Raw genomic sequence first — 65154 nt, 5'->3', positions numbered from 1 at the left:
ATGATGCGCAGCCCAACTGCTAGACGACGGCTCGCCCTTCAGATCGTTTCCCAAGAAACCACCACAATGGCACCATTGGAATGAACACCACTGGCGAACCATTTCAAAATTATTTTTCCAAAGAAGTTGTTGCAAAGAGAACGACTCTGGGGAGAGAGCCCTCGCATAGCAAAATCGAGATGGCTTCACGGCAGCTGGATGGGATTTGAATTCATGGAGCCAAGGGAGTGAAATGGTCATCGAGCTCATCCGATCAACTGGATGAATTTCACCTTGAAGGGGCCCAATCCAAAAGTTTCGGAGGTCATCTCTTGGAACTGTCAAGAACAAAGGCCAATCTTACATGCAAACTCTGCTACTGCGCAAACATAGGTTGCAATTATAGAGAAATTGCAAGGCCGTCACAATGGCCCGAGGCCAATGCTCCAACTACTAAGTCAATTTTCTCTTGCAATCACCATGCCACCATTCACAGAGAGATCTCCCCATTCACTTGTGATGATGCACAATCCAAGTGCTAGATGCGAGCTCACCCTTGAAAGGCTACGTTCCAAGAAATCTCGATGACACATTGGAATGACAACCGCTATCGAACCATTCCCAATGTTGTGCCGATCGAGTTGGCACAGAGGTGATCTTAGGGAGCTCTCGCGTATCGATCGAGAAGTGCTTTCTTACCCATCTCTCACAAAAACCAATGTTAGCTGAACAATTTTAGAATCCAAGGCTCGTATCCATCGATATCATCAGTACTGGGTCTATATTCAAAGGCCATGGAGAGGTTTCGATAATCGAAGCTCCCCTGCTCGCTTGCACAAACATCCCCAAATGCTAGACGCAAGCTCCTGCCCTTAGCATCGCTCTCTAGATCACCGCAATGACACATTGGAATGACAACCATTGTCGAACAACTTCCAAATTTTTGTCGATGGAGTGAGAAATAAGAGCCAGATCGGGTCGACAAAAATGGCTAAGCCAGATCGGGTCGATGAAAATGGCTAAGCTAGATCGGGGCAGCCAGCATGGCTCGCCCACCATTTTTTGCTGAGAGATTTTGATATTAAAGCTCCCATGTAGCCATGATAAGTACACCATGACAAATTTCTAGAGCGCCGAGCACCCATAGCAAATTGCCATTATACCAAGCAACGCCGGAGTGCTAGACAAGGGCTCACATTTAGATCAAGTTTTAAAATCACCAAAAAGACACGCCATGGATCGGCAACCGCTGCCTCACCTTTTCCAAAATTGAGTCATCAAAAAACATGATCTAAAGGAGAGCTAAGGAAAAGCACTGAGATCACTTCATGCCCCTTTCATTGATTCAACATCAGCATACACCATTTGAAAACCAAACAATCCGATCTGCCTAGACACCAATGTTGAATCAATGAAAGGGGCATGGGAGAGGCTCACGGCAAGAACCTCTCCTATATAAGCTATTAGTGTGAGGCTTGCTCTGCATTAGAAATCTGTGATAGCATGGACAACTCCCTTAAAAATCCAATTCAATGAAAAATGTGACTAAACAGCCATCCACGACACCGTTTTTGGAGCTCGGCTAGATCGGGTCGGGCAGCATGGCTCGCCCAGATCGGCTCGGCCAGGCTGGCTTGCCCACTAATTTTCAAGCACACTACCTCCCCTATATAAGCTATTAGTGCAAAGCTTACTCTATATCAGAAATGTACATTCAGTGCACAAGTACCTTAAAACCCAATTCAATGAAAAATGTGACCGAATAGCCATCCACGATCCCATTTTTTATGAGGTTGTCAACCGAGACAAAGATTGGCATTGGTTAGGTGATTTGATTGCATCAATTAGGGGGGTAAATTGATCAATTTTTTGAGATCGACTAGAATGGCTCGACAACCATTTTATATCGGAAGCTACCCGATTTGAGAATTATGACTCAAGTAGAATGGCTCGGGTACCCATTTTATGAACTTAAAGAGTCGACTTGGTGGGTCGACCTGGCAGGGTGACTTGATGAACAAACCTAAAGAGTTGACTTGGTGAGAGTACTTGGTGGGCCGACCTGGCAAGGTGACCTGATGAACTAACTTAAAGAGTCGACTTGGTGAGAGTACTCGGTGGGCTGACCTGGTCACGTGACTTGATGAATGAACTTAAAGAGTCGACTTGGTGGGCTGACTTGGTCGGGTGACTTGATGAATGAACTTAAAGAGTCAACATGGTGGGTCAAACTAGCGGGATGACTTGGTGAGAGTACTTGGTGGGCTGACTTGGCAGGGTGACTCAATGGACGAACTTAGAGAGTCGACTTTGCGAGAGTGCTTGGTGGGTCAAACTGGCGAGGTGACTTGATGAATGAACTTAAAGAGTCAGCTTGGTGAGAGAACTTGGTGGCTCGAGCTGGCGGGGTGAATTGATGAACGAACCTAAAGAGTCAACTTTGTGAGAGTACTTGGTGGGCCGACCTGGCGGGGTGACTTGATGATCAAACTTAAAGGGTCGACTTGGTGAGAGTACTTGGTGGGCCGACCTGGCGGAGTGACTTGGTGAACGGACTTAGAGAGTCAACTTTGTGAGAGTACTTGGTGGGGTGACTTGATGAACAAACCTAAAGAGTCGACCTGGTGAGAGTACTCAGTGGGCCGACCTAGCAGGGTGACTTGATGAGCAAACTTAAAGAGTCAACTTGGTGAGAGTACTTGGTGGGGTGACCTGGCGGGGTGACTTGATGAACAAACTTAAAGAGTTAACCTTGTGGGCCGACTTGGCAGAGTGACTTCATGAACGAACTTAAAGAGTCCACTTGGTGGGCCGACCGGGCGGGGTGACTTGATGAACGAAGTTAAAGAGTCGACTTGGTGAGAGTAATTTGTGGGCTGACCTGGTGGGGTGACTTGATGAATGAACTTAAAGAGTCAACTTGGTGGGGTGACTTGATGAACGCACTTGAAGGGTCAACTTGGTGGGGTGACTTTATGAATGGACCTAAAGAGTTGACTTGGTGAGAGTACTTGGTGGGGTGACTTGATGAATAGACTTAAAGAGTCGACTTGGTGAGAGTACTTGGTGGGGTGACTTGATGAGCGCACTTGAAGAATTGACTTGGTTAGAGTACTTGGTGGGGTGACTTGATGAACGGACTCAAAGAGTCAACTTGCTAAGAGTACTCGGTGGCTTGACTTGATGAGAAAACTTAAAGAGTCCACTTGGTGAGAGTACTTGGTGGGGTGAACTGATGAACAGACTTAAAGAATCAACTTGGTGGGAGTACTTGGTTGGCCGAACTGGTGGGGTGACTTGATGAATGGACATAAAGAGTTGACTTAGTGAGAGTACTTGTACTTGTTCTGGTGACTTGATGAAGGGACTTAAAGAGTCGACTTGGTGGGGTCACTTGATGAAAGGACTTAAAGAGTTGACTTGGTGAGAGTACTTGGTGGGGTGACTTGATGAAAGAACTTAAAGGGTCGACTTGGCGGGGTGACTTAAAGAATGGACCTAAAGAGTTGACTCGGTGAGAGCACTTGGTGGGGTGACTTGATGAACGGACTCAAAGAGTCGACTTGGTGAGAGTACTTGGTGGCTCGACTTGATGAGAAAACTCAAAGAGTCCACTTGGTGAGAGTACCTTGTGGGGTAAACTGAAGAACAAACTTAAAGAGTCGACTTGGTGGGAGTACCTAGTGGGGTGACTTGATGAAGGGACATAAAGAGTCGACTTGGTGAGAGTACTTGTTCTGGTGACTTGATGAACGGACTTAAATAGTCGACTTGGTGGGGTAACTTGATGAAAGGACTTAAAGAGTCGACTTGGTGAGAGTACTTGGTGGGGTGACTTGATGAACAGACTTAAAGGGTCGACTTGGTGGGGTGACTTGATGAACGGACCTAAAGAGTTGACTTGGTGAGAGTACTTGGCAGGGTAAACTGATGAACGAACTTAGAGAGTCGACTTTGTGAGAGTACTTGGTGGGTCAAACTGGCGGGGTGACTTGATGAACGAACTTAAAGAGTCGACCTAGTGAGAGAACTTGGTGGGCCGAGCTGGCAGGGTGAATTGATGAACGAACCTAAAGAGTCAACTTTTTGAGAATACTCGGTTGGCTGACCTGGTCACGTGACTTGATGAACGAACTTAGAGAGTTGACTATGTGAGAGTACTTGGTGGGTCAAACTGGCGGGGTGACTTGATGAACAAACTTAAAGAGTCGACCTGGTGAGAGAACTTGGTGGGCCAAGCTGGTGGGGTGAATTGATGAACGAACCTAAAGAGTCGACTTTGTGAGAGTACTTGGTGGGCCGACCTAGTGGGGTGACTTGATGATCAAACTTAAAGGGTCAACTTGGTGAGAGTACTTGGGGGGCCAACCTGGCGGAGCGACTTGATGAATGAACTTAAAGAGTCGACCTGGTGAGAGTACTTGGTGGGGTGACCTGATGAACAAACCTAAAGAGTCGACCTCGTGAGAGTACTCGGTGGGCCGACCTGGCGGGGTGACTTAGTGAGCAAACTTAAAGAGTCGACTTGGTGAGAGTAGTTGGTGGGCTGACCTGGCATAGTGACTTGAGGAACGAACCTAAAGAGTTGACTTGGTGGGCCGACTTGGTAGAGTGACTTCATGAACGAACTTAAAGAGTCCACTTGGTGGGCTGACCTGGTGGGGTGACTTGATGAATGAACTTAAAGAGTCGACTTGGTGGGAGTACTTGGTGTGCCGACCTAGTGGGGTGACTTTATGGATGGAATTAAAGAGTCGACTTGGTTAGAGTACTTGTTCTGGTGACTTGATGAATGGACTTGAAGAGTCAACTTGGTGGGGTGACTTGATGAAATGACTTAAAGAGTCGACTTGGTGAGAGTACATGGTGGGGCGACTTGATGAACAGACTTAAAGGGTCGACTTGGTGGGGTGACTTGATGAACGGACCTAAAGAATTGACTTGGTGAGAGTACTTGGCGGGGTGAACTGATGAACGAACTTAAAGAGTCGACTTGGTGGGAGTACTTGGTGGGCCAACCTAGTGGGGTGACTTGATGAACGAACTTAAAGGGTCGATTTTGCGGGGTGACTTGATGAACGGACCTAAAGAGTTGACTTGGCGAGAGTACTCGATGGGGTGACCTGATGAAAAGACTTAGAGAGTTGACTTGGTGAGAGTACTTGGTGGGCCGACCTAGTTAGGTGACTTTGTGAACTGACTTAAAGAGTCGACCTGGTGGGAGTACTTGGTGGGGTGACTTGAATAATGGACTTCAAGGGTCGACTTGGCGAGGTGACTTGATAAACGGTCCTAAAGAGTTGACTTGGTGAGAGTACTTGGTTTGGTGACTTGATGAACAGACTTAAAGAGTCGAATTGGTGAGAGTACTTGGTGGGGTGACTTGATGAACATAGTTAAAGAGTCGACTTGGTGAGAGTACTTGGTCGGGTGACTTGATGAACGCACTTGAAGACTCGACTTGATTGGAGTACTTGGTGGTGTGACTTGATGAACTAAATTAAAGATTCAACTTGGTGGGCCGACCTGGCGGGGTGACTTGATGAACGAACTTAGAGAGTTGACTTGGTGAGAGTACTTGGTGACTTGGTGGGCTGACCTGGTCGGGTGACTTGGTGAACAAACTTAAAGAGTCTACTTGGTGAGAGTACTCGGTGGGCTGACCTAGTCACGTGACTTGATGAACGAACTTAAAGAGTCAACTTGGTGGGCCGACTTGGCCGGGTGACTTGATGAATGAACTTAAAGAGTTGACTTGGTGGGTCGAACTAGCGGGGTGACTTGGTGAGAGTACTCGGTGGGCTAAGCTGGCAGGGTGACTTAATGAACGAACTTAGAGAGTCGACTTTGTGAGAGTACTTGGTGGGTCAAACTGGCGGGGTGACTTGATGAATGAACTTAAAGATTCGACCTGGTGAGAGAACTTGGTGGGCCGAGCTGGCAGGGTGAATTGATGAATGAACCTAAAGAGTCGACTTTGTGAGAGTACTTGGTGGGCCGACCTGGCAGGGTGACTTAATGACCGAACTTAACCGGTCAACTTGGTGAGAGTACTTGGCGGGCTGACCTGGCAGAGCGACTTGATGAACGAACTTAAAGAGTCGACTTGGTGAGAGTACTTGGTGGGGTGACCTGATGAACAAACCTAAAGAGTCGACCTGGTGAGAGTACTCGATGGGCCGACCTAGCGGGGTGACATGGTGAGAAAACTTAAAGAGTCGACTTGGTGAGAGTAGTTGGTGGGCTGACCTGGCGGGGTGACTTTATGAACGGATTTGAAGAGTCGACTTGGTGGGGCGACTTGATGAACGCACTTGAAGGGTCGACTTGGTGGGGTGACTCTATGAACAGACCTAAAGAGTTGACTTGGTGAGAGTACTTTGTGGGGTGACTTGATGAAAGGACTTAAAGAGTCAACTTGGTCAGAGTACTTGGTGGGGCGACTTGATGAACGCACTTGAAGAATCGACTTGGTTAGAGTACTTGGTGGGGCAACTTGATGAATGGACTCAAAGAGTCGACTTGGTGAGAGCACTTGGTGGCTTGACTTGATGAGCAGACTTAAAGAGTCAACTTGGTGAGAGTACTTAGTGGGGTGAACTGATGAACAAACTTAAAGAGTCAACTTGGTGGGAGTACTTGGTGCGCCGACCTGGTGGGGTGACTTTATGGACGGACTTAAAGAATCGACTTGGTTAGAGTACTTGTTATGGTGACTTGATGAATGGACTTGAAGAGTCGACTTGGTGGGGTGACTGGATGAAAGGACTTAAAGAGTCAACTTGGTGAGAGTACTTGGTGGGGCGACTTGATGAATGGACTTAAAGGGTCGACTTGGCGAGGTGACTTGATGAACGGACCTAAAGAGTTGACTTGGTGAGAGTACTTGGCAGGGTGAACTGATGAACAGACTTAAAGAGTCGACTTGGTGGGAGTACTTGGTGGGCCGACCTAGTGGGGTGACTTGATGAACAGACTTATTGAGTTGACTTGGTGAGAGTAGTTGTTCTGGTGACTTGATGAAAGGACTTAAAGAGTCGACTTGGTGGGGTGACTTGATGAACAAACTTAAAGGGTCGACTTTGCGGGGTGACTTGATGAACGGACCTAAAGAGTTGACTTGGCGAGAGTACTTGGTGGGGTGACCTGATGAAAAGACTTAGAGAGTCGACTTGGTGAGAGTACTTGGTGGGCCGACCTAGTTGGGTGACTTCGTGAACTGACTTAAAGAGTCAACTTGGTGGGAGTACTTGGTGGGGTGACTTGATGAACAGACTTCAAGGGTCGACTTGGTGAGGTGACTTGATGAACGGTCCTAAAGAGTTGACTTCGTGGGAGTACTTGGTGTGGTGACTTGATGAACAGACTTAAAGAGTCGAATTGGTGAGAGTACTTGGTGGGGTGACTTGATGAACATAGTTAAAGAGTCGACTTGGTGAGAGTACTTGGTCAGGTGACTTGATGAACGCACTTGAAGAATCGACTTGGTTAGAGTACTTGGTGGTGTGACTTGATGAACAAACTTAAAGATTCGACTTGGTGGGCTGACCTTGCGGGGTGACTTGATGAATGAACTTAGAGAGTCGACTTGGTGAGAGTACTTGATGACTTGGTGGGCTGACCTGGCCGGGTGACTTAATGAACAAACTTAAAGAGTCGACTTGGTGAGAGTACTCGGTGGGCTGACCTGGTCACGTGACTTGATGAAAAAATTTAAAGAGTCGACTTGGTGGGCTGACTTGGCCGAGTGACTTGATGATCAAACTTAAAGAGTCGACTTAGTGGGTCAAACTAGCGGGGTGACTTGGTGAGAGTACTCGGTGGGTTGAGCTGGCAGGGTGACTTGATGAACGAACTTAGAGAGTCGACTTTGTGAGAGTACTTGGTGGGTCGAACTGGCGGGGTGACTTTATGAACGAACTTAAAGAGTCAACCTGGTGAGAGAACTTGGTGGGCCGAGCTGGCGGGGTGAATTGATTAATGAACCTAAAGAGTTGACTTTGTGAGAGTACTTGGTGGGCCGACCTGGCGGGGTGACTTGATGACCGAACTTAAAGGGTCGACTTGGTAAGAGTACTTGGTGGGCTGACCTGGCAGAGCGACTTGATGAACGAACTTAAAGAGTCAACTTGGTGAGAGTACTTGGTGGGGTGACCTGATGAACAAACCTAAAGAGTCGACCTGGTGAAAGTATTGGTGGGCCGACCTGGTGGGGTGACTTGGTGAGCAAACTTAAAGAGTCAACTTGGTGAGAGTAGTTGGTGGGCTGACCTAGCGGGGTGACATGACGAATGAACTTAAAGAGTCGACTTGGTGGGCCGACTTGGTAGAGTGACTTCGTGAACGATTTTAAAGAGTCCACTTGGTGGGCCGACCTGGCGGGATGACTTGATGAATGAACTTAAAGAGTCGACTTGGTGAGACTAATTTGTGGGCTGACCTAGCAGGATGACTTGATGAACGGACTTGAAGAGTTGTCTTGGTGGGGTGACTTGATGAACGAACTTGAAGGGTCGACTTGGTGGGGTGACTCTATGAACGGACCTAAAGAGTTGACTTGGTGAGAGTACTTGGTGGGGTGACTTGATGAAAGGACTTAAAGAGTGGACTTGGTGAGAGTACTTGGTGGGGTGACTTGATGAATGCACTTGAAGAATCAAATTGGTTAGAGTACTTGGGTGGGCGACTTGATGAACGGACTCAAAGAGTCGACTTGGTGAGAGTACTTGGTGGCTCGACTTGATGAGCAGACTTAAAGAATCAACTTGGTGAGAGTACTTGGTGGGGTGAACTGATGAATGAACTTAAAGAGTCAACTTTGTGGGAGTACTTGGTGCGTCGACCTAGTGGGGTGACTTTATGGATGAATTTAAAGAGTTGACTTGGTTAGAGTACTTGTTCTGGTGACTTGATAAATGGACTTGAAGAGTCGACTTGGTGGGGTGACTTGATGAAAGGACTTAAAGAGTCAACTTGGTGAGATTACTTGGTGGGGCAACTTGATGAACGGACTTAAAGGGTCGACTTGGCGAGGTGACTTGATGAACGGACCTAAAGAGTTGACTTGGTGAGAGTACTTGGTAGGGTGAACTAATGAATGAACTTAAAGAGTCAACTTGGTGGGAGTACTTGGTGGGCTGACCTGGTGGGGCAACTTGATGAACAGACTTGAAGAATCGACTTGGTTAGAGTACTTGGTGGGGCGACTTGATGAATGGACTCAAAGAGTCAACTTGGTGAGAGTACTTGGTGGCTCGACTTGATGAGCAGACTTAAAGAGTCAACTTGCTGAGAGTGGGCCTAACGGGACGAGGTGGTGAGTGGGCCTGATGGGGCGAGTTGGTGGGGTGACTTGGCTAGTGGAATTAGAGAGCCAATGTGGTGAGGTGACTCGGCGAGTTGGTTTGTTGAGATGACATGGATAGCTAACTTGGCAAGTCGACCTAGTGAGCGAACTTAAAGAGTCAACTTGGTAACGTGCTCGAGTCGACTTGGTCAGGCGACCTGGTGAGCGGGCTCAAAGATTGAACATGGTGAGGTGACTCATTGAGTCAACATGGTGAGGCGACTCATGATGAGGAGCTATCCTTGAGGGGACTTGGTGGGCCTACTTGATTAGTCAACTTGGTGAGCCAACCTAACGAGCTGACACGGTGAGTAGGCTTAAAGAGGCGACGACTTGGTGGGGTAACTTGGCAATCCAACTTATCGAGGAGAGATGGTGAGCCGACTTGGTGAGCTGACTTTGTGAGCACACTTAAGGAGTCAACTTTGTGAGGTGACTCGGCGAGTTAGCTGGCTGATACGACTTGGGCGGGCTGACCTGGTGAGCGAACTTAAAGAGGCAACTTGGGCAGGCTGACCTAGTGAGCAAACTTAAAGAGTTCACTTGGGAACGTACTTGAACAACCAACTTGGTGAGCTGACATGGTGAGTGGGCTTAGAGGAGCAACTCAGTGGGGCAACTTGGAGAGCACACTTGCTTGGGCAAGGTGGTAAAATGACTAGGTGATTCGACTTGGTGAGCTGACTTAAGGAGCTGACTTGGTGAGCAAACTTAAGGGGTCGACTTGGTGAGGCAACCTAAATAGTGGACTCGGTGAGCTGACTTGGGGAGCTGACATGGTGATCAGTTTTAAAGAAGAGGCGACCTGGTGGGGCAACCTGGTGAGGTGAGACAGTAAGTCATCTTGGTGAGCCGGCTTGACGAGCTGTCAGCGGTCTTAAAGAGTCAATTCTTGATTTGGCAAAGACCACATGGTCAGATGAATTGGTGAGCCGACCTGGCTGGCAAAATTGGCAAGCAAACTTATAGAATCAACTTGATGTCCCCAGCCAGGATCGCAGGCCTGGGTCGACCCAACTTGGGTCACCCGACACCGTTGCCCCAGCCTCGGGCGACCCGAGTGGGTCGACGAGGGGAAAAAAAAATCAAAAAAAATCATGGGAGGCCCCGTATAGAAAAAAGCACTAAATTATGGGCATTACAAAATTTAAAAAAAAATAAGTTACCCGCTTTTGGATCATGCACAAGTTTCAGTTCACGTATTGCCGAGCTGACTCGAGGCATTATGCCTAGCTAACCAGATTCGAGGTAGGGTAGCCAAAATGATCCGATTTGATAATTTTCTTTATAAAAAGAGATCATGATAGGCCCCATAAGGCAAAAAAGAATGAAATTTTGGGAGTTCAAAAAAAAATGTTACCCGGTTTTGGATCGCGCACAGGGCTCGGGTCACTTAGAATCAAGTCGAGCACGGTGACATGAGTCATGCAAAAAATTTGGAGACAACTCAAGTCGAGGCATCTGACTCTATTCGAGTTCAAAACTTTGGGACTTGACAAAAAAAAGAAAAAAGAAAAAGTTACCCAGTTTTGGATCACGTAAGTGACTCGGGCCACTCAAAATCAAGGCGAGTGCGGTTACATGAGTCGAGCAAAAAAAAAAATGGAGGCGATTAAGGCTCGAGGAAATTCGAGTCAGGGTAGCTGAGTCAATTCGAAAACTTTGGCCGTTAGCCAAAAAAAGAGTTAATTGCTTTTGGATCACGTACATGACTTGGGGTGCATAGAATCAAGTCAAGCACGGTGACATGAGTGGTTTGAAAAAATTGTAGGCGATTAAGGCTCGAGGCGATTTGAGTCGGGGTTGCTGACACGATTCGGGTTGAAATCTTTGGGTGTTAACCAAAGAAGGAAGAAGTTAACCACCTTTGGATCACGCACATGACTCAGCACACTTAGAATCATGTCGAGCATGGTGACATGAGTTGTGCGAAAAAATTGGAGGCAGTTAAGGCTCGACACGATTTGAGTCGGGGTTCAAGTAGTTGGGGCAATTCGTGTCGGGGTTGCCGACACAGTTCAAGTTGAAAACTTTGGGCATTAACCCAAAAAAAAAAAAGTTGACCTCTTTTGGACCACGTACATGACTTGGGGCACTTAGAATCAAGTCGAGCACGGTGACATGCATTGTGCGAAAATTTTGGAGGCAATTCGAGTCGGGGTAGCCAACTCGATTTGAGTTCAAAACTTTGGGCGTTAACGAAAAAAATAAGTTGACTGATTTTGGATCACGTACATGAGTCGTCTGCCCTCGCAAAAATTACAAAACCTGGGGACCCACCTAGAATTTGCAATTGAAAGATTTTTCTACCCTCTCAAAAATTTACAAACCCCACCCGCTCAGAATTTGGGACTCGGGAGATTTTTTTCCCCCTCGTGGAAATTTTACAAAACCCCACTAACCCAAAATTTGGCACACAAGAGATTTTTTTGCCCTAGCAGAAATTTCAACAAAACCCCTCCCTCCCGTCTGGAATTTGGCACTCAGGAGATTTTTTCTGCCCTGGCAGAAATTGCAAACCCCACCCGCCAGGAATTTGGCACCTGGGAGATTTTTACGCCCTCGCAAAAATTGCAAACCCCACTCGCTGGGAATTTGGCACTTGGGAGATTTTTTTGCCCTCGCAAAAATTTTGACAAAACCCCACCCGCCCGGAATGTGGCACTTGGGAGATTTTTCCGCCCTGGCAGAAATTGCAAAACCCCACCCGCCGAGAATTCGATACTTGGGAGATTTCTTTGCCCTCGCAGAAATTTTCACAAAACCCCACCTGCTCAAAATTTGGCACCTGGGAGAGTTTTCCCGCCCTCACAAAAAATTGCAAATCCCACCCATCCAAAATTTGGCACTTGGAAGATTTTCCCGCACTCGCACAAATTGCAAACCCCACCCGCTGGGAATTTGGCACCTGAGAGATTGTTATGAGCTCGCAAGAAAAAACCTTGCAAACCCCACCCCCCCCCCCTGGAATTTGGCACTTGGGAGATTTTCTTTCCCTCATGCAAATTACAAACCCCACCCACCTCAAAGTCGAAAAAGGTTTTACGAATCGAGGCGATAGAGGGCTGAATCTCAGTGGATCATGGCAGCAAGGCCACTCTACCACTTACAATACCCCGTTGCTTATTTAAGTCATCTGCAAAAGATTCTTCTCATCGACCACTTGAAATTAATATCCAAGGTTGCTCCAATGGGCTAGTGCGCCGATCAGAGATGGCCAATGACACGGGCCCCTGGGAGTGCAAGAGCACCCCTACTGCGGTTTGCGATGCAGCCGAAGAGAGATATGCGCCGCATCTAGCGTGGATTCTGACTTAGAGGTGTTCAGTCATAATCTGACACACGGTAGCTTCGCGCCACTAGCTTTTCAACCAAGCGCGATGACCAAATGTGTGAATCAACAGTTCCTCTCATACTAAGTTGAATTACTATTGCGGTGCAGATCATCAGTAGGGTAAAACTAACCTGTCTCACAATGGTCTAAACCCAGCTCATGTTCCCTATTGGTGGGTGAACAATCCAACACTTGGTGAATTTTGCTTCACAATGATAGGAAGAGCCGACATCGAAGGATCAAAAAGCAATGTCGCTATGAACGCTTGGCTACCACAAGCTAGTTATCCCTGTGGACACCTCTAGCTTCAAATTTTGAAAGTCTAAAGGATCGATAGGCCACGCTTTCATGGTTTGTATTCGTACTAAAAATCAAAATCAAATGAGCTTTTACCCTTTTGTTCCACACAAGATTTCTGTTCTCATTGAGCTCATCTTAGGACACCTGCGTTATCTTTTAACAAATGTGCCACCCTAGCCAAACTCCCCACCTGACAATGTCTTTTGCCCGGATTGGCGCGCCTAGACGCACCTTAAGGCCAAAAACAGGGGCATTGCCCTATCTCTGCCTCACGGAATAAGTAAACTAATGTTAAAAGTAGTGGTATTTCACTTGCGCCCGAAAGCTCCCACTTATTCTACACCTCTCAAGTCATTTCACAAAGTTGGACTAGACTCAAGCTCAACAGGGTCTTCTTTCCCCGTTGATTTCACCAAGCCCGTTCCCTTGGCTGTGGTTTTGCTAGATAGTAGATAGGGACAATGAGAATCTCGTTAATCCATTCATGCGTGTCACTAATTAGATGATGAGGCATTTGGCTACCTTAAGAGAGTCATAGTTACTCCTACCGTTTGCCCACGCTTGGTTGAATTTCTTCACTTTGACATTTAGAGCACTAGGCAGAAATCACATTGCATCAGCATCCGCAGGGACCATCACAATGCTTTGTTTTAATTAAACAGTCAGATTCCCCTTGTTCATACCAGTTCTGAGTCGACTGTTCCCTTCGAAGGGGGCGTCCTGTGTCCATCGCCCGATCGGCACGCGAAGGCCCGCCCTCTCTGTGAGAGCAGCTCGGGCGGGCCACCAACAGCCCACGAGTTCACGGCGTAGACCCCTAAGCCTAGCCCTCAGAGCCAATCCTTTTCTTGAAGTTATGGATCCATTTTGTCAACTTCCCTTACCTACATTGTTCTATTAACTAGAGGCTATTCACCTTAGAGACCTGATGCAGTGATGAGTATGACCGGGCGTGAACGATACTCGGTCCTTTAGATTTTCAAGGGCCATCGAAGGTGCACCAGACACCGCGGGACGTGCGGTGCTCTTCCAACCGCTGGACCCTATCTCTGGTTGAACCGATTTCAGGGTGGGTAGGCTGTTAAAAAGAAAAGATAACTCTTCCCAAGGCCCTAGCCGATGTCTCCAAATTTCCTAACGTTGTCGTCCACTGCCACATCCCAGTTTGAGAATATTAACCCGATTCCCTTTCGATGATCGCGCAAAGTGCACCCTTGAAACAGGGTTTCCCCATCTCTTAGGATCGACTAACCCATGTCCAAGTGCTGTTCACATGGAACCTTTCCCCACTTCAATCTTCAAAGTTCTCATTTGAATATTTGGTACTACCACCAAGATCTGCACCGGGGGCCGATCCACCCAGGCTCACGCCCAAGGTTTTGCAACAACCCCCGCGTCCTCCTACTCATCTAAGCCTGGCACTTGCCTCAATGGCCAAGTATAGGTTGCACGCTTCAGCGCCATCCATTTTTGAGGCTAGTTGATTCGGCAGGTGAGTTGTTACACACTCCTTAGCGGATTTTGACTTCCATGACCACCGTCCTGCTATCTTAATCAACCAACACCCTTTGTGGGATATGGGTTAGCGCGCAATTTGGCACCGTAACTTGACTTTCGGTTCATCCCACATCGCCAGTTCTGCTTACCAAAAATGGTCCACTTGGAGCTCACGATTTCATAGCGCGGCTCAACAGAGCAGCCGTGCCGACTTACCTATTTAAAGTTTGAGAATAGGTCAAGGGCATTACGCCCCTGATGCCTCTAATCATTTGCTTTACTCGATAAAACTCGCACGTGAGCTCTAGCTATCGTGAGGGAAACTTTAGAGGAAACTAGCTACTAGATGATTCGATTAGTCTTTCACCCCTATACCCAAGTTAGACGAACGATTTGCACGTTAGTATTGTTGTGGGCCTCACCAGAGTTTCCTCTAGCTTCGCCCTGCTCAGGCATAGTTTACCATCTTTTGGGTCCCAACAGGTTTGCTCGCACTCGAACCCTTCACAGAAGATCAGGGTCAGTCGGTGGTGCACCCCCCGAGAGGGGATCTCGCCAGTCAGCTTCGTTGTGCCTCGTGGGTTTTCCCAACCTGCCAACTCATACACATGTTAGACTCCTTGGTCCGTGTTTCAAGACGGGTCAGATGGAAAGCCTGCTAACCAGCACCACAAGTGCACAGGTGCCTGAGAGCTCGTCGTAAAGGCCCACGCTTCGCTCCTTGACCGCCATGACGGAAGTATTTGTGTGACTAGAAGGTCGCGCTTGTGCCGTTGTGATAGCTCGCACTGGCACATCCCCCGAATCGAGCGGCAGACTAGCTCACACCATTCTGCATCCGACCAGGGCACATCGCCGGCCTCCATCTGCTTCCCTCCTAGCAATTTCAAGCACTCTTTAACTCTCTCTTCAAAGTCCTTTTCATCTTTCCCTCGCGGTACTTGTTTGCTATCAATCTCTCGCCTGTATTTAGCCTCAGATGAAATTTGCCACCCGATTAGGGCTGCATTCCCAAACAACCTGACTCATTGATAGTGCCTCATGGTGCGACAGGGTTCGAGCCCAACGGGGCTCTCACCCTCTTCGATGCCCCCTTCTAGGGGACTTGGGCCTGGTCCGTCAATTAGGACGCTTCTGTAGACTACAATTCGACAGGCGCGACCATCGATTTTCATGCTGGGCTCTTCCCGGTTCACTCGCCGTTACTAGGGGAATCCTGGTAAGTTTTTTTTCCTCCACTTATTGATATGCTTAAACTCAGTGAGTACTCATGCCTAACTTGGGGACACGGTAGAGATGCAACAATGCCCGCACTATGGTGGGCCGCTGAGCCCAGAACAAAGTTCCTTACGAGGAATTGTTCGATCGGTACAAACCAACACCAGCCTTTGTGAGCCACAGCTCGTCGCGACGGATCAACAGACCTCGTGCTCATTTCAGCCGACTGCACGCCACTTGTGGACGTGAACGGCCATCTCTGCTCCTCTCTGGGGAGGGAAAATTTTTGTAGTGCGACGCCCAAGCAGACGTGCCCTTGGCCGAGGCCTCGGGCGCAACTTGCATTCAAAGACTTGATGATTCATGGGATTCTGCAATTCACACTAAGTATCGCATGTCGCTACATTCTTCATTTTGGCGAGAGCTGAGATATCCATTGTCGAGAGTCATGATTTGGTTTTCTTTTTGTCTTTCGGTGATCCAAGCGCACAAGGCAATGGCTCGCGCTTTGTTCTTTGGATTTCTAAGGTGCATGATGCACCCGTGTGTTGGGTGTTGACAAATCCCAAACCCTGAGCACCCAACGGGTGCGACGAGGAATGCTGAGGTGTGTCCCCGCCCCATCACCTCGCAAAGGTGGGAGTGACGCATGGGAGAGCCGTGTCAGTAGACGGGGCCCCTACCCCACAAATCATGCGAGTGCACCCATCCTAAACATAGAATGTTCCAAGCGACAAGTCAACACACTTGGGCAAGGCAACGGGGGGTTGTGGGAGTCCCAACTTGCCGCTGTCGAAATGACAGATCCTTGGCATAGTGCCGCGCACGCGATTGGACCATGAAATCTCAACAGGGGACAAGGCCTGGATCCCCTCTGAACTGCAATCGAGCAGAGACCTCTCACTTTGATGCGGACGTCATTCGAAGGCACTGATCCTAATCTAGATTGCATTCGAGTCTCTTCTTTGCCCCGTGGGGAATCCATGCTTTTGATCATGGGCATTCGATGTGACCCTCAACCTTAATGGTGCTGGACCCATAGCTTGGCCATCTAGCACATCACTATAGGGCTGAGTGTTCGCACATCATCGAGATTTTAGGGGCAGGGAGGAGGCTAGCTCCATCCCCTACACGATTTAGGGGCTCAAACTGACAATGATCCTATCATAGGTTCACCTACGATAACCTTGTTACGACTTCTCCTTCCTCTAAATGATAAGGTTCAGTGAACTTCTCGTGACGTTACCGACAAGAACCGTCATCATCGTCGCGATCCGAACACTTCACCGGATCATTCAATCGATAGGAGTGACGGGCAGTGTGTACAAAGGGCAGGGACGTAGTCAACTTGAGCTGATGACACGCACTTACTAGGAATTCCTCGTTGAAGATCAATAATTACAATGGTCTATCCCCATCATGATGCAATTTGGCAAGATTTCCCAAACCTTTTGGGCCAGGGAGAGAAACTCGTTGGTTGCATCAGTGTAGCACACATGCAGCCCAAAACATCTAAGGGCATCACAGACCTATTATTGCCTCAAACTTCCATGGCCTAGGAGGCCATAGTCCCTCTAGGAAGCTGGCTGCGAAGGGGAACCTCCGCGTAGCTAGTTAGCAGGCTGAGATCTTGTTCGTTAACTGAATTAACCAGACAAATCACTCCACCAACTAAGAATGGCCATGCACCACCACCCATAGAATCAAGAAAGAGCTCTCAATCTGTCAATCCTTACTATTTCTGGACCTGGTAAGTTTCCTCGTGTTGAGTCAAATTAAGCCGCAGGCTCCAGTCCTGGTGGTGCCCTTCCGTAAATTCCTTTAAGTTTCAGCCTTGAGACCATACTCCCCCTAGAACCCAAACACTCTAATTTCTCAGAAGGTGCTGGCGGAGTCCTTAGAGCAACATCCATCGATCCCTGGTCGACATCGTTTATATTTGAGACTAGGACGGTATCTTATCATCTTCGAGCCCACACTTTCATTCTTGATTAATGAAAACATCCTTGGCAAATGCTTTCGCAGTGGTTCATCTTCCATAAATCCAAGAATTTCACCTCTGACAATGAAATACGAATGCCCTCGACAGTCCCTATTAAACATTACTATGGTCCCGAAGGCAAACAGAACAGGACCAGACTCCTATCGCGTTATTGGTGAGAGTCGAATTGGTGACTTGATGAACAAACTTAAAGAGTCGAATTGGTGAGAGTACTCGGTGGGCTGATGTGGTCATGTGATTTGATGAACGAACTTAAAGAGTCGACTTAGTGGGCTGACTTGGTCGAGTGACTTGATGAATGAACTTAAAGAGTCGACTTGGTGGGTCAAACTAGCAGGGTGACTTGGTGAGAGTACTTGGTGGGCTGAGCTAGCAGGGTGACTTGATGAACGAACTTAGAGAGTCAACTTTGTGAGAGTACTTGGTGGGTCGAACTGGCGGGGTGACTTGATGAATGAACTTAAAGAGTCGACCTGGTGAGAGAACTTGGTGGGCTGAGCTGGCGGGGTGAATTGATGAATGAACCTAAAGAGTCAACTTTGTCAGAGTACTTGGTGGGCCGACCTGGCGGGGTGACTTGATGATCGAACTTAAAGGGTCAACTTGGTGAGAGTACTTGGTGGGCCGACCTGGCAGAGCGACTTGATGAACGAACTTAAAGAGTCAACTTGGTGAGAGTACTTGGTGGGATGACTTGATTAACAAACCTAAAGAGTCAACATGGTGAGAGTACTCGGTGGGTCGACCTAGCGGGGCGACTTGGTGAGCAAACTTAAAGAGTCAACATGGTGAGACTAGTTGGTGGGCTGACCTAGCAGGGTGACTTGATGAACGAACTTAAAGAGTCAACTTGGTGGGCCAACTTGGCAGAGTGACATCATGAATGAACATAAAGAGTCCACTTGGTGGGCCGACCTAGTAGGGTGACTTGATGAATGAACTTAAAGAGTCAACTTGGTGAGAGTGATTTGTGGGCTGACCTGGCGGGGTGACTTGATGAATGAACTTAAAGAGTCGACTTGGTGGGGCGACTTGATGAACGCACTTGAAGGTTTGACTTGGTGGGGTGACTCTATGAATGGACCTAAAGAGTTGACTTGGTGAGAGTACTTGGTGGGGTGACTTGATGAAAGGACTTAAAGAGTCGACTTGGTGAGAGTACTTGGTGGGGTGACTTGATGAACGCACTTGAAGAATCGACTTGGTTAGAGTACTTGGTGGGGCGACTTGATGAATGGACTCAAAGAGTCGACTTGGTGAGAGTACTTGGTGGCTCGACTTGATGAGCAGACTTAAAGAGTCAACTTGGTGAGAGTACTTAGCGGGGTGAACTGACGAACGGACTTAAAGAGTCAACTTGGTGGGAGTACTTGGTGCGCCAACCTGGTGGGGTGACTTTATGGATGGACTTAAAGAGTCGACTTGGTTAGAGTACTTGTTCTGGTGACTTGATGAATGGACTTGAAGAGTCGACTTGGTTGGGTGACTTGACGAAAGGACTTAAAGAGTCGACTTGGTGAGAGTACTTGGTGGGGCGACTTGATGAACAGACTTAAAGGGTCGACTTGGCAAGGTGACTTGATGAAAAAACCTAAAGAGTTGACTTGGTGAGAGTACTTGGCGGGGTGAACTGATGAATGAACTTAAAGAGTCGACTTGATGGGAGTACTTGGTGGGCCGACCTGGTGGGGTGACTTGATGAAGGGACTTATAGAGTCGACTTGGTGAGAGTAGTTGTTCTGGTGACTTGATGAAAGGACTTAAAGAGTCGACTTGGTGGGGTGACTTGATGAACGAACTTAAAGGGTTGACTTTGCAGGGTGACTTGATGAACGGACCTAAAGAGTTGACTTGGCGAGAGTACTCGGTGGGGTGACTTGATGAAAAGACTTAGAGAGTCAATTTGGTGAGAGTACTTGGTGGGCCGACCTGGTTGGGTGACTTTGTGAAATGACTTAAAGAGTTGACTTGGTGGGAGTACTTGGTGGGGTGACTTGATGAACGAACTTCAAGGGTCGACTTGGCGAGGTGACTTGATGAACGGTCCTAAAGAGTTGACTTGGTGAGAGTACTTGGTGTGGTGACTTGATGAACAGACTTAAAGAGTTGAATTGGTGAGAGTACTTGGGTGGGTGACTTGATGAACATATTTAAAGAGTTGACTTGGTGAGAGTACTTGGTCGGGTGACTTGATGAACGCACTTGAAGAATTGACTTGGTTAGAGTACTTGGTGGGGAGACTTGATGAACAAACTTAAAGATTCAACTTGGTGGGCCGACCTGGCAGAGTGACTTGATGAATGAACTTAGAGAGTCAACTTGGTGAGAGTACTTGGTGATTTGGTGGGCCGACCTGGCCGGGTGACTTGATGAACAAACTTAAAGAGTCGACTTGGTGAGAGTACTCGGTGCGCTGACCTAGTCACGTGACTTGATGAATAAACTTAAAGAGTCGACTTGGTGGGCTGACTTGGCTGGGTGACTTGATGAATGAACTTAAAGAGTCAACTTGGTGGGTCAAACTAGCAGGGTGACTTGGTGATAGTACTTGGTGGGCTGAGCTGACAGGGTGACTTAATGAATGAACTTAGAGAGTCAACTTTGTGAGAGTACTTGGTGGGTCGAACTGGCGGGATGACTTGATGAATGAACTTAAAGAGTCGACCTGGTGAGAGAACTTGGTGGGCCGAGCTGGTGGGATGAATTGATGAATGAACCTAAAGAGTCAACTTTGTGAGAGTACTTGGTGGGCCGACCTGGCGGGGTGACTTGATGACTGAACTTAAAGGGTCGACTTGGTGAGAGTACTTGGTGGGCCGACCTGGTAGAGTGACTTGATGAACGAACTTAAAGAGTCAACTTGGTGAGAGTACTTGGTGGGGCGACCTGATGAACAAACCTAAAGAGTCAACCTGGTGAGAGTACTCAGTGGGCCGACCTGGCAGGGTGACTTGGTGAGAAAACTTAAAGAGTCGACTTGGCGAGAGTAGTTGGTGGGCTGACCTGGTGGGGTGACTTGACGAATGAACTTAAAGAGTTGACTTGGTGGGCCGACTTGGCAGAGTGACTTCATGAATGAACTTAAAGAGTCCATTTGGTGGGCTGACCTGGTGGGGTGACTTGATGAATGAACTTAAAGAGTCGACTTGGTGAGAGTAATTTGTGGGCTGACCTGGTGGGGTGACTTGATGAACAGACTTGAAGAGTCGACTTGCTGGGGCGACTTGATGAACGCACTTGAAGGGTCGACTTGGTGGGGTGACTCTATGAACAAACCTAAAGAGTTGACTTGGTGAGAGTACTTGGTGGGGTGACTTGATGATAGGACTTAAAGAGTCGACTTGGTGAGAGTACTTGGTGGGGCAACTTGATGAATGCACTTGAAGAATCGACTTGGTTAGAGTACTTGGTGGGGTGACTTGATGAACAGACTCAAAGAGTTTACTTGGTGAGAGTACTTGGTGGCTCGACTTGATGAGTAGACTTAAAGAGTCAACTTGGTGAGAGTACTTGGCAGGGTGAACAGATGAACAAACTTAAAGAGTCGACTTGGTGGGAGTACTTGGTGCGCCGACCTGGTGGGGTGACTTTATGGAAGGACTTAAAGAGTTGACTTGGTTAGAGTACTTGTTTTGGTGACTTGATGAACGGACTTGAAGAGTCGACTTGGTGGGGTGACTTGATGATAGGACTTAAAGAGTCGACTTGGTGAGAGTACTTGGTGGGGTGACTTGATGAACGGACTTAAAGGGTCAACTTGGTGGGGTGACTTGATGAATGAACCTAAAGAGTTGACTTGGTGAGAGTACTTGGCAGGGTGAACTAATGAACGGACTTAAAGAGTCGACTTGGTGGGAGTACTTGGTGGGCTGACCTGGTGGGGTGACTTGATGAACAGAATTATAGAGTTGACTTGGTGAGAGTAGTTGTTCTGGTGACTTGATGAAAGGACTTAAAGAGTCAACTTGGTGGGGTGACTTGATTAATGAACTTAAAGGGTTGACTTTGTGGGGTGACTTGATGAACGGACCTAAAGAGTTGACTTGGCGAGAGTACTCGATGGGGTGACTTGATGAAAAGACTTAGAGAGTCGACTTGGTGAGAGTACATGGTGGGCCGAACTGGTTGGGTGACTTCGTGAACTGACTTAAAGAGTCGACTTGGTGGGAGTACTTGGTGGGGTGACTTGATGAACGGACTTCAAGGGTCGACTTGGCGAGGTGACTTGATGAACGGTCCTAAAGAGTTGGCTTGGTGAGAGTACTTGTTGTGGTGACTTGATGAACAAACTTAAAGAGTCGAATTGGTGAGAGTACTTGGTGGGGTGACTTGATGAACATAGTTAAAGAGTCGACTTGGTGAGAGTACTTGGTCGGGTGACTTGATGAACGCACTTGAAGAATCGACTTCTTTAGAGTACTTGGTGGGGTGACTTGATGAACAAACTTAAATATTTGACTTGGTGGGCCGACCTGGCGGGGTGACTTGATGAACGAACTTAGAGAGTCGACATGGTGAGAGTACTTGGTGACTTGCTGGGCCGACCTGGCTGGGTGACTTGATGAACAAACTTAAAGAGTTGACTTGGTGAGAGTACTCGGTGGGCTGACCTGGTCACGTGACTTAATGAACGAACTTAAAGAGTCAACTTGGTGGGCCAACTTGGCCAGGTGACTTGATGAACGAACTTAAAGAGTTGACTTGGTGGCTCGAACTAGCGAGGTGACTTGGTGAGAGTACTTAGTGGGCTGAGCTAGTAGGGTGACTTGATGAACAAACTTAGAGAGTTGACTTTGTGAGAGTACTTGGTGGGTCGAACTGGTGGGGTGACTTTTTGAATGAACTTAAAGAGTTGACTTGCTGAGAGAACTTGGTGGGCCGAGCTGGCGGGGTGAATTGATGAACGAACCTAAAGAGTCGACTTTGTGAGAGTACTTGGTGGGCCGACCTAGCGAGGTGACTTGATGATCGAACTTAAAGGGTCGAATTGGTGAGAGTACTTGGTGGGCTGACCTAGTGGAATGACTTGATGAACGAACTTAAAGAGTCAACTTGGTGAGAGTACTTGGTGGGGTGACCTGATGAACAAACCTAAAGAGTCGACTTGGTGAGAGTACTCGGTGGGCTGACCTGGCAGGGTGACTTGGTGAGAAAACTTAAAGAGTCGACTTGGTGAGAGTAGTTGGTGGGCTGACCTGGCGGGGTGGCTTGATGAACAAACTTAAAGAGTCAACTTGGTGGGCCGACTTGGTAGAGTGACTTCATGAATGAACTTAAAGAGTCCACTTGGTGGGCCGACCTGGCAGGGTGACTTGATGAACGAACTTAAAGAGTCGACTAGGTGAGAGTAATTTGTGGGCTGACCTGGTGGGGTGACTTGATGAATGAACTTAAAGAGTCAACTTGGTGGGGTGACTTGATGAAAAAACTTGAAGGTTCGACTTGGTGGGGTGACTCTATGAACGAACCTAAAGAGTTGACTTGGTGAGAGTACTTGGTGGGTTAACTTGATGAACAGACTTAAAGAGTCGACTTGGTGAGAGTACTTGGTGGGGTGACTTGATGAGCGCACTTGAAGAATTGACTTGGTTAGAGTACTTGGTGGGGTGACTTGATGAATGAAATAGTGGGCCAGCACAAAGGCCATGTGATCCATTGAGTTATCATGAATCACCGGAATAGCGGGCGAGCCCGCGCTGGCTCCTTCATGCATCCAAACATAATCCGCCGCACAAGCAACAAGAATGATGTTCATAGCACATGCAGGACTCACAACGCTCAAAGATTTAACACAAGAGGAAAGTGTCCCATTGTCGACTAGAGAGGGCCAAATAGGGAGCCTCGGTTCACAGGCACCTGGGAAGAACATCCCGTACAGAACCCTTTACCCTCGAACTCGCTGTTGCCACTACTCAGAAAGAAGCCTCGAGTCTGTAAGAGATGGCACTGTTCACGTAGCCACCTCAATTGTAAGGCCACTTAGAGACATCCATTTCCCAGGCATATGCCTCCTACATGCCTGTTGAGGTGCACCCGCACAAACAAAATCCTTCTTGATCACAACAAACATTTTCCCATGATGAAGAGATGGTTGTTGAAGTGCCAACGGAGACAATCATGCTGAAGGGTGAAGTGTCGTGCAAGTCAAAAACATGGTTATGCAATTGGCAGGGGCATCACTGTGCACGCGACCACCTCAATTATAAGGCCACTCAAGGGCATCGTTTATAACACCCCCTCCGCACATTTATAGGTGATGAGAGCCTGCCCGCATAGACGGACATGTCTAACCTCTGGCAAATATCTCCTTTCCCAGCACAACCTCACTAATCATTCCCTGTGACACGTGATCTACTAGTGCAGGTACAAAAAAGTTCCTACGGGTGAACACTCTCACACTAGCATTGTCGGACAAGCTTCAATCTCATGCACATGCACATACCAAAGAACTACACCGCAAGGGAACCACCCGTGAGCACCCACATCTTGTCAAAAAGCATTCGTGCGATTTCTTCCCCTAGACAAACACGTTGGGCCTACACTTGTTGGAGCATTGCAAAGACAAGTTCTCTGGTTCGCAAGAGCCTGAGAAGAACATCTTGTACGAAACCCGTTTCCCCAAAATGGTCGAATCACAAATGCTCGCAGTAGAGTCATAATGCAAAGATGTACACCGCACATGTGACCAAGTAAGGACACTCAGAGACATCCATTTCCCAGGCATATGCCCCCTACATGCTTTTTGGTGCACCCCGTACAAATGGCCATACTTCGACAAGCCCTCCCAAAATTTTGCATCTGAAGAGAGATGAAATGCCTTGGGCTTTTTGTCCACACAATGCAAACACCGAACGCTCTCTTTAGGGGGGAGCTGAACAAGAGTATCTCCCGCAGAACCCATGAGACGTAGCCATTCGGATCGCACAGGGCAGGACAGGGCATGGAGAGTTTCCGCATCCAACAAAAATTATCGGTAATACTCTACACTTCTACTGGCTTGGACCACAAAGGCTGTCACGACAGTGCCATGCACTTCTATAGGATGAGACAGTGAAGAGGCGAGCACGCACTGAGAATGCACTAGCAAATAAATTATGCGGCAACCAAACCTTTCGCCGGCCCCCCTCTCAATCCCAAGGCTCTACCAATCGGCAAAAACTTAGGGTGGAGAGTGGACCCTTGATGAAATTAGGGACGTCGAGCAATACACCCGTGCAACCATCTCTTTCCTTCTTGTCGTCTGGGTAGGATAAAAATGCAATGATAGAACATGCCAATGAGACGGAGCCCTTGTCTAAAAGATACAACTCCATACACACTCAGCAACAAGGGCATCTTAGAATCGAACACTGAATGTGCAGTGTGTTGCAAGCCATCTAGACACCTACATATAGGGTATATCCAACAAAAAAAAGTGACAAGTACTTCCCACCAGCTCCGCCACTGCAATATTACCAAATGGGATATATACTCACTGCCACAGATTGATGACCATCATTACCGTCTCGGAATAGATACAAGAACATCAAGCTTCATCCGATCAACTGGCTGAATTTCACCTTGAAGGGGCCCAATCCAAAAGTTTTGGAGGTCATCTCCTGGATGTGCTTTCGTACCCATCTCTCACAAAGACCAATGTTAGCTGTGAACAAATTTGGAATCCAAGGGCTCGCATCCATCGATATCATTGGCACTGGGTCTATATATAAAGGCCAAAGAGAGGTTTCAAGAAGAGAAGCCCCCCCTGCTCACTCACACAAACATCCCAAATTCTAGACACAAGCTCCCGCCCATAGCATCGCTCTCCAGATCACCGTAATGACACACATTGGAATGACAACCGTTGTCAAACAACTCCCAAAATTGTGGCAATGGAGTGAGAAAGAGGAGCAACTTTGGGGAGAGGCGCATAGCAAACAGGCTGCTCCTTCATTCTACTCTTATATACAGATCCGATGTCGCTGATTTCATTTGGAATCCAAGGCTGCATTCGTCCTTGCCCACACGAGCAATGGCTCTTCTGATCGAATGGCCATGGGGAGCTTCTGATAACAAAGGCTCCCTTGTCTCTCATGATGTGCAGCCCAACTGCTAGACGACAGCTTGCCCTTCAGATCGCTGCCCAAGAAACAACCACAACGGCACCATTGGAACGACAACCGCTACCGAACCATTCCAAAAATTTTGTGCCAAAGAAGTTTTCAATAGAGAAATGATGCTAGTGCCAATATTCGAAATCCAAATAACTTGTCTTTCTCAAACACCAGCACTGATTCTATTGGGGAGGGTCATCGAGAGCTTTTGTTATCAAAGCCTCCCATTTTACATGTGATAGGCAAACAAAAAATTTTGCTAGAGCGCCAAGCACCCACCCACCTCATGGCTAGAGACAAGGGCTCGCCATTAGATCAACTTCAAAATTGTAGAATAGACGCGATTTAGAATGGCAACTGCTGCCAAGTCTCTTTCATAATTGCGTCGGTCGAGTGATCAAAGAAGGTGATCTAAGAGAGGGTCCAAGCATAGGCATTCATTGGGGGATTTGTGCTTATGGCATAAATTTATGCAATACCTGAGCAACACCAGACAGAGGTGCTAGACGAGGGCTCCTGTTTTAGATCGATTTTTAAATTCACCAAGAAGATGCGGTGAGGGCTAGCAACCACTGCCAAATCCTTTTTCGAAATTGTGCCAGCTGAGTGACAAGAAAACATGATCTAAAGGAGAGTCTAGGAATAGCACCCTCGAGGGTGGGCTTCATGCCCCTCTAATTGATTCAATGTCGACGTCCACCATTTCAAAATTTGACATATCCATCTGCCCTTACAGCATCGTTGAATCAATGAGGGGGCACGGGAGAGGCTTGCGGCAACCACCTCTCCCATTGTAGCCATGATAGGCACACAAAAAATTTTGCTAGAGTACCAAAGCACCCACCTCATGGCTCTAGACAAGGGCTCGCCATCAGATCAACTTCGAAATCACAAAACAGATGCGGTGTAGAATGGCAACCGCTACCAAGCCTCTTCCATAATTGCGTCGGTCGAGTGATCGAAGAAGGTGATCTGAGAGAGGGTCCAAGCGTAGGAATTCATTGGCAGATTCGTGCCAATGGCATAAATTTATGCAACACCCGAGCAACACCGAACGGAGGTGCTACATGAGGGCTCCCGTTTTAGATCAAGTTTTCAAATCACCAAGTAGTAGACGCGGTGAGGGCTGGCAATCGCTGCCAAACCTTTTTCCAAAATTGTGCCACCTGAGTGACAAGAAAACATGATGTAAAGGAGAGTCCAGGTATAGCACCCATGAGGGTGGGCTTCATGCCCCTCTAATTGATTCAACGTTGGCATCCACCATTTCAAAATCTGACATATCCATCCGCCCTGACAGCAGCGTTGAATAAATATGAGGGGGGCACGAGAGAGGCTCGCGGAAAACCACCTCTCCCATTATAGCCACGATAGGCACGCAAAAAATTTAGCTAGAGCACCAAGCACCCACCTCATGGCTATAGACAAGGGCTCGCTATTAGATCAACTTCAAAATCACAAAACATACGAGGTGTAGGATGGCAACCGCTGCCAGGTCTCTTCGATAATTACGTCGGTCGAGTGATCGAAGAAGGTGATCTAAGAGAGGGTCCAAGTGTAGGCATTCATTGGGGGATTCGTGCCGATGGCATAAATTTATGCAATACCCGAGCAACATCGGACGAAGGTGCTAGATGAGGGCTCCCATTTTAGATCGAATTTTAAAATCACCAAGTAGATGCGGTGAGGGCTGGCAACCGCTGCCAAACCTTTTTCCAAAATTGCGCCAGCTGAGCGACAAGAAAAAATGATCTAAAGGAGAGTCCAAGAATAGAACCCTCGAGGGTGGGCTTCATGCCCCTCTAATTGATTCAATGTCGGCGTCCACCATTTCAAAATTTGACATATCCATCCGCCCTGACAGCGGCATTGAATCAATGAGGGGGGCACGGGAGAGGCTCGCGACAACCACCTCTCCCATTGTAGCTGCGATAGGCATGCAAAAAATTTTGCTAGAGCACCAAGCACCCACCTCATGGCTATAGAAAAGGGCTCGCCATTAGATCAACTTTGAAATTGTAGAACAAATGCGGTGTAGAATGGCCACCGCTGCCAAGTCTCTTCTATAATTGCGTCGGTCGAGTGATCGAAGATGGTGACGTAAGAGAGGGTTCAAGTGTAGGCATTCATTGGGGGATTTGCGCCGATGGCATAAATTTATGCAACACCCGAGCAACCCGGACGGAGGTGCTAGACGAGGGCTCCCATTTTCGATCAAGTTTTAAAATCACCAAGTAGACGCGGAGAGGGCTGGCAAGCGCTGCCAAACATTTCTCCAAAATTGCACCAACTGAGTGACAAGAAAACATGATCTAAAGGAGAGTCCAGGAATAGCACCCTTGAGGGTGGGCTTCGTGCCCCTCTAATTGATTCAATGTCGACGTCCACCATTTCAAAATATGACATATCCATCCGCCTTGACAGCGGCATTGAATCAATGAGGGGGGCATGGGTGAGGCTCGCGGCAACCACCTCTCCCATTGTAGCCGTGATAGGCATGCAAAAAAATTTTCTAGAGCGCCAAGCACCCACCTCATGGCTAGAGACAAGGGCTCACCATTAGATCAACTTTGAAATGGCAGAACAAACACAGTGTAGAATGGTAACCGCTGCCAAGTCTCTTCTGTAACTGCGTCGGTAGAGTGATCAAAGAAGGTGATCTAAGAGAGGGTCCAAGCGTAGGAATTCATTGGGGGATTCACGCCGATGGCATAAATTTATGTAATACCTGAGCAACACCAGACAGAGGTGTGAGACGAGGGCTCCCATTTTAGATCGAGTTTTAAAATCACCAAGTAGACGCGGTGAGGGCTGGCAACCATTGCCAAACTTTTTTTTGAAATTGCACCAGCTGAGTGACAAGAAAACATGATCTAAAGGAGAGTTGAGGAATAGCACATCGAGGGTGGACTTCATGCCCCTCTAATTGATTCAACGTCGATGTCCACCTTTTCAAAATCTGACATATCCATCCGCCATGACACTGGTGTTGAATCAATTAGAGGGGCACGGGAGAGGCTCGAGGCAACCACCTCTCCCATTGTAGCCACAATAGGCATGCAAAAAATTTTACTAGAGTGAAAAAGCACCCACCTCATGGCTATAGACAAGGGATCGCGATTAGATCAACTTCAAAATCACAGAACAGACACGGTGTAGAATGGCAACCGCTGCCAAGTCTCTTCCATAATTGTGTCGGTCGAGTTATCGAAGAAGGTGATCTAAGATAGGATCCAAGTGTAGGCATTCGTTGGGGGATTCGTGCCAATGGCAAAAATTTATACAATACCCAAGCAACACCAAACAGAGGTGCTAGACGAGGGCTCCCATTTTAGATTGAGTTATAAAATCACCAAGTAGATACGGTGAGGGCTGGCAACCGCTGCCAAACCTTTTTCCAAAATTGCACCAGCTAAGTGACAAGAAAACATGATCTAAAATAGAGTCCAGGTATAGCACCCATGAGGGTGGGATTCATCCCCCTCTAATTGATTCAATGTCGGCGTCCACCGTTTCAAAATCTGAGATATCCATCCGCCCTGACAACAGCATTGAATCAATGAGGGGGGCACGAGAGAGGCTTGCGGCAATGACCTCTCCCATTGTAGCCACAATAGGCACGAAAAAAATCTTGCTAGAGAGCCAAGCACCCACCTCATGGCTAGAGACAAGGGCTCTCCTTTAGATCAACTTCAAAATCACAGAACAGACATGTTGTAGAATGGCAACCACTACCAAGTCTCTTCCATAATTGCGTCGGTCGACTGATCGAAGAAGGTGATCTAAGAGAGGGTCCAAGCATAGGAATTCATTGGAGGATTCGCGCCAATGGAAAAAATTTATGTAATACCCGAGCAACACCGGACGGAGGTGCTAGACGAGGGCTCCCATTTTAGATCGACTTATAAAATCACCAAGTAGACACGGTGAGGGCTGGCAACCATTGCCAAACCTTTTTTTGAAATTGCACGAACTGAGTGACAAGAAAACATGATCTAAAGGAGAGTCCAGGTATAGCACCCACGAGGGTGGGCTTCATGCCCCTCTAATTGATTCAACGTCGGTGTCCACCATTTCAAAATCTGACATATCCATTCGCCATGACAGTGGCATTGAATCAATGAGGGGGGCACGGGAGAGGCTCGCGGCAACCACCTCTCCCATTGTAGCCATGATAGGCACGCAAAAAATTTTGCTAGAGCACCAAGCACCCACCTCATGGATAGAGACAAGAGCTCGCCATTAGATCAACTTCAAAATTGTAGAACAGATGCAGTGTAGAATGGCAACCGCTGCCATGTCTCTTCCATAGTTGCGTAGGTCGAGTGATCGAAGAAGGTGATCTAAGAGAGGGTCCAAGCATAGGCGTTCATTGGGGGATTCGTGCTGATGGCATAAATTTATGCAATACCTGAGCAACACCAGACGGAGGTGCTAGATGAGGGCTCCCATTTTAGATCGAGTTTTAAAATCACCAAGTAGATGCGGTGAGGGCTGGCAACTGCTGCCAAACCTTTTTCTAAAATTGCACCAGCTGAGTGACAAGAAAACATCATCTAAAGGAGAGCCCAAGACTAGCACCCTCGAGGGCGGGCTTCATGCCCCTCTAATTGATTCAACGTCGGCGTCCACCATTTCAAAATCTGACATATCCATCTGCCCTGACAGCGGCATTGAATCAATGAGGGGGGAACGAGAGGGGCTCGCAGCAACCACCTCTCCCATTGTAGCTGCGATAGGCATGCAAAAAAATTTTCTAGAGCACCAAGCACCCACTTCATGGCTAGATACAAGAGCTCGCCATTAGATCAACTTCGAAATCGCAGAACAGACGCGGTGTAGAATGGCAACTGCTACCAAGTCTCTTTCGTAGTTGCGTCGATCGAGTGATCAAAGAAGGTGATCTAAGAGAGGGTCCAAGCATAGGAATTCATTGGGGGTTTCACACCGATGGCATAAATTTATGCAATACCCGAGCAACACCGGACAGAGGTGCGAGATGAGGGCTCCCATTTTAGATCGAGTTTTAAAATCACCAAGTAGACGCGGTGAGGGCTGGCAACCGTTGCCAAACTTTTTTCTGAAATTGTGCCAGCTGAGTGACAAGAAAACATGATCTAAAGGAGATTTGACGAATAGCACATCAAGGGTGGACTTCATGCCCCTCTAATTGAATCAACATCGATGTCCATCATTTCAAAATCTGACATATCCATCTGCCATGACACTGGCGTTGAATCAATGAGAGGGGCATGGGAGAGGCTCGCTGCAACCACCTCTCCTATATAAGCTATTAGTGCGAGGCTCACTCTACATTAGAAATTAGCGAACACATCGACAACTGCCTTAAAAATCCAAATCCTTTAAAATTCTGACCAAACAGCCATTCACAACCCAATTTTTTATGAGGTCGGTAGAGGAGCAAAAGATTATCATCGGTTAGGAGATGTGACTTCATGGAGCCAATGGACTGAAATGGTCATCGTGCTCTTTCGATCAATTGGATGAATTTCACCTTGAAGGGGCCCTGTCCAAAAGTTCTAGAGGTCATCTCCTGGAACTCTCAAGAACAAGGCCCATCTTTACATGCAAACTCTGCTACTGCGCAAACATAGGTTGCAATTAAAGAGAAATTGCAAGGCCGTCATAATGGCCCGAGCCCAATGGCTCCGACTAAGTCAATTTTCTCTTGCAATCACCATCCCACCATTCATAAAGAGATCTCCCTATTCACTTGTGACGTGATGCACAATCCAAGTGCTAGACATGAGCTCGCCCTTGAAAGAAAGACCAATTTCAAAGACATCCCCTGATGACACATTGGAATGAGAACCACTGTCGAACCATTCCCAATGTTGTGCCAATCAAGTTGGCACAGAGGCGACCTTAGGGAGCTCCCACGTAGCAATCAGGATGTGCTTTAATGCCCATCTCTCACAAAAACCAATATTAGCTGTGAACAAATTTGGAATCCAAGGGCTCACATCCATCGATATCGTCGCCACTGGGTCTATATACAAAGGCCATAGAGAGGTTCCGATAAGAGAAGCTCCCCTGCTCGTTCGCACAAACATCCCAAATTCTAGACATAAGCTCCCGCCCTTAGCATCGCTCTCTAGATCACTGCAATGACACATTGGAATGACAACCGCTATCGAACAGCTCTCGAAATTGTGGCAATGGAGTGAGAAAGAAGAGAAACTTTGGGGAGCCATGCATAGAAAATGGGCTGCTGCTACTTCATTCTGCTCTTATATAGATCCAACATCGTTGATTTTGTTTGGAATCTGAGGCTGCATTCATCCTTTCTCACACAAGCAATAGCTCTTCTAATCAAATGGCCACGGGGAGCTTCCGATAATAGAGGCTCCCTTGTCACTCATGATGCGCAGCCCAACTGCTGGATGACAGCTCGCCCTTCAGATCGCTGCCCAGGAAACCACCACAATGGCACCATTGGAATGGCAATCGCTGCCAAACCATTCTGAAAATTTTGTGCCAAAGAAGTTATTGCATAGAGAATGACTCTGGGGAGAGAGCCCTCGCATAGCAAAATTGGGATGGCTTCACGGCCCTCCCAATAGAAACGATGCTGGTGCCAATATTCCAAATCTGTATAACATGTCTTTCGCGAACACCAGCACTGATTGTATTGGGTAGGGTCACCGAGAGCTTTTGTTATCAAAGCTCCCATTGTAGCCGCAATAGGCACAAAAAAAATTGCTAGAGCCCCAAGCACCCACCTCATGGCTAGACAAGGGCTCACCATTAGATCAACTTTGAAATTGCTGAACAGACGTGTTGTGGAATGGAAACCGCTGCAAGCCTCTTCCATAATTGCGTCGGTTGAGTGATCAAAGAAGGTGATCTAAGAGAGAGTCCAAGGCTAGGGATTCATTGGGGGATTCGTGCCGATAGCAAAAATTTATGCAATACCCGAGCAACACCGAACGGAGGTGCTAGACGAGGGCTCCCGTTTTAGATCAGGTTTTAAAATCACCAAGTAGATGCGGTGAGGGCTGGCAACCACTGCCAAACCTTTTTCTAAAATTGTGCCAGATGAGTGACAAGAAAACATGATCTAAAGGAGAGTCCAGGAATAGCACCCTCGAGGGTGGGCTTCATGCCCCTCTAATTGATTCAACGTCGGCGTCCACCGTTTACAAATCTGACATATCCATCCGCCCTGACAGCGGTGTTGAATCAATGAGGGTGGCACAGGACAGGCTCACGGCAACCACCTCTCCCATTGTAGCTGTGATAGGCATGCAAAAAATTTTGCTAGAGTGCCAAGCACCCACCTCATGGCTAGAGACAAGGGCTTGCCTTTAGATCAACTTCAAAATCACAGAACAGACGCGGTGTAGAATGGCAACTGCTGCCAAGTCTCTTCCGTAGTTGCGTCGGTCGAGTGATCAAAGAAGGTGATCTAAGAGAGGGTCCAAGCATAGGAATTCGTTGGCAGATTCACACCGATGGCATAAATTTATGCAATACCCAAGCAACACCAGACGGAGGTTCTAGACGAGGGCTCCCATTTTAGATCGAGTTTTAAAATCACCAAGTAGACGCGGTGAGGGCTGGCATCCGCTGCCAAACCTTTTTTTGAAATTGCGCCAGCTGAGGGACAAGAAAACATGATCTAAAGGAGAGTCTAGGAATAGCACCCTCGAGGGTGGGCTTCATGCCCCTCTAATTGATTCAATGTCAGTGTCCACCATTTCAAAATCTGACATATCCATCCTCCCTGACAGTAGCATTGAATCAATGAGGGGGGCACGAGAGAGGCTCCCGGAAACCACCTCTCCCATTGTAGCTGCGATATGCACGCAAAAAATTTTGCTAGAGCACCAAGCACCTACCTCATGGCTATAGACAAGGGCTCATCATTAGATCAACTTCAAAATCACAGAACAGACATGGTGTTGAATGGCAACTGCTGCCAAGTCTCTTCCGTAATTGCGTCAGTCGAGTGATCGAAGAAGATGATCTAAGAGAGGGTCCAAGCATAGGCATTTGTTGGGGGATTCGCACCGATGGAAAAAATTTTTGCAATACCCGAGCAACAACGGACGGAGGTGCTAGACGAGGGCTCCCATTTTAGATCAGGTTTTAAAATCACCATGTAGACACGGTGAGCGCTGGCAACCTCTACCAAACCTTTTTCCGAAATTGCACTAGCTGAGTGACAAGAAAACATGATCTAAAGGAGAATCCAGGAATAGCACCCTCAAGGGTGGGCTTCATGCCCCTCTAATTGATTCAACGTCGGCGTCCACCATTTCAAAATCTGACATATCCATCCACCCTGACAGCGGTGTTGAATCAATGAGGGGGGCACGGGAGAGGCTCGCGGAAACCACCTCTCCCATTGTAGCCGCGATAGGCATGCAAAAAATTTTGCTAGAGCGCCAAGAACCCACCTCATGGCTAGAGACAAGGGCTCACCATTAGATCAACTTCAAAATCATAGAATAGACATGGTGTAGAATGGCAACCACTGCCAAGTCTCTTCTGTAATTGCATCGGTCGAGTGATTGAAGAAGGTGATCTAAGAGAGGTTCCAAGTGTAGGCATTCATTGGGGGATTCACGCCAATGGCATAAATTTATGCAATACCCGAGCAACATCGGACAGAGGTGCTAGACGAGGGCTCCCATTTTAGATCGAGTTTTAAAATCACCAAGTAGTCGCGGTGAGGGCTGGCAACCGCTGCCAAACTTTTTTTTGAAATTGCACCAGCTGAGTGACAAGAAAACATGATCTAAAGGAGAGTTGAGGAATAGCACATCAAGGGTGGACTTCATGCCCCTCTAATTGATTCAATGTCAACGTCCACCATTTGAAAATCTGACATATCCATCCGCCATGACACTGGCGTTGAATCAATGAGAGGGGCACGGGAGAGGCTCACGGCAACCACCTCTCCTATATAAGCTATTAGTGTGAGGCTCGCTCTGCATTAGAAATTAGTGAACACACCGAAAACTGCCATAAAAATCTAAATCCTTGAAAATTCTAACCAAACAGCAATTCACGACCCAATTTATTATGAGGTCGGCAGAGGAGCAAAAGATTGTCATCGGTTAGGAGATGTGACTTCATGGAGCCAACGGACTGAAATGGTCATCATGCTCTTCCGATCAATTGGATGAATTTCACCTTGAAGGGGCCCAATCCAAAATTTCTAGAGGTCATCTCTTGGAACTCTCAAGAACAAGCCCCATCTTTACATGCAAACTCTGTAACTGTGCAAACATAGGTTGCAATTAAAGAGAAATTGCAAGGCCGTCACAATGGCCCGAGCCCAATGGCTCCATCTAAGTCAATTTTCTCTTACAATCACCATGCCACCATTCACAGAGAGATCTCCCCATTCACTTGTGACGCGATGCACAATCCAAGTGCTAGACGTGAGCTCGCCCTTTAAAGAAAGACCAATTTCAAAGACATCCCCCAATGACACATTGGAACGAGAATCGCTGTTGAACCATTCCCAATGTTGTGCCGATCAAGTTGGCATAGAGGCGACCTTAGGGAGCTCCCGCATAGCAATCGGGATGTGCTTTCATACCCATCTCTCACAAAAACCAATGTTAGCTGTGAACAAATTTGGAATCCAAGGGCTCGCATCCATCGATATCGTCACCACTGGGTCTATATACAAAGGCCACGGAGAGGTTCAAATAAGAGAAGCTCCCCTGCTCATTCGCACAAACATCCCAAATTCTATACACAAGCTTCCGCCCTTAGCATCACTCTCCAGATCACCGCAATGACACATTGGAATGACAACCGCTATGGAACAACTCCCGAAATTGTGGCAATGGAGTGAGAAAGAAGAGCAACTTTTGGGAGCCGTGCATAGAAAATGGGCTACTGCTACTTCATTTCACTCTTATATAGATCCGACGTCGTTGATTTTGTTTGGAATCTGAGGCTGCATTCATCCTTGCTCACACAAGCAATGGCTCTTCTAATCGAATGGCCACGGGGAGCTTCCAATAACAGAGGCTCCCTTGTCACTCGTGATGCGCAGCCCAACTGCTGGACGATGGCTCGCCCTTCAGATCACTGCCCAGGCAACCACCACAACGGCACCATTGGAACAACAACCGCTACCAAACCATTCTAAAAATTTTGTGCCAAAGAAGTTATTGCGTAGAGAACAACTCTGGGGAGAGAGCCCTCGCATAGCAAAATTGGGTAGGGTCGCCGAGAGCTTTTGTTATCAAAGCTCCCATTGTAGCCGTGATAGGCCAACAAAAAATTGATAGAGCCCCAAGCACCCACCTCATGGCTAGACAAGGGCTCACCATTAGATCAACTTTGAAATCGCTGAACAAATGCGCTGTGGAATGGCTACCGCTGCAAGCCTCTTCCATAATTGCATCGGTTGAGTGATCGAAGAAGGTGATCTAAGAGAGAGTCCAAGGCTAGGGATTTGTTGGGGGATTCGTGCTGATAGCAAAAATTTATGCAATACCCGAGCAACACCGAACGGGGGTGCTAGACGAGGGCTCCCATTTTAGATCAGGTTTTAAAATCACCAAGTAGATGCGGTGAGGGCTGGCAACCGCTACCAAACTTTTTTCCAAAATTGCGCCAGCTGAGTGACAAGAAAACATGATGTAAAGGAGAGTCCAGGAATAGCACCCTCGAGGGTGGGCTTCATGCCCCTCTAATTGATTCAACGTCGGCATCCACCGTTTCAAAATCTGACATATCCATCCGCCCTGACAGCGATGTTGAATCAATGAGGGGGGCACGGGAGAGGCTCGTGGCAACCACCTCTCCCATTGTAGCTGCGATAGGCATGCAAAAAAAATTTCTAGAGTGCCAAGCACCCACCTCATCGCTAGAGACAAGGGCTCACCATTAGATCAACTTCGAAATCGCAGAACAGACGTAGTGTAGAATGGAAACCGCTGCCAAGTCTCTTCCGTAGTTGCGTCGGTCGAGTGATCGAAGAAGGTGATCTAAGAGAGGGTCCAAGCATAGGCATTCATTGGCGGATTCGCGCCGATGGCATAAATTTATGCAATACCCGAGAAACACTAGACAGAGGTGCTAGACGAGGGCTCCCATTTTAGATCGAGTTTTAAAATCACCAAGTAGACGCGGTGAGGGCTGGCAACCGCTGCCAAAGCTTTTTTTGAAATTGTGCCAGCTGAGGGACAACAAAACATGATCTAAAGGAGAGTCCAGGAATAGCACCCTTGAGGGTGGGCTTCATGCCCCTCTAATTGATTCAACGTCTGTGTCCACCATTTCAAAATCCAAAATATCCATCCACCCTAACAGCGGCATTGAATCAATGAGGGGGGCACGGGAGAGGCTCCCAGCAACCACCTCTCCCATTGTAGCCACGATAGGCACACAAAAATTTTTTCTAGAGCGCCAAGCACCCACCTCATGGCTATAGACAAGGGCTCGCCATTAGATCAACTTCAAAATCGCAGAACAGACACGGTGTAGAATGGCAACTGCTACCAAGTCTCTTCCGTAATTGCATTGGTCGAGTGATCAAAGAAGGTGCTCTAAGAGAGGGTCCAAGTGTAGGCATTTTTTGGGGGATTCATGCCGATGGCAAAAAATTTTGCAATACCCGAGCAACACCAGATGGAGGTGCTAGACAAGGGCTCCCATTTTAGATCAGGTTTTAAAATCACCAAGTAGACACGGTGAGCGCCGGCAACCTCTACCAAACCTTTTTCCAAAATTGCGCCAGCTGAGTGACAAGAAAACATGATCTAAAGGAGAGTCCAGGTATAGCACCCTCAAGGGTGGGCTTCATGCCACTCTAATTGATTCAACGTCGGTGTCCACCGTTTCAAAATCTGACATATCCATCCACCCTGACAATGGCGTTGAATCAATGAGGGGGGCACGAGACTTGAGGAATGAAATTAAAGAGTCAAGTTGGTGAGCCGACTTGGCAGAGTGACTTCATGAACAAACTTAAAGAGGCCACTTGGTGGGCCAACCTGGGAGGGTGACTTGATGAACGAACTTAAAGAGTCGACTTGGTGAGAGTAATTTGTGGGCTGACCTGGCGGGGTGACTTGATGAACGGACTTGAAGAGTCGACTTGGTGGGGCGACTTGATAAACACACTTGAAGGGTCGACTTGGTGAGAGTAATTTGTGGGCTGACCTGGCGGGGTGACTTGATGAACAGACTTAAAGAGTTGACTTCGTTAGAGTACTTATTCTGGTGACTTGATGAACAGACTTGAAGAGTCGACTTGGTGGGGTGACTTGATGAAAGGACTTAAAGAGTCGACTTGGTGAGAGTACTTGGTGGGGCGACTTGATGAACGGACTTAAAGGGTCAACTTGGTGGGGTGACTTGATGAATGGACCTAAAGAGTTGACTTGGTGAGAGTACTTGGCGAGGTGAACTAATGAACGAACTTAAGAGTCGACTTGGTGGGAGTACTTGGTGGGCCGACCTGGTGGGGTGACTTGATGAATGGACTTATAGAGTTGACTTGGTGAGAGTAGTTGTTCTAGTGACTTGATGAAAGGACTTAAAGAGTCGACTTGGTGGGGTGACTTGATGAATGAACTTAAAGGGTCAACTTTGCGGGGTGACTTGATGAATGGACCTAAAGAGTTGACTTGGCGAGATTACTCGGTGGGGTGACCTGATGAAAAGACTTAGAGAGTCAACTTGGTGAGAGTACTTGGTGGGCCGACCTGGTTGGTTGACTTCATGAACTGACTTAAAGAGTTAACTTGGTGGGAGTACTTGGTGGGGTGACTTGATGAACGGACTTCAAGGGTCGACTTGGCGAGGTGACTTGATGAACGGTCCTATAGAGTTGACTTGGTGAGAGTACTTTGTGTGGTGACTTGATGAACAAACTTAAAGAGTCGAATTGGTGAGAGTACTTGGTGGGGTGACTTGATGAACATAGTTAAAGAGTCAACTTGGTGAGAGTACTTGGTCGGGTGACTTGATGAATGTACTTGAAGAATCAACTTGGTTAGAGTACTTGGTGGGGTGACCTGATGAACGAACTTAAAGATTTGACTTGGTGGGCCAACCTGGCGGGGTGACTTGATGAACAAACTTAGAGAGTCAACTTGGTGAGAGTACTTGGTGACTTGGTAGGCTGACCTGGCAGGGTGACTTGATGAACAAACATAAAGAGTCGACTTGGTGAGAGTACTCGGTGGGCTAACCTGGTCACGTAACTTGATGAACAAACTTAAAGAGTCAACTTGGTGGGCCGACTTGGCTGGGTGACTTGATGAACGAACTTAAAGAGTCGACTTGGTGGGTCGAACTAGTAGGCTGACTTAGTGAGAGTACTTGGTGGGCTGAGCTGGCAGGGTGACTTGATGAATGAACTTAGAGAGTCGACTTTGTGAGAGTACTTGGTGGGTCAAACTGGCGGGGTGACTTGATGAATGAACTTAAAGAGTCAACCTGGTGATAGAACTTGGTGGGCCGAGCTGGCGGGGTGAATTGATGAATGAACCTAAAGAGTTGACTTTGTGAGAGTACTTGGTGGGCCGACCTGGCGGGGTGACTTGATGATCGAACTTAAAGGGTCAACTTGGTGAGAGTACTTGGCGGGCTGACCTAGCAGAGTGACCTGATGAACAAACTTAAAGAGTCGACTTGGTTAGAGTACTTGGTGGGGTGACCTAATGAACAAACCAAAAGATTTGACCTGGTGAGATTACTCAATGGGCTGACCTGGTAGGGTGACTTGGTGAGAAAACTTAAAGAGTCGACTTGGTGAGAGTAGTTGGTGGGCTAACCTGGTAGGGTGACTTGAGGAACAAATTTAAAGAGTCAACTTGGTGGGCCAACTTAGTAGAGTGACTTCATGAACGAACTTGGAGAGTCCACTTGGTGGGCCGACCTGGCAGGGTGACTTGATGAATGAACTTAAAGAGTCGACTTGGTGAGAGTAATTTGTGGGCTGACCTGGCGGGGTGACTTGATGAACGGACTTGAAGAGTCAACTTGGTGGGGCGCCTTGATGAATGCATTTGAAGGGTCGACTTGGTAGGGTGACTCTATGAATGGACCTAAAGAGTTGACTTGGTGAGAGTACTTGGTGGGGTGACTTCATGAAAGGACTTAAAGAGTCGACTTGGTGAGAGTACTTGGTGGGGCAACTTGATGAACGCACTTGAAGAATCAACTGGGTTAGAGTACTTGGTGGGGCGACTTGATGAACGGACTCAAAGAGTCAACTTGGTGAGAGTACTTGGTGGCTTGACTTGATTAGCAGACTTAAAGAGTCAACTTGGTGAGAGTGGGCCTAACGGGGCGAGGTGGTGAGTGGGCCTGACAGGGCGAGTTGGTGGGGTGACTTGGCGAGTGGAATTAGAGAGCCAATGTGGTGAGGTGACTTGGTGAGTTGGTTCGTTGAGATGACATGGCAAGTTGACTTGGCGAGTCAACCGGGCGAGCAAACTTAAAGAGTCAATTTGGCAACGTGCTCGAGTCGACTTGGTGAGGCAACCTGGCGAGCGGGCTCAAAGAGTCAACATGGTGAGGTGACTCATTGAGTCAACATGGTGAGGTGACTCATGGTGAGGAGCTATTCTTGAGGCAACTTGGTGGGCCTACTTGATTAGTCGACTTGGTGAGCCGACCTGACGAGCTAACACGGTGAGCGGGCTTAAAGAGGCGACGACTTGGTGGGGTAACTCAGCAAGCCAACTTATCAAGGCGAGATGGTGAGTCAACTTGGTGAGCTGACTTGGTGAGCACACTTGAGGAGTCCACTTCATGAGGTGACTCAGCGAGTTAGCTCGCTGAAGCGACTTGGGCGGGCCGACCTGGCGAGCGAACTTAAAGAGGCGACTTGGGCGGGCTGACATGGTGAGCAAACTTAAAGAGTTGACTTGGCAACGTACTTGAACAACCGAGTTGGTGAGCTAACATGGTGAGTGGGCTTAAAGAAGCAACTCGGTGGGGTAACTTGGCGAGCACACTTGTTGGGGCAAGGTGGTAAAATGACTAGGTGTTTCAACTTGGTGAGCTGACTTAGGGAGCTGACTTGGTGAGCGAACTTAAGGGGTCGACTTGGTGAGGCAACTTGAATAGTCAACTCGGTGAGCTAACTTGGGGAGCCAACATGGTGAGCAGTTTTAAAGAAGAGGCGACCTGGTGGGGCAACCTGGTGAGGCAAGACGGTAAGTCATCTTGGTGAGCCAGCTTGATGAGCTGTGAGCGAACTTAAAGAGTCAATTCTTTATTTAGCAAAGACCACATGGTCAGATGACTTGGTGAGCCGACCTGGATAACAAAATTGGCAAGCAAACTTATAGAATCGACTTGCTGTCCCCAGCCAGGATCGCATGCCTGGGTCAACCCAACTTGGGTCACTCGACTCGGTCGCCCCAGCCTCAAGCGACCCGAGTGGGTTGACGAGGGGAAAAAAAGTCAAAAAAAAATCATGGGAGGCCCTGTACAGTGAAAAGCGCTAAATTTTGGGCATTACAAAATTTAAAAAAAAATAAGTTAGCCCCTTTTGGATCACGCACAAGTTTCAGGTCACGTATTGCCGAGCTGACTCGAGGCATTACACCTAGCTAGCCAGATTCGAGGTAGGGTAGCCGAAATGATCCAATTTGAGAATTTTCTTTATAAAAAGAGATCATGATAGGCCCCATAAGGCAAAAAATAATGAAATTTTGGGAGTTCAAAAAAAATTGTTACCCGGTTTTGGATCGCGCACAGGGCTCGGGTCATGTAGCATCGAGGTGCCTTGGGTGACATGATTCGAGCAAAAAGTCGACGGTGGCATGAGTCGTGCAAAAACATTGGAGGCCATTAAGGCTCGAGGCGGGTTGGGTTGAAAAATTTTGGCATTAACCAAAAAGAAAAAGTTAACTGCTTTTGGATCACGTACACGGCTCGGGGCACTTAGAATCAAGTCGAGGACGGTGACATGAGTCGTGCAAAAAATTTGGAGATGACTCGAGTCGAGGCATCCGACTCTATCTAAGTTCAAAACTTTGGGACTTGACAAAAAAAAGAAAAAAGAAAAAGTTACTCGGTTTTGGATCACGTAAGTGACTCGGGCCACTCAGAATTAAGGCAAGTGCGGTTACATGAGTCGAGCAAAAAAAAAATGGAGGCGGTTAAGGCTCGAGGCAATTTGAGTCAGGGTAGCTGAGTCGATTCAAAAACTTTGGCCATTAGCCAAAAAAAGAGTTAATCACTTTTGGATCACGTACATGACTTGGGGTGCATAGAATCAAGTCAAGCACGATGACATGAGTGGTTCAAAAAAATTGCAGGCAATTAAGGCTCGAGGTGATTTGAGTCAAGGTTGCTGACACGATTTGGGTTGAAATATTTGGGTGTTAACAAAATAAGGAAGAAATTAACCACTTTTGGATCATGTACATGACTCGAGGGACCAAGTCGAGCACAGTGACATCAGTCCTGCGAAAAAACTAGAGGTGGTTAAGGCTCGAGGCGATACGAGTTGGGGCTGCCGACACAATTTGGGTTGAAAAATTTGGGTGTTAACCCAAAAAAAGTGTTGACCACCTTTGGATCACGCACATGACTCAGCGCACTTAGAATCATGTCAAGCATGGTGACATGAGTCGTGCAAAAAAATTGGAGGTAGTTAAGGCTTGACGCGATTCGAGTCGGGGTCCGGGTAGTTGGGGCAATTCGTGTCGGGGTTGCCGACACGGTTCGAGTTGAAAACTTTGGGCATTAACCCAAAAAAAAAAAAGTTGACCTCTTTTGGACCACGTACATGACTCGGGGCACTTAGAATCAAGTCGAGCACGGTGACATGCATTGTGTGAAAAATTCGGAGGCGATTCGAGTCGGGGTAGCAAACTCGATTTGAGTTCAAAACTTTGGGCGTTAACCAAAAAAATCAGTAAGTTGACCGATTTTGGATCACGTACATGAGTCGTTTGCCCTCGCCAAAATTACAAAACCTGGGGACCCGCCTGGAATTTGCAGTCAAAAGATTTTTTTGCCCTCACAAAAATTTACAAACCCCACCCGCTTGGAATTTGGACTTGGAAGATTTTTCTGCCCTCGCGAAATTTACAAACCCCACCCGCTCAAAATTTGGCACTTGGAAATTATGAAACCCCGCCCGCCCGAAATATGGACTTGGAAGATTTTTCTGCCCTCACAAAAATTGCAAACCCGACCCACATGGAAATTGCACTTGGAAGACTTTTTCGCACTCGCAGAAATCACAAAACCCCACCCGCGGGGAATTCGGCACTTGCGATTTTTTTTCGCCCTTCCAACAATCGCAAACCCCAGCAGCTTAGAATTTGGGACTCGGGAGATTTTTTTCCCCCTCATGGGAATTTTACAAAACCCCACTCACCCAAAATTTGGTACTCAGGAGATTTTTATGCCCTGGCAGAAATTTCTACAAAACCCCTCCCTCCCGTCCAAAATTTGGCACCTGGGAGAGTTTTCCCACCCTCGCGGAAAATTGCAAACCCCACCCGCCCGAAATTTGGCACTTGGAAGATTTTCCCGCACTCACACAAATTGCAAACCCCACCCGCCGGGAATTTGGCACCTGAGAGATTGTTATGAGCTCGCAAGAAAAAACCTTGCAAACCCCACCCCCACGCCCAGAATTTGGCACTTGGGATATTTTTTCGCCCTTGCACAAATTACAAACCCCACCCACCTCAGAGTCAAAAAAGGTTTTACAAATCAAGGTGACAGAGGGCTGAATCTCAGTGGATCATGGCAGCAAGGCCACTCTGCCACTTTCAATACCCCGTCGCTTATTTAACTTGTCTACAAAAGATTCTTCTTGCCGACCGCTTGAAATTAATATCCAAGGTGGCTCCAATGGGCTAGTGCACCGATTGGAGATGGCCAATGACACGGGCCCCTGGGAGTGCAAGAGCACCCCTACTACGGGTCGCGATGCAGCTAGAGAGAGATATGCACCGCATCTAGCGTGGATTCTGACTTAGAGGCATTCAGTCATAATCCGACACACGGTAGCTTCACGCCACTGGATTTTCGACCAAGCGCGATGACCAAATGTGTGAATCAATGGTTCCTCTCGTACTAAGTTGAATTACTATCACAGCGTAGATCATCAATAGGGTAAAACTAACCTGTCTCACAACGGTCTAAACCCAGCTCACGTTCCCTATTGGTGGGTGAACAATCCAACACTTGGTGAATTCTGCTTCACAATGATAGGAAGAGCCAACATCGAAGGATCAAAAAGAAACATCTCTATGAACACTTGGCTTCCATAAGCCAGTTGTCCCTGTGGTAACTTTTTTGACACCTCTAGCTTCAAATTTTGAAAGTCTAAAGGATCGAAAGGCCATGCTTTCATGGTTTGTATTCATACTGAAAATCAAAATCAAATGAGCTTGTACCCTTTTGTTCCATATGAGATTTTTGTTCTCGTTGAGCTCATCTTAGGACACCTGCATTATCTTTTAACAGATGTGCTCATCTTTCGGGCCAGGGAGAGAAACTCATTGTTTGCATCAGTGTAGGATGCGTGTGGCCCAGAACATCTAAGGGCATCATAGACCTATTATTTCCTCAAACTTCCATGGCCTAGGAGGCCATAGTCCCTCTAAGAAGTTGGCCGCGAAGGGGAACCTCCATGTAGCTAGTTAGCAGGCTAAGCTCTCATTCCTTAATGGAATTAACCAGACAAATCGCTCCACCAACTAAGAACGGCCATGCACCACCACCCATAGAATCAAGAAAGAGCTCTCAATCTGTCAATCCTTACTATGTCTAGACCTAGTAAGTTTCCCCGTGTTGAGTCAAATTAAGCCGCAGACTCCACTCCTCGTGGTGCCCTTTCATCAATTCCTTTAAGTTTCAGCCTTGCGACCATACTCCCCCCAGAACCCAAACACTCTAATTTCTCAGAAGGTGCTGGCAAAGTCCTTAGAGCATCATCCACCGATCCCTGGTCGGCATCATTTATGGTTGAGACTAGGATGGTATCTGATCATCTTCGAGCCCTTAACTTTCATTCTTGATTAATGAAAACATCCTTGGGAAATGCTTTCACAGTGGTTCATCTTCCATAAATCCAAGAATTTCACCTCTGACAATGAAATACGAATGCCCCCGACAGTCCCTATTAATCATTACTCCGGTCCCGAAGGCCAATGGAACAGGACCAGACTCCTATCGCGTTATTCCATGCTAATGTATTCAGAGCATAGGCTTGCTTTGAGCACTCTAATTTTTTCAAAGTAACAGCGCCGGAATCGCGACCCAGCCAATTAAGGCCAGGAACATGCCACCGGCAGAAGGGACGTGAGGGCCAGTGCACACCCAGAAGGCGAACCGACCATGACGACCCAAGGTCCAACTATGAGCTTTTTAACTGCAACAACTTAAATATATGCTATTGGAGCTGGAATTACCATGGTTAATGGAATATACGTTAAGGGATTTAGATTGTAGTCATTCCAATTACCAGACTCGATGAGCCCAGTATTGTTATTTATTGTCACTACCTCCCCATGTCAGGATTGGGTAATTTGCGCGCCTGCTGCCTTCCTTGGATGTGGTATCCATTTCTCAGGCTCCCTCTCCGAAATTGAACCCTAATTCTCCATCACTCGTCACCACCATGGTAGGCCTCTATCCTACCATTGAAAGTTGATAGGGCAGAAATTTGAATGAAGCGTCGCTAGCATAAAGTCCATGCGATCCGTCAAGTTATCATGAATCATCGAAATAGCGGGCGAGCCCACGCCAGCCTTTTATCTAATAAATGCATCCCTTCCGAGAGTTGGGATTTGGTGCATGTATTAGCTCTAGAATTACTACGGTTATCTGAGTAGAAAAGTACCATCAAAGAAACTATAATTTATTTAATGAGCCATCCGCAGTTTCACAGTTTGAAATAGTTCATACTTAGACATGCATGGCTTAATTTTTGAGACAAGCATATGACTACTGGCAAGATCAACCAGGTAGCTTCTAACAACGAGGGGACCCCCAAGACCTGCTATAGCCAAGGGATGCCCACCGTGATGGGAAACCAAAATTTGCATTTGCTCCGTCATGCATCCAAACATAATCCGCCGCACAAGCAACAAGAATGACGTTCACAGCACATGCAGGACTTGCAACGATCAAAGATTTCACTCAAGAGGAAAGTGTCCCATCGTCGACCGAAGAGGGCTGAACAAGGAGCCTTGGTTCACAGGCACCTAGGAAGAACATCCTGTACGGAACCCTTTACCCTCGAACTCGCTGTCGCCACTACTTAGAAAGAAGCCTCGAGTCTGTACAAGATGCACCGCGCATGTAGCCACCTCCATTGTAAGGCCACCCAGAGACATCCATTTCCTAGGCATATGCCTCCTACATGCCTATTGAGGTGCACTCGCACAGACAAAATCCTTCTTGATTGCAACAAACATTTTCCCATGACAAAGAGCTGGTTGCCAAAGTGCCAACAGAGACCACCGTGCTGAAGGGTGAAGGGCCATGTGAGTCGAAAACATGGCTGGTTATGCGATTGGCGGGGGCATCACTGTGCACGCGACCACCTCAATTATAAGGCCGCTCAAGGGAATCATGTATAACAACCCCTCCACACATTTATAGGTGATGAGAACCCGCCTGCATATACAGACATATCTAACCTCTGGCAAATATCTCCTTTCCCAGCACAGCCTCGCTAACCGTTCCCCGTGACACGTGATCTGCCAGCGCAGGTATAGAAAAGTTCTTACGGGTGAACACTCTCACACTAGTGTTGTCGAAAAAGCTTCAATCTCATGCAGATGCACATACCGAAGAACTGCACTGCGAGGGAACCACCCGTGAGCACCCACATCTCAGCAAAAAGCATTCATGCGATTTCTTCCCCTAGACAGACACGTTGGGCCTGCACTTGTCAGTGCATTGCAAAGATGAGCGCTCTGGTTCACAGGAGCCTGAGAAGAACATCTCATACGAAACCTGTTCCCCCAAAATGCTTGAATCAAAAATTCTCGCAGCAAAGTTGTAATGCAAAGATGTACACCACGCACGCGACCGAGTAAGGACACTCAGACACATCCATTTCCAAGGCATATGCCCCCTACACACTTTTTGGTGCACCCCGTACAAACGGCCATACTTCGACAAGACCTCCTAGAATTTTGCATCTAAAGAGAGATGAAATTCCTTGGGCTTTTTTTCCACACAATGCAAACACTGAATGCTCTCTTTAGGGGGGAGTTGAAGAAGAGTATCTCCCACAAAACCCATGAGCCGCAGCCATTCGGATCACACAGGGTAGGACAGGGCACAGAGAGTTTTTGCATCCAAAGAAAAATTATTGGTAATACTCTACGCTTCTACTGGCTCGGACCACAAAGGCTATCACGACAGTGCCATGCACTTTTGCAGGATGAGACAGTGAAGAGGCGAGCATGCACCAAGAACGCACTAGTGAATAAATTATGCGGCAACCAAACCTTTTGCTGGCCCCCCTCTCAATCCCAAGGCTCTACCAATCGGCAAAAACTTAGGGTGGAGAGTGGACCCTTAATGAAATTAGGGACGTCGAGCAATGCACCCGTGCAACCATCTCTTTCCTTCTTACCATCTGGGAAGGATACAAATGCAATAATAGAACGTGCCAATGAAATGGAGCCCTTGGCTAAAAGATACAACTCCATACACACTCAACAACAAGCGCATCTTATAATCAAACACCAAATGTGCAGTTTGTTCCAAGCTGTGCAGACACCTACATATAGGGTATATCCAACAAAACAAAGCGACAAGTACTTCCCACCAGCTCCACCACTGTGATATTACCGAATGGGATATATATACTCACCGTCACAGATTAATGACCATCATTACCATCTCGGAATAGATACAAGCACATCTAGCTTTATCCGATCAACTGGATGAATTTCACCTTAAACGGGCCCAATCCAAAAGTTCCGGAGGTCATCTCCTGGAACTCTCAATAACAAGGCCCATCTTACATGCAAACTTTGCTACTGCGCAAACATAGGTTGCAATTAAAGAGAAATTGCAAGGCCGTCATAATGGCTCAAGGCCAATGCTCTGACTAAGTCAATTTTCTCTTGCAATCACCATGCCGCCATTCACAAAGAGATCTCCCCATTCACTTGTGATGCGACGCACAATCCAAGTGTTAGACGCAAGCTCACCCTCAAAAGGCCACTTTCCAAGGCATCCCCTGATGACACATTGGAACGACAACCACTGTCGAACCATTCCCGATGTTGTGCCGATCGAGTTGGCACAGAGGCAACCTTGGGGAGCTCCCGCGTAGCAATCGAGATGTGCTTTTATACCCATCTCTCACAAATACCAATGTTAGCTGTGAACAAATTTGGAATCTAAGGGCTCACATCCATCGATATCGTCGGCACTGGGTCTATATACAAAGGCCACAGAGAGGTTTCGAGAAGAGAAGCCCCCCTGCTCGCTCGCACAAACATCCTAAATTCTAGACACAAGCTCCCACCCTTAGCATCACTCTCCAGATCATCGCAATGACACATTGGAATGACAACCACTGTCGAACAACTCCCAAAATTGTGGCAATAGAGTGAGAAAGAGGAGCAACTTTGGGGAGAGGCGCATAGAAAACGGGCTGCTCTTCCATTCTGCTCTTATATACAGATGCGATGTCACTGATTTCGTTTGGAATCTAAGGCTGCATTCATCCTTGCCCATGCGAGCAATGGCTCTTCTTATCAAATGGCCATGGGGAGCTTCCGATAATAAAGGCTCCCTTGTCACTCGTGATGCACAACCCAACTGCTAGACGATGGCTCGCCCTTCAGATCGCTGCCAGGGCAACCACCACAATGGCACCATTGGAACAACAACTGCTGCCAAACCATTCCAAAAATTTTGCACCAAAGAAGTTGTTGCGAAGAAAAAAAATCTAGGGAGAGAGCACTCACATAGAAAAATTGGGATGGCTTCACGGCCCTTCCAATAGAGAAACGATGCTAGTGCCAATACTCAAAATCTGAATAACGTGTCTTTCTCGAACACCAGCACCGATTCTATTGGCGAGGGTCACCAAGAGCTTTTGTTATCAAAGCCTCCCATTGTAGCCGCGATAGGCACGCAAAAAATTTTGCTAGAGTGCCAAGCGCCCACCCACCTCATGGCTAGAGACAAGAGCTCGCCATTAGATCAACTTCGAAATCATAGAACAGACGCAATGTAGAATGGAAACTCCTACCAAGTCTCTTCCGTAATTTGCGTCGGTCGAGTGATCGAAGAAGGTGATCTAAGAGAGGGTCCAAGCGTAGGCATTCATTGGGGGATTTGTGCTGATGGCATAAATTTATGCAATACCTGAGCAAACCCTGAACGGAGGCGCTAGACGAGAGCTCCCATTTTAGATTGAGTTTTAAAATCACCAAGAAGATGCGGTGAGGGCTGGCAACCGCTGCCAAACCTTTTTTCGAAATTGCGCTAGCTGAGTGAAAAGAAAACATGATCTAAAGGAGAGTCCAGGAATAGCACCCTCGAGGGTGGGCTTCATGCCCCTCTAATTGATTCAACATCGACGTACACCATTTCAAAATCTGACATATCCATCCGCCCTGACAGCGGCGTTGAATCAATGAGGGGGGCATGGGAGAGGCTCATGGAAACCACCTCTCCCATTGTAGCTATGATAGGTATGCAAAAAATTTTGCTAGAATGCCAAAGCACCCACCTCATAGCTATAGACAAGGGCTCGCCATTAGATCAACTTCGAAATTGCAGAACAGACGCGGTGTAGAATGGCAACCGCTGCCAAGCCTCTTCCGTAATTGCGTCGGTCAAGTGATCGAAGAAGGTGATCTAAGAGAGGGTCCAAGCATAGGAATTCATTGGGGGATTCGCACCAATGGCATAAATTTATGCAACACCCGAGCAACACCAGACGGAGGTGCTACACGAGGGCTCCCATTTTAGATCAGGTTTTAAAATCACCGAGTAGATGCGGTGAGGGCTGGCAACCGCTACCAAAACTTTTTTCAAAATTGTGCTAGATGAGTGACAAGAAAACATGATCTAAAGGAGAGTTCAGGAATAGCACCCTCGAGGGTGGGCTTCATGCCCCTCTAATTGATTCAATGTCGGCATCCACCATTTCAAAATCCGACATATCCATCTGCCCTGATAGCGGCGTTGAATCAATGAGGGGGGCACGGGAGAGGCTCGCGAAAACCACCTCTCCCATTGTAGCCATGATAGGCATGAAAAAATTTTTGTGAGAGCGTCGAGCACCCACCTCATGGCTAGAGACAAGGGCTCGCCATTAGATCAACTTCAAAATCATAGAACAGACGCGGTGTAGAATGGCAACCGCTACCAAGTCTCTTCCGTAGTTGTGTCAGTTGAGTGATCGAAGAAGATGATCTAAGATGGTCCAAGCATAGGCATTCGTTGGGGGATTCACGTCGATGGCATAAATTTCTACAATACCCAAGCAACACTGGACAGAGGTGCTAGATGAGGGCTCCTATTTTAGATCAAGTTTTAAAATCACCAAGTAGACGCGGTGAGGGCTGGCAACTGCTGCCAAACCTTTTTCCGAAATTGCGCCAACCGAGTGACAAGAAAACATGATCTAAAGGAGAGTCAAGGAATAGCACATCGAGGGTGGGCTTCATGCCCCTCTAATTGATTCAACGTCGGTGTCCACCATTTCAAAAACTGACATATCCATCCACCTTGACATCGGCGTTGAATCAATAAGAGGGGCACGGGAGAGGCTCGCGGCAACCACCTCTCCTATATAAGCTATTAGTGCGAGGCTCGCTATGCATTAGAAAATAGTGAAAACACCAACAACTACCTTAAAAATCCAAATCCTTGAAAATTCTGACCAAACAACCATTCACGACCCAATTTTTTATGAGGTCGGCAGAGGAGCAAAAGATTGTCATCAGTTAGGAGATGTGAGTTCATGGAGCCAAGGGACTGAAATGGTCATCAAGCTCTTTCGATCAACTGGATGAATTTCACCTTGAAGGGGGGCCAATCCAAAAGTTCTGGAGGTCATCTCCTGGAACTCTCAAGAACAAGGCCCACCTTATATGCAAACTTTGCTACTACGCAAACATAGGTTACAATTAAAGAGAAATTGCGAGGCCGTCACAATGGCCTGAGGCCAATGCTCTGACTCAGTCAATTTTCTCTTGCAATCACCATGCTGCCGTTCACAGAGAGATCTCCCCATTCACTTGTGATGTGATGCACAATCCAAGTGCTAAACATGAGCTCGCCCTTGAAAGAAAGACCACTTTCCAAGACATCCCCCGATGACACATTAGAACGACAACTGCTATCGAACCATTCCCAATGTTGTGCCGATCAAGTTGGCATAGAGGAAACCTTAGGGAGCTCCCACATAGCAATTGGGATGTGCTTTCATACCCATCTCTCACAAAAACCAATGTTAGCTGTGAACAAATTTAGAATCCAAGGCTTGTATCCATCAATATTGTCGGCACTAGGTCTATATATTCAAAGGCCACAGAGAGGTTTCGATAAGAGAAGCTCCCCTGCTCGCCCGCACAAACATGCCAAATGCTAGACACAAGCTCCCGCCCTTAACATCGCTCTCCAGATTGCTGCAATGACACATTGGAATGACAACCACTGTCGAACAACTCCTGAATTTGTGCCGATGGAGTGAGAAAGAAGAGCAAATTTGGGGAGCCGCGCATAGAAAATGGGTTGTTGCTTCATTCCGCTCTTATATATAGATCTGATCACATTGATTTTGTTTGGAATCTGAGGTTGCATTCATCCTTGCTCACACAAGCAATGGCTCTTCTCATCAAATGGCCACGGGGAGCTTCCGATTACAAAGGCTCCCTTGTCACTCATGATGCGCAACCCAACTGCTAGCCCACAACTCGCCCTTTAGATCGCTGCCTAGGCAACAACCACAACGACACCATTGGAATGACAACCGCTGCCAAACCATTCTGAAAGTTTTGCACCAAAGAAGTTGTTGCGAAGAGAACCACTCTGGGGAGACAGCACTCGCATAGCAAAATCGAGATGGCTTCACAACCCTTCCAATAGAAATGATGTTGGTGCCAATATTCCAAATCCGAATAACGTGTCTTTCTCGAACACCAGCACTGATTCTATTTATGAGGGTCGCCAAGAGCTTTTGTTATCAAAGCCTCCCATTGTAGCCATGATAGGCATGCAAAAAATATTGATAGAGTGCCAAGCACCTACCTCATGGCTAGAGACAAGGGCTTGCCATTACATCAACTTCGAAATTGCAGAATAGACGCGCCATAGAATGGCAACCGCTGCCAAGTCTCTTTTGTAATTGCATCGGTCGAGTGATCGAAGAAGGTGATCTAAGAGATGGTCCAAGCATAGGAATTCGTTGGGGGATTTGCGCCAATAGCAAAAATTCATGCAATACCCAAGCAACACTGGACGAAGGTGCTAGACGAGGGCTCCCATTTTAGATCAAGTTTTAAAATCACCAAGTAGACGTGGTGAGGGCTGGCAACTGCTGCCAAACCTTTTTCCAAAATTGTGCCAGCTGAGTGAAAAGAAAACATGATCTAAAGGAGAGTCGAGGAATAGCACCTCAAGGGCAGGCTTCATGCCCCTCCAATTGATTCAACGTCGGAGTCCACCATTTCAAAATATGGCATTTCCATCCGCCTTGACATCGGCATTGAATCAATGAGAGGGGCACGGGAGAGGCTTGCGGCAACAACCTCTCCTATATAAGCTATTAGTGCGAGGCTCGCTCTGCATTAGAAATTAGCGAACACACCGACATCCACCTTAAAAATCCAAATCATTGAAAATTCTGAACAAACAGCCATCCACGACCCAATTTTTTATGAGGTCGTCTAAGGAGCAAAAGATTGTCATCGGCTAGGAGATGTGAATTCATGGAGCCAAGGGACTGAAATGGTCATCGAGCTCATCTGATCAACTAGATGAATTTCACCTCAAAGGGGCCCAATCAAAAAGTTTCAGAGGTCATCTCCTGGAACTCTCAAGAACAAGGCCCATCTTACTTGCAAACTCTGCTACTGTGCAAACATAGGTTGCAATTAAAGAGAAATTGCAAGGCCATCACAGTGGCCCGAGGCCAATGCTCTGACTAAGTCAATTTTCTCTTGCAATCACCATGCTGCCGTTCACAGAGAGATCTCCCCATTCACTTGTGACACGATGCACAATCCAAGTGATAGACACAAGCTTGCCCTTGAAAGGCCACTTTCCAAGACATCCCCCGATGACACATTGGAATGACAACCGCTGTCGAACCATTCCCAATGTTGTGCCGATCGAGTTGGCACAGAGGCGACCTTAGGGAGCTCCCACGTAGCAATCGGGATGTTCTTTCGTACCCATCTCTCACAAAAACCAATGTTAGCTGTGAACAAATTTAGAATCCAAGGCTCGTATCCATCGATATCATCGGCACTGGGTCTATATATTCAAAGGCCACGGAGAGGTTTCGATAAGAGAAGCTCCCCTGCTCGCTCACACAAACATCCCAAATGCTAGACACAAGCTCCCACCCTTAGCATTGCTCTCTAGATTGCTGCAATGACACATTGGAATGACAACCACTGTTGAACAACTCCCAAATTTGTGCTGATGGAGTGAAAAAGATGAGCAACTTTGGGGAGCTGCGCATAGCAAATGGGCTGCTGCTTCATTCCGCTCTTATATATAGATCCGATGTTGTTGATTTCATTTGGAATCCGAGGCTGCATTCATGCTTTCTCACACAAGCAATGGCTCTTCTCATCAAATGGTCACGGGGAGCTTCCGATTATAAAGGCTCCCTTGTCACCCGTGATGCGCAGCCCAACTGCTAGACGACAGGTTGCCCTTCAGATTGTTGCCCAGGAAACCACCACAACGGCACCATTTGAATGACAACCGCTGCCGAACCATTCCAAAATTATTCTACTAAAAAGGTTGTTGCAAAGAGAATGACTCTAGGGAGAGAGCCCTCGCATAGCAAAATCGGGATGGCTTCATGGTAGCTGGATGGGATTTGAATTCATGGAGCCAAGCGAGTGAAATGTTCATCGAGCTCATTCGATCAACTGGATGAATTTCACCTTGAAGGGGCCCAATCCAAAAGGTCCAGAGGTCATCTCCTGGAACTGTCAAGAACAAAGGACAATCTTACATGCAAACTCTACTACTGCGCAAACATAGGTTGCAATTATAGAGAAATTGCAAGGCCGTCACAATGGCCCAAGGCCAATGCTCCGACTACTAAGTCAATTTTCTCTTGCAATCGCCATGCCACTATTCACAGAGAGATCTCCCCATTCACTTGTGATGTGACGCACAATCCAAGTGCTAGACGTGAGCTCGCCCTTGAAAGGCCACTTTCCAGGGCATCCCCCAATGACACATTGGAATGACAACCGCGTATCGATCGAGAAGTGCTTTCGTACCCATCTCTCACAAAAACCAATATTAGCTGAACAATTTTATAATCCAAGGCTCGTATCCATCGATACCATCAGCACTGGGTCTATATTCAAAGGCCACGAAGAGGTTTCGATAAGAGAAGCTCCCCTGCTCACTTGCACAAACATCCCCAAATGCTAGACGCAAGCTCCCGCGCTTAGCATCGCTCTCCAAATCATCACAATGACACATTGGAATGACAACTACTGTCGAAAAACTCTCAAATTTATGCCGATGGAGTGAGAAAGAAGAGCCAGATCGCGTCGACGAAAAATGGCTAAGCTAGATCGGGTCGGCCAGCATGGCTCAGCCACCATTTTTTGCCAAGAGCTTTCGATATTAAAGCTCCCATGTAGCCGTGATAAGTACACCATGACAAATTTCTAGAGTGTTGAGCACCCATAGCAAATTGCCATTATACCAAGCAACGTCGGAGTGCTAGACAAGGGCTCACATTTATATCAAGTTTTAAAATCACCAAAAAGACACGCCATGGATCGGCAACCACTGCCTCACCTTTTCCAAAATTTAGTCATCGGAAAACATGATCTAAAGGAGAGCCAAGGAAAAGCACTGAGATCACTTCATGTCCCTTTCATTGATTCAACATCAGCATACACCGTTTGAAAATGCAACAATCCGATCCGCCTAGACACCAATGTTGAATCAATGAAAGGGGCATGGGAGATGCTCGCGGCAACAACCTCTTCTATATAAGCTATTAGTACGAGGCTCGCTCTACATTAGAAAATTGTGATAGCACGGACAACTCCCTTAAAAAACCAATTCAATGAAAAATGTGACCAAACAGCCATCCACGACACCGTTTTTGGAGCTCGGCCAGATCGGGTTGGCTAGCATGGCTCGCCCAGATTGGCTCGGCTAGCATGGCTCAGCTAGAATGGCTTGGCTAGCATGGCTCGCCTAGATCATCTCGGCTAGCATGGCTCAGCCAGATCAGCTCGGCCAGCATGGCTGGGCCAGAATGGCTCACCCAGATCGGCTCGCCCAGCATGACTCGGCCAGAATGGCTTGCCCAGATTGGGTCGGCCAGCATGGCTCCCCTAGATCAGCTCGACCAAATCGGGTTGGCCAGCATGGCTTGGCTAGAACGGCTCGGCCAGATCGGGTCAGCCAGCATGGCTTGCCCAGATTGGCTCAGCCAGGCTGGCTCGCCCACCATTTTTCAAGCACACTACCTCCCCTATATAAGCTATTAGTGCAAGGCTTACTCTACATCAAAAATGTACATTCAATGCACAAGTACCTTAAAACCCAATTCAATGCAAAATATGACCAAATAGCCATCCATGACCCCATTTTTCATGAGGTTGTCAATGGAGACAAACATTGGCATTGGTTAGGCGATTTGATTGCACCAATCAGGGGGGTAAATTGATCAATTTTTGGAGACCGACTAGAGTGGCTCAACGACCATTTTATATCAGAAGCTACCTGATTTGAGAATTATGACTCAAGTAGAATGGCTCGGGTACCCATTTTAAGAACTTAAAGAGTCAACTTGGTGAGCCGACCTGGCAGGGTGACTTGATGAACAAACTTAAAGAGTCGACTTGGTGAGAGTACTTGGTGGGCTGACCTGGCAAGGTGACTTGATGAACTAACTTAAAGAGTCGACTTGGTGAGAGTACTCAATGGGCTGACCTGGTCATGTGACTTGATGAACGACCTTAAAGAGTTGACTTGGCTGGGTGACTTGATGAGCGAACTTAAAGAGTCCACTTGGTGAGAGTACTTGGTGGGGCAACTTGATGAACGGACTTAAAGGGTCAACTTGGTTAGAGTACTTGTTCTGGTGACTTGATGAACGGACTTGAAGAGTCGACTTGGCGGGGTGACTTGATGAAAGGACTTAAAGAGTCAACTTGGTGAGAGTACTTGGTGGGGTGACTTGATGAACGAACTTAAAGGGTTGACTTGGCGGGGTGACTTGATTAACAGACCTAAGGAGTTGACTTGGTGAGAGTACTTGGCAGGGTGAACTGATGCACAAACTTAAAGAGTCGACTTGGTGGGCTGACCTGGTGGGGTGACTTGATGAACGGACTTATAGAGTCGATTTGGTGAGAGTATTTGTTCTGGTGACTTGATGAACGAACTTAAAGAGTCGGCTTGGTGGGGTGACTTGATGAAAGGACTTAAAGAGTCGACTTGGTGGGGTGACTTGATGAACGAACTTAAAGGGTCGACTTTGTGGGGTGACTTGATGAACAGACCTAAAGAGTTGACCTGGTGAGAGTACTCGGTGGGGTGACCTGATGAACAGACTTAGAGAGTCGACTTGGTGAGAGTACTTGGTGGGCTGACCTGGTTGGGTGACTTCTTGAACAGACTCAAAGAGTCGACTTGGTGGGAGTACTTGGTGGGGTGACTTGACAAACAGACTTCAAGGGTCAACTTGGTGAGGTGACTTGATGAACGATCCTAAAGAGTTGACTTGGTGAGAGTGCTTGGTGTGGTGACTTGATGAACAGACTTAAAGAGTCGAATTGGTGAGAGTACTTGGTGGGGTGACTTGATGAACGAACTTGAAGAGTCGACTTGGTGGGGTGACTTTATGAACGGACCTAAAGAGTTGACATGGTGAGAGTACTTGGTGGGGTGACTTGATGAACATAGTTAAAGAGTCAACTTGGTGAGAGTACTTGGTCGGGTGACTTGATGAACGCACTTGAAGAATCGACTAGGTTAGAGTACTTGGTGGGGTGACTTGATGAACGAACTTAAATGTTCGACTTGGTGGGCCGACCTGGCAGGGTGACTTGATGAACGAACTTAGAGAGTCAACTTGCTGTGAGTACTTGGTGACTTGGTGGGCCGACCTGGCCGGGTGACTTGATGAACAAACTTAAAGAGTCAACTTGGTGAGAGTACTCGGTGGGCTGACCTGGTCATGTGACTTGATGAACAAACTTAAAGAGTTGACTTGTTGGGCTGACTTGGCCAGGTGACTTGATGAATGAACTTAAAGAGTCAACTTGGTGGGTCGAACTAGCGGGGTGACTTGGTGAGAGTACTTGGTGGACTGACCTAGCAGGGTGACTTGATGAACGAACTTAGAGAGTCGACTTTGTGAGAGTACTTGGTGGGTCAAACTGGCGGGGTGACTTGATGAACGAACTAAAAGAGTCAACCTGGTGAGAGAACTTGGTGGGCCGAGCTGGCGGGGTGAATTGATGAAGGAACCTAAAGAGTCCACTTTGTGAGAGTACTTGGTGGCATGACTCGATGACCGAACTTAAAGGGTCATCTTGGTGAGAGTACTTGGTGGGCCAACCTGGCGGAGCGACTTGATGAACAAACTTAAAGAGTCAACTTGGTGAGAGTACTCGGTGGGGTGACCTGATGAACAAACTTAAAGAGTCGACCTCGTGAGAGTACTTGGTGGGCCGACCTGGTGGGGTGACTTGGTGAGAAAACTTAAAGAGTCAACTTGGTGAGAGTAGTTGGTGGGCTAACCTGGCAGGGTGACTTGATGAACGAACTTAAAGAGTCAACTTGGTGGGCTGACTTGGCAGAGTGACTTCATGAACGAACTTAAAGAGTCCACTTGGTGGGTTGAACAAACTTAAAGAGTCAACTTGGTGGGGTGACTTGATGAACACACTTGAAGGGTCGACTTGGTTGGGTGACTCTATGAATGGACCTAAAGAGTTGACTTGGTGAGAGTACTTGGTGGGGTGACTTGATGAAAGGACTTAAAGAGTTGACTTGGTGAGAGTAATTGGAGGGGCGATTTGATGAACGCACTTGAAGAATCGACTTGGTTAGAGTACTTGGTGGGGCGGCTTGATGAATGAACTCAAAGAGTCTACTTGGTGAGAGTACTTGGTGGCTCGACTTAATGAGCAGACTTAAAGAGTCAACTTGGTGAGAGTACTTCGTGAGGTGAATTGATGAACGGACTTAAAGATTTGACTTGGTGGGAGTACTTGGTGCACCGACCTGGTGGGGTGACTTTATGGATGGACTTAAAGAGTCAACTTGGTTAGAGTACTTGTTCTGGTGACTTGATGAACGGACTTGAAGAGTCGACTTGGTGGGGTGACTTGATGAAAGGACTTACAGAGTCAACTTGGTGAGAGCACTTGGTGGGGCGACTTGATGAACGGACTTAAAGGGTCGACTTGGCACGGTGACTTGATGAACGGATCTAAAGAGGTGACTTGGTGAGAGTACTTGGTGGGGTGAACTGATGAACGGACTTAAAGAGTCGACTTGGTGGGCCGACCTGGTGGGGTGACTTGATGAATGGACTTATAGAGTTGACTTGGTGAGAGTAGTTGTTCTGGTGACTTGATGAATGGACTTAAAGAGTCGGCTTGGTGGGGTGACTTGATGAAAGGACTTAAAGATTCGACTTGGTGGGGTGACTTGATGAACAAACTTAAAGGGTCAACTTTGCGGGGTGACTTGATGAACGGGCCTAAAGAGTTGACTTGGCAAGAGTACTCGGTGGGGTGACCTGATGAAAAGACTTAGAGAGTCGACTTGGTGAGACTACTTGGTGGGCCGACCTGGTTGGGGGACTTCGTGAACTAACTTAAAGAGTCGACTTGGTGGGAGTACTTGGTGGGGTGACTTGATGAACAGACTTCAAGGGTCGACTTGGCCAAGTGACTTGATGAACGGTCCTAAAGAGTTGACTTGGTGAGAGTACTTGGTGTGGTGACTTGATGAACAAACTTAAAGAGTCGAATTGGTGAGAGTACTTGGTTGGGTGACCTGATGAACATAGTTAAAGATTCAACTTGGTGAGAGTACTTGGTCGGGTGACTTGATGAATGCACTTGAAGAATCGACTTGGTTAGAGTACTTGGTGGGCTGACTTGATGAACGAACTTAAAGATTCAACTTGGTGGGCCAACCTGGCAGGGTGACTTGATGAAAGAACTTAGAGAGTCAACTTTGTTAGAGTACTTGGTGACTTGGTTGGCTGACCTGGCTGGGTGACTCGATGAACAAACTTAAAGAGTCGACTTGGTGAGAGTACTCGGTGGGCTGACCTGGTCACGTGACTTGATGAACGAACTTAAAGAGTTGACTTGGTGGGCCCACTTGGCTGGGTGACTTGATGAACGAACTTAAAGAGTCGACTTGGTGGGTCAAACTAGCAGGGTGACTTGGTGGGCTGACCTGGCAGGATGACTTGATGAACAAACTTAGAGAGTCGACTTTGTGAGAGTACTTGGTGGGTCGAACTGGTGGGGTGACTTGATGAACGAACTTAAAGAGTCGACCTAGTGAGAGAACTTGGTAGGCCGAGCTGGCAGGGTGAATTGATGAATGAACCTAAAGAGTCAACTTTGTAAGAGTACTTCGTGGGCCGACCTGGCGGGGTGACTTGATGACTGAACTTAAAGGGTCGACTTGGTGAGAGTACTTTTGGGGCTGACATGGTAGAGTGACTTGATGAATGAACTTAAAGAGTCGACTTGGTGAGAGTACTTGTTGGGGTGACTTGATTAAAAAACCTAAAGAGTCAACTTGGTGAGAGTACTCGATGGGCCGACTTGGCGGGGTGACTTGGTGAGCAAACTTAAAGAGTCGACTTGGTCAGAGTAGTTGGTGGGTTGACCTGGTGGGGTGAATTGATGAACAAACTTAAAGAGTCAACTTGGTGGGCCAACTTGGCAGAGTGACTTCATGAACAAATTTAAAGAGTCCACTTGGTGGGCCGACTTGGCAGGCTGACTTGATGAATGAACTTGAAGAGTTGACTTGGTGAGAGTAATTTGTGCACTGACCTGGTGGGGTGACTTCATTAATGAACTTAAAGAGTTGACTTGGTGGGGTGACCTGATGAATGCACTTGAAGGGTCAACTTGGTGGGGTGACTCTATGAACAGACCTAAAGAGTTGACTTGGTGAGAGTACTTGGTGGGGTGACTTGATGAAAGGACTTAAAGAGTCGACTTGGTGAGAGTACTTGGTGGGGCAACTTGATGAACGCAATTGAAGAATCGACTTGGTTAGAGTACTTCGTGGGGTGACTTGATGAATGGACTCAAAGAGTCAACTTGGTGAGAGTACTTGGTGGCTCGACTTGATGAGTAGACTTAAAGAGTCAACTTGGTGAGAGTGGGCCTAATGGGGCAAGTTGGTGGGGCAACTTGGCGAGTGGAATTAGAGAGCCAACGTGGTGAGCCGACTCAGTGAGTTGGTTTGTTGAGATGACATGGTGAGCAGACTTGGCGAGTCGACCTGGCGAGCGAACTTAAAGAGTCAACTTGGTAACGTGCTCGAGTCGACTTGGTGAGGCGACCTGGTGAGCAGGCTCATTGAGTCAACATGGTGAGGCCACTCATGGTGAGGAGCTATCCTTGAGGTGACTTGATGGGCCTACTTGATTAGTCGACTTGGTGAGCTGACCTAACGAGCTGACACGGTGAGCGGGCTTAAAGAGGTGACGACTTGGGCGGGCCGACCTGGCGAGCAAACTTAAAGAGGTGACTTGGGCAGGCTGACCTGGTGAGCGAACTTAAAGAGTTGACTTGGCAGCGTACTTGAACAACCAACTTGGTGAGCTGACATGGTGAGTGGGCTTAGAGAAGCAACTCGGTGGGGCAACTTGGCGAGCACACTTGTTGGGGCAAGGTGGTAAAATGACTAGGTGATTCGACTTGGTGAGTTGACTTAGGGAGCTGACTTGGTGAGCGAACTTAAGGGGTCGACTTTGTGAGGCAACCTGAATAGTCGACTCGGTGAGCTGACTTGGGGAGCCGACATGGTGAGCGGTCTTAAAGAAGACGTGACCTGGTGGGGCAACCTGGTGAGGCGAGACGGTAAGTCATCTTGGTGAGCCAGCTCAACGAGCTATGAGCGGACTTAAAGAGTGAATTCTTGATTTTGCAAAGACCACATGGTCAGATGACTTGGTGAGTTGACCTGGCTAGCAAAACTGGCAAGCAAACTTATAGAATTGACTTGCTGTCCCCAGCCAGGATCGCACAGCTGGGTCTACCCAACTTGGGTCACCCGACTCGGTCGCCCCAGCCTCGGGCGACCCGACTGGGTCACCAGAGTGGGTCAATGAGGGGAAAAAGAATTTACAAAAGTTCATGGGAGGCCCTGTACAGCGAAAAGAGCTAAATTTTGGGCATTACAAAATTAAAAAAAAGAAGTTACCCACTTTTGGATCATGCACAAGTTTCAGTTCATGTATTGCCGAGCCGACTCGAGGTGTTACACCTAGCTAGCTAGATTCAAGGTGCCTTGGGTGACATGATTTGAGCAAAAAGTCAACGGTGGCATGAGCCGTGCAAAAACATTGGAGGCCATTAAGACTCGAGGTGGGTCAGGTTGAAAACTTTGGGCGTTAACCAAAAAGAAAAAGTTAACCATTTTTGGATCACGTACACGACTCAGGGCACTTAGAATCAAGTCAAGCACGGTGACATGATTTGTGCAAAACATTTAGAGATGACTCAAGTCGGGGCATCCAACTCTATCCGAGTTCAAAACTTTGGGACTTGAAAAAAAAAAGAAAAAAGAAAAAGTTACCCAGTCTTGGATCACGTAAGTGACTCGAGCCACTCAGAATTCAACACTTGGGAGATTTCTTCACCCTCGCAGAAATTTTCACAAAACCCCACCCGCTCGAAATTTGGCTCCTGGGAGAGTTTTCCCGCCCTTACAAAAAATTGCAAACCCCACCCGCCCAAAATTTGGCACTTGGAATATTTTCCCGCACTCGCACAAATTGCAAACCCCACCCGCTGGGAATTTGGCACTTGAGAGATTGTTACGAGCTCGCAAGAAAAAACCTTGCAAACCCCACCCCCACCCAGAATTTGGCACTTGGGAGATTTTCTCACCCTTGCGCAAATTAAAAACCCCACCTGCCTTAGAGTTGAAAAAGGTTTTACGAATTGAGGCGATAGAGGGCTGAATCTCAGTGGATCATGGCAGCAAGGCCACTCTGCCACTTACAATACCCCGTCGCTTATTTAACTTGTCTGCAAAAGATTCTTCTCACCGACCACTTGAAATTAATATCCAAGGTTGCTCCAATGGGCTAGTGCGCCGATCGGAGATGGCCAATGACACGGGCCCCTGGGAGTGCAAGAGCACCCCTACTGTAGGTCGCGATGCAGCCGGAGAGAGATATGCGCCGCATCTAGCATGGATTCTAACTTAGAGGCATTCAGTCATAATCCGACACACGGTAGCTTCACGCCACTGACTTTTCAACCAAGTGCAATGACCAAATGTGTGAATCAATGGTTCCTCTCGTACTAAGTTGAATTACTATCACGACGCAGATCATCAATAGGGTAAAACTAACCTGTCTCACGACGGTCTAAACCTAGCTCACGTTCCCTATTGGTGGGTGAACAATCCAACACTTGGTGAATTCTGCTTCACAATGATAGGAAGAGTCGACATCGAAGGATCAAAAAGCAACGTCGCTATGAACGCTTGGCTGCCACAAGCCAGTTATCCCTGTGGTAACTTTTTTGACACCTCTAGCTTCAAATTCTGAAAGTCTAAAGGATCAATAGGCCATTCTTTCATAGTTTGTATTCGTACAGAAAATCAAAATCAAATGAACTTTTACCCTTTTGTTCCACACTATATTTCTGTTCTCGTTGAGCTCATCTTAGGGCACCTGCGTTATCTTTTAACAAATGTGCTACCCTAGCCAAACTCCCCACCTGACAATGTCTTTCGCCCAGATCAGCGCGCCTAGATGCACCTTAAGGCCAAAAATAGGGGCATTTCCCCGTCTCTGCCTCACGGAATAAGTAAAATAATGTTAAAAGTAGTGGTATTTCACTTGCGCTTGAAAGCTGCCACTTATTCTACACCTCTCAAGTCATTTCACAAAGTCAGACTAGAGTCAAGCTCAACAGGGTCTTCTTTCCCTGCTGATTTAGCCAAGCCCGTTCCCTTCACTGTGGTTTCAGTAGATAGTAGATAGGGATAGTGGGAATCTCATTAATCCATTCATATGTGTCACTAATTAGATGATGAGGCATTTGGCTACCTTAAGAGAGTCATAGTTACTCCCACCGTTTACCCGCGATTGGTTGAATTTCTTCACTTTGACATTCCGAGCATTGGGCAAAAATCACATTGCATCAGCATTCGCAGGGACCATCACAATGCTTTGTTTTAATTGAACAGTTAGATTCCCCTTGTCCGTACCAGTTCTGAGTCAACTATTCGCCACCTAGGGAAAGCCCTTCGAAGGGGGCGTCCTGCGTCTTTCGCCTGATTGGCACGCGACGGCCCGCCCTCGCCACGAGAGCAGCTCAGGCAGGCTGCCAACAGCCCACGAGTTTGGGGCACAGACCCCTAGGCCTAGCCCTCAAAGCCAAACCTTTTCTCGAAGTTACGAATCCATTTTGCCGACTTCCCTTACCTACATTGTTCTATTGACCAAAGGCTGTTTACCTTGGAGACTTGATGCGGTTATGAGTATGATCGGGCTTGAATGGTACTCAGTCCTCTAGATTTTCAAGGGCCACCAAAGGCGCACCAGACACCGTGGGACATGCGGTGCTCTTCCAGCCGCTGGACCCTATCTCCGATTGAACCAATTTTAGGGTGAGCAGGCTGTTAAAAAGAAAAGATAACTCTTCCCGGGGCCCCCGCCGATGTCTCCAGATTTCCTAACATTTTCGTTCGCTGCCACGTCCCAGTTCGAGAATATTAACCCGATTCCCTTTCAATGATTGCACAAAGTGCGCCCTTGAAATAGGGTTTCCCCATCTCTTAGGATCGACTAACCCATGTCCAAGTGCTGTTCACATGGAACCTTTCCCCACTTCAGTCTTCAAAGTTCTCATTTGAATATTTGTTACTACCACCAAGATCTACACCGGGGGCTGGTCCACCCAGGCTCACGCCCAAGGTTTCACAACAACCCCCGTATCCTCCTACTCATCGAAGCCTGGCACTTGCCCCAACAGTCGAGTATAGGTTGCGCGCTTCAGCGCCATCCATTTTTGGGGCTAGTTGATTCGGCAGGTGAGTTGTTACACACTCCTTAACGGATTTCGACGTCCATGACCACCGTCCTGCTGTCTTAATCAACCAACACCCTTTGTGGGATTTGGGTTAGCGCACAATTTGGCACCATAACTTATCTTTTGGTTCATCCTGCATCGCCAGTTCTACTTACCAAAAATGGCCCACTTGGAGCTCGCAATTCTGTGGCGCAGCTCAATAGAGCAACCATGCTGACTTACCTATTTAAAGTTTGAGAATAGGTCGAGGGTGTTACACCCCCGATGCCTCTAATCATTTGCTTTACCTGATAAAACTCGCATGTGAGCTCTAGCTATCCTGAGGGAAACTTCAGAGGAAACCAGCTACTAGACGGTTTGATTAGTCTTTCGCCCCTATACCCAAGTCAGATGAATGATTTTCACATCAGTATCGCTACGGGCCTCCACTAGAGTTTCCTCTAGCTTCGCCCTACTCAGGCATAGTTCACCATCTTTCGGGTCCCAACAGGTGTTCTTGCACTCGAACCCTTCACAGAAGATCAGGGTCGGTCGGCGGTGCACCCTCCGAGAGGGGATCTCGCCAGTCAGCTTCCTTGCACCTCACAGGTTTTCCCAACCTGCCAACTTGCACACATGTTAGACTCCTTGGTCCATGTTTCAAGACAGGTCGGATGGAAAGCCCGCTGGCCAGCGCCACGAACGCACAGGTGCCCGAGAGCCCACCGTAAAGGTGCATGCTTCGCTCCTTGACTGCTGTGATGGAAGTATTTGTGCGACTAGAAGGTCGCTCTTGTGCTGCCGTGATAGCCCATGCTGGCATGTCCCCCGAATTGAGCGGCAGACCGGCTCACACCATTTCACATCCGACCAGGGCACATTGCTGACCTCCATCCGCTTCCCTCCCGACAATTTCAAGCACTCTTTAACTCTCTTTTCAAAGTCCTTTTCATCTTTCCCTC

At 47.5% G+C, this 65154-nt stretch overlaps 3 non-coding genes and 2 pseudogenes across 3 annotated transcripts in view; all 5 read right to left on the bottom strand.

Moving 5' to 3' along the window:
- Positions 1–12369: 12369 nt before the first annotated feature.
- On the bottom strand, positions 12370–15744 carry LOC149548715 (25S ribosomal RNA). The gene has a single exon (XR_016354917.1). It is a non-coding gene; the product is annotated as a 25S ribosomal RNA (ribosomal RNA).
- A 224-nt stretch (positions 15745–15968) lies between these two features.
- Positions 15969–16122, bottom strand: LOC149548714 (5.8S ribosomal RNA). Its single transcript, XR_016354990.1, has one exon. It is a non-coding gene; the product is annotated as a 5.8S ribosomal RNA (ribosomal RNA).
- Positions 16123–16834: 712 nt separating this feature from the next.
- Positions 16835–18031, bottom strand: LOC149548713 (18S ribosomal RNA; annotated as a pseudogene).
- Positions 18032–44627: 26596 nt separating this feature from the next.
- LOC149548712 (18S ribosomal RNA) lies at positions 44628–45715 on the bottom strand (annotated as a pseudogene).
- Positions 45716–62105: 16390 nt separating this feature from the next.
- The window catches only part of LOC149548711 (25S ribosomal RNA), a 3403-nt gene continuing 354 nt past the window's right edge, over positions 62106–65154 (bottom strand). Inside the window, exon 1 of the ribosomal RNA XR_016354913.1 lies at positions 62106–65154. This exon is cut by the window's right edge and continues 354 nt beyond it. This is a non-coding gene — a ribosomal RNA (25S ribosomal RNA).

The sequence above is a fragment of the Cupressus sempervirens genome, chromosome 7, assembly GCF_028749045.1.
Source record: "Cupressus sempervirens isolate cs-2001-9-10 chromosome 7, ASM2874904v1, whole genome shotgun sequence".
NCBI classification, from domain to species: Eukaryota; Viridiplantae; Streptophyta; class Pinopsida; order Cupressales; family Cupressaceae; genus Cupressus; species Cupressus sempervirens.
Note: the sequence above shows the minus strand (reverse complement) of the source record. Positions and strands in the feature narration are given on the sequence as shown.